Source organism: Numenius arquata, chromosome 21, assembly GCF_964106895.1.
Source record: "Numenius arquata chromosome 21, bNumArq3.hap1.1, whole genome shotgun sequence".
NCBI classification, from domain to species: Eukaryota; Metazoa; Chordata; class Aves; order Charadriiformes; family Scolopacidae; genus Numenius; species Numenius arquata.
This window is the reverse complement of record NC_133596.1, coordinates 8,140,603-8,212,105: the sequence shown is the minus strand read 5'-3', so window position 1 is coordinate 8,212,105 and position 71,503 is coordinate 8,140,603. Positions and strand designations below refer to the sequence as shown.

The following is a 71,503-nucleotide window of genomic DNA, read 5'->3' as shown; positions in this document are numbered from 1 at the left end:
CACTGAGAAGAACCTCTTTTCATATACTAAAGTTTTCACTTAGATCATCACTCTAGGCACAGATCTAGGGCTTGTGTCATGGACCCCACTTTTCAATATACCTGGAAAAACAGGTTTGAAATTGTTAGGCCCAATTGTCTGTTAAAGTATAAGATTTCACTGAAATCTCTGCAGATTTTCTGCTGTATGTTTTGATAAGAACTTTGGATTTCTGGTGTGAAGGAGAACACAGAATGTGCTTAGTCCATGCCAGTGAAAATGTTGGAGTGTTCCCTGATGTTTTTTAATTGTACATGTTAATGTAAATGAAAAGTAGGCAAAAATTGCATTTACATGAAGTCAGCAAGTGGATTGCTTGATGTTGGTGCGCAATAAAAAGATTTTGGGGGAGGTGTTGTTTGAGGGGTGTTTTTTTTTTTAAAAAGTGTCTCAATTTACAAAGACGAAGGATGCTGATCTGTGAATATGTGACCTGGAATTAAGCATATCTGCAACAGAATTGCATTGATGTGTGCAGCTGTGAAAGAGAAATTGCTAACACATAGCTGTGTGTACAAAACTTCTCGGAGAGCTTTCTTGCTGCTTGCCTGCCCAACCTCTTCCTTCTGTGTGTGAGAGAGAGAAGCCCACGGCTTGTACTCCCATCCCAACTACTGACTTGTGCGTTCCCGTTTTCTTTTCTTTTCATTGCAAGCTCTGTTTGTAGTTATATAGTCAGGTCTCCACAGAGTAATTTACTGGCAGAATCTCTCCCAGAATCCAGCTTGAAACCAAGCTGTAAAAACAGCTGAGAGTGTAAATAATTCATGCAGACAATATGACTTTTTTATGTAAATTCAGTGCATTAACCCTCTATTATAATGATGGACGACAGATATGGGCGACGTTGCCTTGGTAAGAGCTAATGGATGGCCGCCATAAATTCTCTGCACATTTTATTGTGTTGCTGGAAATTGTGCCTTCAGGCAATGCTGTTTACTTTTATGTAAAACTCAGGGTTCCCTAAATATTACAAATATTTTACATCCGACTCCTCAGCATTTGGGCACAGCACACAAATCAAGCTTTCTTCATCTGAGTTGTAATTAAAGGTTTGGGTTTTTTTCAGGGACAATTATCTAAAACTATAAAGAGAAATATTTTTTCCCCTTTAGATGTTCAGTCATTGATGTATTAGCAAAACCTTTGAAGAAATATATTAAATATAACTGCAGCATATAACTTTGCATTAGGCTATATGTTGTATGCATACATAACAAATTTGGAAATAGTTTCTTGTTACTAGTTTTTATTTTTCACCATTTCTTGTGCTTAGTTACACATAAAATATTCTTTTTTCCCCCTGCACATATGCTTCTCTCTATAATTCATATCTATTTTATCAGGGTAATTCTCTGAACCATGTCCTTGAGGAATTCCATCTCTCAGTAAACATGGAAACTTCAGTTCATTTCAGGGAAATTTAAGTAAAGAATTTTTGGTTACTTTTTGGTTTCGTATGTTACTGTTTTGCACAGACCTTAAGTAAATTGGGATGACAGGTGATTTTTCTCACACAAAATGGCTTCAGCAAAGCAGATATACTGGAGTATAATGTTTTCTTGATAGGTTTTATAATATATAATTATTATAATAAGTATACAATTAATTCACCTTAACCCTTCAATTTAAACTCATAGTATGCTGCAGCTTTGGAAAAAAAAAAAAACAAGAAAAAAATCAGTCATATGTAGAAAAGGGTACTACTGCTTCCGACAGTGTGAATTCAGTCCCATTTGTAACAAAGGTAGTTAACGTCGGGAGTGAGGGTGTGTTCATCCCTGTGCATGTTTGCCAAGCGTTTGTTGGCCAGAGGACCCTAATGAGTAGAGCAGTCTCTCGGGAAGCACTGGATGTGGAAGTTTACAGAAAGCTCTATTGGAATTTCTGAGGGAAATCTTGTAGATTAGTTGTGATAAAGGCATGTTCTCTCAGTCTCCTTCTTTCAGTGGAATGTGCCAAAACTTGGCAATTTTGATTTGATATCTGTATGAAAAATGCTGCACAAAGTTGAATATGAATTATTTCAACTGAGCTAGCTACAGTAGAAATGCATTACACTTTCCAAAATACTTTAATTTCTGAGGAATAAATAGAAGGAACACTGTAAGAGAGGTAAAAAAACACTGAATAAAAGAGGAATGCCATAAATATGAGGGGGAAAAAAAGGGCTAATGGAATCATTCTTATGAATCACATGTATATTAAGCAAAGGCTAACAGTTTAATTGCACATAAACCTATTTAATAATTGGATTTATTTTGTGTCCTGGCTATACGTGCTCCTTACAACTACATTAGGAATGTCACAAGACAAAAGTGTATAAGCTATAACCAAGGGCATTGGCTTATTTTTTTGGTCTTTAATATTGACTGAGATTCCTAAATTTGGACTTTCAGATTTTTATACCTTATTCTTCTGACGTGCTTTACTGCCCTGAAGCCACTTTGCAAAATTCATAGCGGCTTTCACATGCTCTGATGCTTCTTGGGACCAATTCAATCTTGAACAAAAGATGTGTGTGCAGTAGAGCCAGGAAATGTTACACAGGAGATCATGGGCTTATTCCCCAATAACATTTTGATTTGTAAAGTATTCCACTACACAAAACACACACAGGAGACAACATTAAAAAACATTAGAGACCATAGCCAGCAAGACAGAAAGGTGGCTTAAAATACAGATTGACAGCATGGCCTGGGATATAGGCGGGACACACTAAATAATGAGTGGAAATGTTACAGAAAGTGTTTTCAATATTTTACACTATTTGGCCGTTTAACAAATCTCTCCTGGGACAGCATTTTGCCTTTAAAAAAAAAAAAAAAAAAAAAAAACAAAAAAAAACAAAAAAACCCCACAAAACAACACTAGTATCCAGACAAATGCTTTTTTTTCCTGTTGTTTAAAATAAGTGTGTTCTCTATAATTCACACATCCAGAGAAGGCCACTTTTCCAGTCTTGTTCCTTGTCCAGTGTGTTTCCATGTGGAGCAGACACAGACGCGGAGCACTGGGAGGAGGTATAGGGCAGGCTTGCTTTTTCTCCCCCACCAGTTTGATCTGTTTGAAGGAGGGGGGAGGTACTGTCTATAATCCGGGATGTATAAATGTTCAACAGGATTCCATTCCTCTGTTCCTTATTTAGAGCAGAGTATTCCTGGATCCGTGGGTCAGTACTGTGCTCTGGTTAATGATATGTAGAGCATAAGGCATCATTCTGTCCAGGTATGCAATTTAAAGGTCAAATGTTCTGAACTCTTGAATATTAATATATGGCTGTCACTCTGTCCTGGACAATTTGCTTTTGTGTAATTTGTTGCAAGAATTTGTTGTAATTGCAAGAATTAGAAGTCTTTGGCTGCACAGGGGAAAAGCACTTTCCTCCTGGTGCTGCTGTACCAGCTGTGTGACAGTGTGTGTCTCAGAGGTGATAAAAGGAGGTGGAAGGGGAGCTTGGAAGCGGATGGGCTGCTGTGTAGGATTGTGAAGGGAACACTTCTCTTCCTAGTGATGAATGCATCCCTGAGTCAGTCCAGATACAATCCACAGTTATAGATTACTACAGACCAGAGAAGTCCACATAGGACTCATCTATGGAAATGAAAGAGACTTTCCTAATAATTTGCTCCAGAATAGTAAAGTTCTTCTATTCTTCGTTGGATGTTCATAGAATCATAGAATGGTTTGGGTTGCAGGGGGCCTTTGAAGATCACCTACTCAAACTCCACTGCCATGGGCAGGAACACCTTTCACTAGATCAGGTTACTTAAATCCCCATCCAGCCTTAGCTTGAATACTTCCAACGATGGGACATCCACAACTTTTCTGGGCAGCCCATTCCAGTGTCTCTCCTCCTTCATTGTGAAAGACGTTTCCTCCTTATGTCCAATCTAAACCGTCTGTCAAACCTAGAAGGTTTGTCCAACTGCAAGCTCTACCTAAGCTCTGTCTCTGCCTTCTTTACATGAATGTGACAGAAGTGAGGACCTCTTGGAAAGGTGCTGAGAGAACAGGATGTCCCTGTGTAAACTGTGGGAGAGGTTTCACTTTGGTTAATTTAGGGGTCATGAAAAGAATGACACCCAGGCTGGCCCACCCATTTCTCATCTCTAAAGCCAGCATTGTCAATGTAATAGAGTAAAGGTTTTTGCTGGCCCTCTTCTTCTTCGTTTAATACATTTAAGTACTGCACTCTGCATATGAAGAATAGTGATATTATCAGAAAGCATTCAAAAACATATGTTTTAATGAAATGTGTTGACAACTGCTGAAGTAAAGTTTTTGTTAAGTCTCAAGAGTTTAGCCATGACAAGCAGTATTAATGAATTGAATTAATTAAAAAGCATTTCAAGATGAAACAGGGCCTGTTCTATGTAAAATGCTCTATACATTAGACAAGCATTATGGAAATCACTGCTTTGTACTACACTGTAATGCAGCCATTTATAAAAGCTTCTCAAGATCCATGGATAGCAGTAATTTGGGTTTAGCGTGTCTTTGAAATTCATTGAATGCAGCATGTGCTATTTAAAAGCATGAAATCTGGATAGTTCCACTGCCATCAAAGTTTGAATGGCTTCGAGAGGGAAACAGGAGCTCAGTGATGCTGGAATGAGAGTGGGCATGGAAACAGGGTGAGCCAAAAGAGCAATGGCAAGCAGAGGCCGGTGCTGATGTCTTTAGGGAGCAGGCTGTCTGACTAGCAATAACTTGGGTTCCCAAACTAGTCTGAAATGTGAGTCATTTTACTAAAAGAGTCATTTGTCTTGTCTCTGTTGTTCCTCTGCTTGTCTACCATGAACTCCTCTCCTTCATGGATAAGGCTCGTTCTTCAGCACGTCTTCTCCTTTTTAGGTTGTTTTTGTGCCCTCTCTAGGAGTAACACCATCAACTGTGACCGGTGGCATTACAAAAAATCCGTATTCCACATCAGATACAATGGGCAGAACAGTCATTTGAGTGTGGGGCCGTTCTCTCGCTGTGCGATGTTGTCCTCAAGAAACTGAGCATGAGAAAGGCTAGTGCAGCCCAAAGAGGTGTGTGTCCACTGGCAGCCAAGAGCAAAGGGCCATTCTGCTTCCCCAGGCCAAAAGCTACCATAAAATGAAAGTCCTTTGCAGGAAGCTTGTCTCAGTGGGAAATGCCTATCTGTTTGCACACAGGGAGAAACCTTACTTGGGTTGAGTTAGGATTGTGACTTGGATTTGGATGAGTAGGGTAACAGCATGAACACATAACACATTAAAAGAATGTATCTTTAAAATATTATTCAATATCTAACATCTCTGTAGTGAAAATATTAAGATCATCATAATAAAGTGTTCTTTGTAATAAAAAATATGAAGGGTGAAAGATGAAAGAGAAACTGTAAAAAGCAATATGATGTCATGCATGCGTAGTGAAGGTTGTTTCATTTTGTGTTTTAGAATTTGGCTTGTAGAAGACTATTTCAAATGGATGCATCTTTATCTATCTGTTTTGTAATTTGTCTGGGTGTTAATAAAGGAAGGAAAACTAGCCACAAAACTGTTGGTAGATTTCAAATGTTGTAATATATTAATAGTGATCATTCAATCAAGAGCATGACCATTCAGTAGAAAAGAAGAAAAAAATCCTAAATACAAAGAAACTATAGAGTCAGGTTCCTCAAGCAATGTAGACAGACACTTAAAGGATGGTAAAGTTTGCTAAGTACTTAGCTACTACACATGCTTCTAAAAATTCATTTGAGACATTGCTTGGAATATCAGTAAATCTGATAGGCAGCCTAGTTGGTTAGCACAAGGGATAATTCATTTGGTCCTTAGTGTGTTAGGAAAAGAGCTGTCAGCATTGCATCCCAAAACGCTTAGGGAGATTCATCCCATAAGCAGGTATGATTCTGCTCTGTAGAAAAATATCAGAGAGCTTGTTCTGCTACTTCACTAAAACATGAGCAATATGTTTGCACTTGTCACAGTTAACATTTGCATTTAGTATCTGCGTGGTGAGAACTTCTGAGCTTGTTCATACCTGCTCAACAGGCAGAGGTAGCGCTTGTGTCTGACCAAAAGAAGTCTCTCCCCCCTGGCTAGATGCTGTGCTACACGGAGAGCAGTATCTGCTGAAACGAGGTCTGGCATTTTCTACTTCCCTTCAGACTTTTCTTGCTTACTAGACTCTAGAAAGGATCAAAATGCCTTTTCTATGCAATCATGCCATTTTTAAGGGCTGAAGCAGCCTGACCTTGATTAACTGACTAATTGCTGCTGAGTCATGCTGGCAGGTGGTACCTGTGAGAGGAAAATAGCCTGTAAAGGTGATGTGATGGCACCTTTCCCTAACATATAAGGATTCCAAGGGGGAGGTGGAAGAGGGAAATGGTGGCACAGGTTTGTGTGGTTGCAGCAGCAGTTTTAGGGTGACTTTGGGACTTTAGCCCTGATTTTTTACTGAGTTTTATGCAGTAGCCCAAGTAATTTCTGTGCAGGGCAGATCTGTGAGTTATGCTGTGCTAGGTTTCTGTTTTGGTATAGTAAACAAGAAATACAGCTATCAGCAGCTGCCATGGCAGGAGTAGCTGGGTAAGGCCGTCTCTGGGAACAGCCACTAAGCATCGACGGTGCTTAGAAAGCGCCTGCTCAAAAATAAGCTGCACGTTGTTGCAGGATAGTTAGCAAAATAAAATCTCAGTTGTTATTCCAGGCTGTGAAGGCCTGAAGAGCTGGCAAAATATGTGGTTGTTGTGGTGTGGCTTCTTGCTCCAACTGACTGTGAAGGAGGGAAATGACTTTCAAACAACACAGCTAACTGCCCCTTCTCTTGAGATATCAGTACTTCTTGATGCCGGTTATGTCATGAGAGCAGTGTGTTCTGAGGTGGCACTGTCAGGCAGGGTGACCAGAGGAGACAGCACACGTGCGGCACAGCACGGGTGATGAAAGCAAGGGTCTGGGATGTTGGGCAGGTGCACGTTGCTGCTGACTGATGGTTAACACTGAAGGGTCCTATGGTGGTGCTGGTTTTGAAGGCCTGTGTTTAGAGGAGCCATACAGCCCCCAGAAAAGGGATGAAGATACTCATCAAATCTGATGAGGCTTCTATTAATTAGGGTTGTTAAGTGCTAGTTACACTTTTGTTAGTATTACCATTTGAAGATTTAACTAACAAACCTAATGGGGCTACTCCTGCAAGATGTTAATTAGATATGGCAATTCCACTTACCCATGCAGCCTCGGCACACAACCATCACACATCAATATTTAATTTAATTACTGATGTTGTGGTGCAAGTCACATCTGATTTAAGAGATAAATATGCTTAATTAATAATGAGATAAAACACATACAGTATGTCACCTTTTGTCATTTGAGCTGTATTAGGTATAGTAAAAAAGACAAATGTGAACATTGAAGAGGCTGTAACATGGTGCTCTGCATCTCTGCATGATCCCTGTCCTTCAAGTTATCTGAGCTTACACTATATTATAAATAAGAAACAGAGCTGCAAGTGTGCAGAGCACCATTCTACATAAAGATACGCTTGTGTCTTGAGTAATTAATCATTTAGTTCAATTTTTTTCATAATTAAAAAAGTGAACATTCAACTTGGATTATATATAGCATCTACAGAAATTCACTTTATCAGGTTTGATCACAGTATTCTAATTTGTGTTGATGTGGCCTGATACAGAGGCCAGGTGTGCAAGAAATCATTCCACAGAAGCTTCCTTTGGAAGTCAGCCTTCTTTCCATTGGCATTGGACATTCCCTATTCAGAGCTTCCTACAATAGGCTGATGAGAACAGTCTCTATGATTGCCGCGCTACAAGATAGAGTTCTGGAAAGGTGCATGCAGAAAGATTGCTTACCACTTTGTAAAGTATGGGGGGAAAAAAGGACAGAAAGCTAGGCCTTGAGGCTAGTTATGATGATTAACTGTAATAAAGCAGCTTCCAGCTAGGACTGGATCCCCGTTTCATAAGGGGCTTTATAGCCTGGACTGCCAGTCTAAGTCCCAAGGACTTAGTTAAATTTAAAACAAAGGAACAAACAGGTACAGAATCACGGAATTGTCAGAGTTGGAAGGAACCTCTAGAGATCATCTAGTCCAACTCCCCTGCTAAAGCAGGATTGACTAGAGCACATTACTCAGGACTGCATCAAGGCGGGTCTTGAAAATCTCCAGAGAAGGGGACTCCATGACCTCCCTGGGCAGCCTGTTCCAGTGCTCTGTCACCTTCACCGTAAACAAGTTTTTCCTCATATTTGAGTGGAACCTCCTATGTTCCAGCTTGTGCCCGTTGCCCCTCGTCCTATTGCTGGAAACCACTGAAAAGAGTCTGGCTCCATCATCCTTCAACCCACCCTTTAGGTACTTGTAAACATAGATGAGGTCTCCCCTCAGCCTTCTCTTCTCCAGGCTAAAGAGCCCCAGCTCTTTGAGCCTTTCCTCATAAGGGAGGTGCTCCAATCCCTTAATCATCTTAGTTGCCCTACGTTGGACTCTCTCCAGTAGTTCCCTGTCTCTCTTGAACTGGGGAGCCCAGAACTGGATGCAGTATTCCAGTTGTGGCCTCACCAGTGCAGATGAGGGGGAGAATGACCTTCCTCGACCTACTGGCCACACTCTTCCATATGCAGCCCAGGATTCCATTGGCCCTCTTGGCAACAACGGCACATTGCTGGCTCATGGAAAGTTTACTATCCACCAGGACTCCCAGATCCTTCTCCTCAGTAGTGCTTTCCAGAAGATCCACCCCTAACCTATATTGGTGCCTGGGGTTCTTCCTCCCCAGGTGCAGGACCCTACATTTGCCCTTGTTGAACCTCATTAGGTTCTTCTCTGCCCAGCTCTCCAGCCTGTTCAGGTCACGCTGGATGGTGGCACAGCCCTCTGGAGTGTCAGCCAGCCCTCCCAGTTTGGTATCATCAGCGAACTTGCTGAGGATACACTCTGTCCCCTCGTCCAGGTCATTGATGAATATGTTGAACAGGACTGAGTTGAGTATTGACCCCTGGGGGAGACACTGCTGGTTACAGGCCTCCAACTTGACCCTGCTCCATTAATTACAACCCTCTGAGTTCCGTCACACAACCAGGACTCAATCCACCTCACTGCCCCCTCATCTAGCCCACACTTCCTTAGTTTTCTAATGAGGATGTTGTGGGAGACAGTGTCAAAAGCCTTGCTGAAGTCAAGGTAGATGACATCTGCTGCTCTCCCCTCATCCAGACATCCAGTTATAACATCATAGAAGGCTATCAGATTGGTCAAGCATGATTTACCCTTGGTAAATTTGTGTTGACCACTTCCAATAACTTCTTGATCTTGAATGTGTTTGGAGATGACATCCAGAACAAGTCACTCCATTATTTTCCCAGGGACAGAAGTGAGACTAATTGGCCCATAGTTCCCTGGGTCCTCCTTCTTGCCCTTTTTGTAGACTGGTGTGATATTTGGCTTCCTCCAGTCCTCAGGTGCTTCTCCTGTTCTCCAAGACCTCTCAAAAATGATGGAGGGTGGCTCAGCAATAACATCTGCCAGTTCTCTCAGAACTCGTGGGTGCATCCCATCAGGGCCCGTGGATTTATGGATGTCTAATTTGGCCAAGTGGTCTCTAACCCAGTCCTCCCCAAAAGAGGGAAAGTCTTTCTCTCTCCAGACCTTCCCCCTTGTCTCCAGGGTCTGGGATTCATGAGGGGCAGCTTTGGCAGTGAAGACCGAAGCAAAGAAGGCATTCAGCAACTCCACCTTCTCTGTGTCTTCCACCACCAAGGCACGTACCTCATTCATCAGTGGGCCTACATTTTCCCTAGCCTTCCTTTTTTTATTGATATACTGAAAAAAACTCTTCTTGTTATCTTTAACTGTGGTAGCCAAGTTAAGTTCTGCTTGGGCTTTTGCCCTTCTAATTTTTCCCCTGCGTATCTTCACTACACCTTGATATTGCTCATAAGTAACCAACCCCCTTTTCCAGGGGCTTTTTCCCCTTTACCATACAACCAGTGCACCGGCTCTGGTGAAATTAGGGAAACTTCTCTTGTTCATATTTTTTGATGGAGGATCAAAGCCTTAGAAGGTCTCCTCTATACTCAGTGTCCTTTGTAAGCCTGTGCTTCCAGGGGTTCACAAGCTAGCACTAGAAGTTTGTGTGGGTTGAAACTTGCTATGCGAGATCTTTGCCTGGGGGCCATTTGGTTTGATGTGTTTGACAAAGTTTTAAGAGCTCCTAAGTTAACTGCGCCAAACAAATAGTTTCCTAGAGGCTGAGAAGGTTTTTGGAACTTCCTTGAGGGAAAATTCCCAATTGGCAGAAAATCTATGAAAGTAAAAGCAACTCACAACATTGTAATCTACTGAAACATATATTGCTCTCAGATCCATCTCTAATCATTTTTTCTATATTGTGTATAACTCTTCTAGTATTAATATTGAGATTAACTAGTATAATGGGAACCCGTTGGGCCATCAAGAATGGTTAGTGAAGGAGACCATTTCAGTATGGTCTGAGAGCTCATCTCAGAAACAAAAAGAGCCAGCCAACAAATCAAGACTGAGAAAGCCTTCAGCTGTCCAAGCCTGTTTTAAAACCCACTCATCCAAAAGAAAACACATCGGACAACAAGAGGGGGAGCACTAATGCACGAATAATAAGTGGAGCAATAGGCAGGGAATAATGGAAGTGCCAGTGCTTGCAGTGAGGGAGACTTTTTCAAGGATAATAAAATAGAACTGCTGTTTTTTCAGCTCTGTGGCCCAGTATTGTAGGTGGTCACCATGGCTGGCACTGTGATCTATTGGTATGATGGATGTACTGCAGTTTCCAAAGGGTGTGACTGAGGTGTGGAATTCAACGGTGCTGAGCTCACACCTTCTGTCAACTGCCAGAAGTGGGAGAGGCGTCCTGGGACCTGTGCCCTCTAATTAGACTCCCTGGTCTTGACAAGTAAATGCATCCAGAATCAGAGAATGGGGGATGGAGGAATACATGGAACCAATAGCTCCACTGGCCATTAACTTAACATTGAGGAGTGGTGTATTAGGAACGCTTTCCCCATGAGATCGGCAGCCTGGATGACTAGCCAAGAAATGTATGGGAGAGAAGAACTAATCCTCTTTGAGAAGAACCTGTAATTTTCCCCCAGGAGAGAAGTAGTGCTACAGCTGGAAGGACAGGGTAAGAGCAGCACTGCCGTCAGCTCTGTCTGAGCATCCTGCAAATGTACAACTTGCATGGGAACACGGAGGCTGAACATCACCATAATGTACATGATAGCGTGTGTTCATCTGAAGAGAGAGTGGAGGAGGTAACAGTACAGCTCACAGTGATTTGGCGTTCAGGGAATAGGCAACACAAGTTATACCAATACTATGGGTGTGCCCTGGGCAGGGACAGACTGTGGTAGTTGTACCAGAATCAGTAGCTAAAATGGAGGTGTAGCATAAAATTAAGCTCTTGTAATGAAGTTGCACAGATTGGTGGAAGCTTTATCCTACTGTGTGGTTAGCAGTTGTATTGATATGAGGCACAAGAGAGTCCCGTTCTATCTTCCTCACAGTGCTGCTTTGGTAAACATTTGTTTCTTCTTTTTTCTTTCTGAGAACTTGCAGTCTTATCCCGAGCTAGTCCTGAATGCTCCAGTTTTATATTGTCATGGGGACATTTATAAGTTCTCCTGTGGCAGAATGTGGTCTCTGTGTGCCATGAAGAATACCCGTGAGCTGATGGAGAGTATTAGAAAACTGGCTGATCCTTCAGGGAGCCAAAGGCTTGCAGGAAAGTGGTAATATTCTTTGTCTCTTCTTTCCTCTTCTTCCTTCCAAATTCCTACCTGTCCTCACTGGGGAAAAGCTGAGTGCAGTCTGGCCTGAACTGATGATTCCAGCAGGCACACGTAATGCCACTAGCACCTACATGTGTGAACCCCCCTCTCACTCTTTCTGCAGAACACTTTTCCAGAATAGGGCCTGGGGCTGTCCCTTATGGTTCAGGCAGCAGCAGCCACTTAGCACAGGCAGTGGTAGTACTTCTCACCACCCCAGCCTGCCTGACTTTTCCAGGCTTGCTAGTGCCTGTGGGAGATGAACTTGATCCTCCAGCTCTCCTTGCCATTCACATGCTCCCTAGAGACTTGCTTTTGCATTAAAGTGCCTGAATCTGGTCTCAGGATTTAGGAAGGCAGCATGCCACTGATTATTATTGATAGCAGTTGGTGCAAAGAAGGATATACACCCAGATGACATGCAGCAATGTAGGCTGAAGTAGGTTAAAGATTAAAACAGTCATTTGACAAAGGAATAATAGTCACCCTATCCTTTCAGAAGATAACTGTGTCTGGCCTCTGCACTTTAGAGTACCTGCCCAATATTCTCACTGTTCTCTTCATTAATAATTGGACATGTTTCTGAGAAGCCGCAACTTATTTAGACCCCCTTTCCTGTGAATGAGTAGTTTGTTTCTTCCAATGTTCATTATTTTGCACTTGTCTATACTAGTATCTAATGGAGTTGTGTTGCAGAAGACTCACAGCTGGATATGACAGTCAGAACCAGATGTTCACACCCTAGGCCAGACACAGCTGTTTCTCTGTAGCTGGCAAGGGACTTAGAACAAGTAAATGCAGAGACAGCAAGCCTGAAAAAAATCTAAGGTAATCAGGCTGAATATGCCTGGAGATTTAGGCCATCTGGAAGATTGCCAGAGGGCTATTTATTTTGATGTCTACACCTGCTGAATGGGAATGCTTTGTGTGAACTCAAAGCTTTAAGTGATACTGTATCTCTCCCTTTTTCAGCACTTCACTCCCTCTGGGCAGTGTTGCTTTCTTGATAAATTGTGCTCTACAATTTAGGTTTCTTTTTTTTTTTTAAAAAAAAGAAAGCCCCTAAAACTTATCTTGTTTCCTGGCTATTGAGGAAAGTAAGAAGGAAAGCACTGCAGCACTGGAGAACAGAAAGGGAACACAGTGTTATAAACTGCCTCTTGAAGGGTTAAAGTCTGTAGGCAGTGTAATCTGCTAGATGTGTTGTGAGCCACTGGAAAAATTTTCTTTGTCCCATTTATAGTGAATTGGGAGAGAAATTCCCATAAGCTTTTTATGTACTATTCTGTGTATGCTGCACCTTTGTGTGCTCAGTGTAACAGATTTACCCCACAATGCCCCATCTGGCTCAGCCCTGCTGGCCTGCAGTCCCCTCTTTACAGACAGCACGTGCCTGCATCTTGAAAATTCTTTGGGATTTTTATTTTACAAAAAGTTTTGGTGTCAATAGTGGTGATAAGCATGCTCCTACAGTGATGAACATTTGATTAGGAAGTTTTCTCAGGACCAAGGCAGGATTTTTTGACAAACAAGGCCAAGGGGATCACAGAGAGAAGGACCACTATCTTAAAGCTGCTTATAGGGCAGAGGTCTCTCAGAAGATGCTGGTTTCCTCAAGTCCCTGTGCTACTGTAAGGAAACTAGAACATCTCACAGGTGAGAGAGCAGTTACCTAAAGGAACCATGTCCACTGCTGCATTAGTAATCTCTTCTAAACACACAAAAATCTGTCTTCTCTTGTATTTGATTTTTACCAGTATTTTCCTGGTCACTGTTCTGATGCATTCAGCATAATTCTCTGAGCAATTTTCTAGTCTCTCACTCTCCGCAGCCATTAGCAACATAGATTTTGTCATCTCCCCAGCGTGCACTGAATGGTAACCCTGTTGTAGTTGACATGCAGCGTATGCAGCTGCACTGATGATAATTGTGCCCACTGCTGTCAGTACCATTCCTGGTTCTCAGATGTGCAGCAAACAAGCATCTTCTTTTTTGCTTACTCACGTGACAGTTCTTCAAACGCTGTTACTGTTCTGTACTGGTTTTGGCAGGGATAGAGTTCTTTTTCTTCATAGTAGCTCATATGGTGCTGCCTTCTGCATTTGTGATGAAAATAGCATTGATAACACACTGATGTTTTAGTTACTGCCAAGCAGTGGGTGCTTACACAGCGTCAAGGCCTTTTCTGCCTCTCACACCACCCCTACCAGCAAGTAGGCTGGGGGTGGGCAAGAACTGGGAGGGAACACAGCTGGGACAGCTGACCCCAACTGACCAAAGAGATATTCCTACCATATGACATCATGCTCAGCAATAAAAGCTGTGGGGAAGGAGGAGGAAGTTGGGAGACATTCAGAGTTACGGTGTTTGTCTTCCCAAGTAATTCTTATGGATGATGGAGCTGTGCTTTCCTGGGGATGGCTGAACACGTGCCTGATGATGGGACGTAGTGAATGGATTCCTTATTTTGCTTTACTTGCACACACAGCTTTTGCTTTACCTCTTAAACTGTCTTTATTTCAACCCATGAATTTTCAGACTTTTAACTCTTCTGATTCTCTCCCTTGTTCCACTGGGGGGGAGTGAGTGAGCAGCTGTGTGATGCTGAGCTGTCTGCTGAGGTTAAACCATGGCATGTCCCACAGGCAATAGTCAATTCAGTGGATTATCTGAAAATGCACCATAGTTCTCCCTCAATTTCTCCACCTTTACTGAAGGTTACAGTGGATTTCCTAACCTTATTCTTATGGAATATCTGTTTCTTAACCTGAACCAGACAGTGGAAAAATTGATGTATTATGCTATGATGCTTTGCCAGAGGAAGAAGATACAGTTTTTCTTTGATTATTTGTTTGGTTTCCATTAGCAGATGGGTGAACTACAGAGAGTACTCAAGCTAACACCTTTGAAGGACACCAGATTTTAAAACAAATAAATGGAGATCTACCGTGTGTTATAAGCAGTAATCAATAATTAAAAGCCTTGTTAAAGCATTGCTGAAGAGTACTTCAGAAGAAAAGTAGTTATACTGCATTTCATGGTTAATTCAATATCAATTAGCTGATTGTTAACTTCCCTCCAGCTAAATCTTGTTCAGCACAGAGAAGAGAAATCAAAAGCATTCTAGCTTTAACAAGCCTAGTGTTTCAATCATTCATCTCTGCCTGCAGGCTCAAAATCAATGTCAACAGACGTTTCATTGCAATTTTATCAGCCATTTCTGCATGTCACTGTTTTCTTGGCTGCCCTGATTGTCCCTGAAAACTGTCTGTGGGAATCGGGATTCATCTTGAGCAGAAAGGTGAACAGGCTGCACTTGCTCTCACCTAGCTCATGGTTGGATTCCCTTTAATCTAGGTAATACCGAGTGCTGGTGTCCACCTGAACTTTCTAAACGGCCTGGGGAACTTCTCTCCCGCGGAAAGGCTCGCAGGAACCTGACTAATCCGCCAGCCGGGTAGGCTGCGGCCCTCAGCACCGCGGGCAGCGCCCGGTCGCACGGCCCTCAGCACCGCGGACAGCGCCTCCTCAGGCACCGCCGAGCAGCTGCTCCAGCACGGGCAGAAATAGCTGAGGGTGTGAATATCTCTTAAAGCATGAAGAAATCGAAGAGCGCTCAGGCACGGAAGTTTTTCTGCCTACGTGTGCTTGAATTGCCTGTAGAAAATTGTGTTAAAAAATAACAGGTCACCATGTAAAATTTATAAGACATCAGAGACATTCCCATTTGCTTCTCAATTACATCACTAATTGTGAGATTCGCTTCTGTGAAAATTTTCAAGAACAAGAGCTAGGCTGAAGCCTGAAGTCAGGTGCCAGTGGTGCCTGGGTCTTGTCTAGCTGTTGCAGAACTTGAACTGATAACAGGCTGCTTTCTACCTGAAACCTGAAATCAGAGTATCTGACTGCTGCACTCGTACTACAAAGCAATGTAGTGTGGCTTGTTCCACTCAGAAGTGACATAGGACTGGTATTTCATTCTTGTTGCTGATTCCAGACCTGGTCTGTGGTGCTTCAGCCTCACTCCTGTATTACAGTAGTGTAGACAATAGATCCACAATAATGTTTTTCATCTTCTGTGACTGATATGGAGTTTGCCTCATCAAAGAAAACAAAGTTTTGGGCTTAGAAATCTGTGCCATTTTCATCTTTCAGTTGTACATCTGTGTTATACATCTGGCATAAAGCAACCAACCTTCTGGAAGCTAAAAATAATACTGTAGTCTGGACTACTGCAAATACAACATTTTCTCCTCTCCTTTATTCTGGCTTTCCATGCTATTAAGTAATATTGTGCCACAGCCAAGCCCTCAGTCCTACCTTTTAAGGTATTTTACCTGATCTGCAACTCTGGGTTGAGGACCTCTGTTACCTGCTCTTTAGACCAAATGAAACCATCCACCACAAGACAGAGCCACTGTTTTCATAGAAGTTTTTAAGATTTGGCTCACAGTTTCTGATGTTGCTTTCCAGGAGGTACAAACAGCATTTGACTTGGAGCTATCTGCACAATTGCATCTCCTGCCTTTATTCTGTGTGGGAGAATTCTTTCTGGAGCATTGCATTATGTTTTGGCTCATTTAAATTCTGTCTGAAAAACCTACTGTTATGACACCCACAGTATCATATTCAGTAGTACTGCCTGTTCTCTTGATTAAAAAATAAAATTGACAAAACCAGTTTGTATCTGTATGAGTCGCCTACGTGTATAGTTGCTGTAAGTCTTTTATTCTTTCATTCATTCACTCTGTCATGACTAATGGTTAGACAAGGTGTTTGAGGATACATGGATCTCTATGATATGCCTAGCAAACTGTGCATCAGTTCATTCTAACAGGAGATATAGGTGAATTACCAGAACTGGATCTCTATGTGTCTCTTCCCTGTTTTGGGGGGTTTGGCTGGGTTGGTTTTTTTTGTTTGGTTTTTGGTGGGGGTGGGGTGTTTAGAATTTGGGTTGATTTTTTTAAAAAGTAACATTTCAACTTGGCTGTTTTGCCCCTCTTTCCCCCTCTCCCCCCAAATAAGCTCATGAGCAATACCATGGGTATCAGCTTTACTTGTGTGATGTATTTGAAAAATTATTTCTAGCAACATAGTTAAATGATGCTTAAATATGTGAGGGCTATGGAATTACTACCCTTGAAATGACCTCTGATGTATGTTCAGGTAGGGGCCTGATTTTCAGTGCTATTTTAGATGGTTTAGTCTTTAGATTTGTTTCTAACTCAGAGTGACCCAAAATAATGAACGTTTAGTTCCAGTTGCTCTTGCCTTTGTCATTGTTTTTGTGGCTCTCTTAACAGCTTTTTTTCAAAGGAAACAGTAGTTGGCCATAAAGAAAAGGCGATGTCATAGTAGTGTGCTGCTCATTAATACAGTGAATTAGTGTGGATTTGTAAGAAAGACATACCTTCATTTTCCCAGCTCAGATGTCTTTCTTCCCCATTATTTTGTGATTCATTCTGTTCCCCTGCATCCACGTTCACTTTGAAACTGGATGACATCAAACATCTACTAGGCAACCTAGCAAAAGCAGGCCAAAGAGAGGATTGGTCTACTCATAGCTCAGTTCAGAAATAACCTGGCTGTAAAAATCTGTATCAGAAGGTGAGGCAAACTTAACCTGAAAAAAATAAATTATTTGCCCTGTAGGGTACAATATACATACTCTGGGTGTATATTATACTTACACTTCTGAAATAACTGATTCGCTTTTGGGGTCTGTGGCTTCCTGTCTACTTGCTTCAGCAACAGTGTGCCAGCGTAGCACTTGGTCAGAATGGTGGAGTCACTGTCATTACCCTTAACATGCTATTTGGTTCTTCAGCTGTTATCCCCATTCACCTTGGACAAAATGACTTAGTGAAACAATGTGATCTAAATCTGCTCACCAAGATTAAGAGAAACTTGGCATCTGTCCAGGCAGCATTTGGTCAGTGTTGCTACCGAGGTAAATGGGAGCCAAGCCAATCAAATTGAGGTTATTTCCCCAGCTCAGAGATGTTTGCTAACTGACACAATGCCCGTGGATTAGATAAAAGTTTTACAAGTTCATTAATTTTGATAATGGGCAGGAGGCCCACTCTGTTGCTCCGGTTTGTGTCATGTTGTTGAGGAGGCATCTACAGAGAGGCAAAATAAACTACAGATCAAAACAAGCCCACACTGTTATACCACTTGTGTGTGAAGAGCTGAATTCTACAGTTGATCTTCTAACATTTTCAAACATATTTGTGTTAATGGGTAGCATTGAATTTCTGATTTTGTTTTCCCAATTTTGCTGCAGACTTGATGATCGCTTTTATGAACTTCTGTTTCCACAGGGCCCTTGATAACAGTGATGCTGAGGAAAAGTCCAGTTGAGGTACCTGCTATTCAGAAGGTCCTTTATCACAGAAATAGTTTTCTCTAGTTCTTCCTTTTCTTTTTTTTTTTTTTTTAAGAGAATAGATGCTTTCATTCCTGTCACAGTAAGGTAGAGTATTGTTGCCATACTAAAGCTTTGCTTTTGTGCTGCTGTTCCATGATGCCTTTCCTTTGCTTTTGGATGTTTTGCTTGGCCCGCTCTTAAATGTCCTTGTCCTTTCTTCCCATGTTAGACTCAGAGGTAAGCATGTACCATAAAAATTCCAGAGCAAGGAAGCTTTATAATGCATAATACGTAAATTCACATACCAGTGTCTGACCCTGGGGTCAAATAGGAGTTCAGAATGGGAAATGGGAGAAATAGGCTTCTGATTGCTTTGGATTAAGAAAAATCTCTTGTAATAGAATTTTTGTGAAGTACATGCAGCTAACATTAAAGGTCTAAACTAAACCATGCTGCACGATATTATGGATTAGAGCTAAAGCAAAGTTTCTGGCTCTGCCCAAGCACCTATGGTGTTGGATAGCAGATTTCTTTCAGCCTACAAAAAGTCAAGTTCATGTGTTATACTGGGTCTCTAGTGACACAACGCATATGAACTAGGCTACTGGTACTCAGCCTTACAGTCTGCCTTGACAACTAGGGGCTGGGGTGCAGGATGACACAGGCTGGAGGTGAATCAGAGGTTGCTATTTCCTCCTTAGATTGAAACAAGATGCGTGATGTGGCCTCTCTCTCTGAAAACATGAATGAACACTATCAAGGTTGTAGCAGCAACAATAATGGGACAGGATTAGCAGGGAGGGAGTAGACATGATCCATGAGGCAGGGGCAGGGACAGGGGAAGAATATGACTTGACCAAATGCAGTTCTTGTTTTTTCTCTTTATGAAACACTGATCTTCACTAGGTCATTTTACAAACATTCCTTCACTGGAATAGCGTTTCACCTTAGCTTGATCCTGTGAACATAGGATAATTACTTTGGTTTTTCTCATATTTCTTTTCTAGTGCAGAATCTCAGTTCAAACTGTGGCTGCCTGTTCTTTGTCAGGAGATGCTTCTGGTGTTTATAGAACTGTGCAGAACCTAGCAGAGTGGAAACTGGACAGCTGGGGCCTGCAAGTGCCACCAGAATACCAGTGACATTACCAAAATTTATTTGTCAGAATTCTGTTTCTCCTTGATTCTGTCTCAGAAACAGCTAAAACCAAGGCTCCTTCCAAGATCTTATGCTAAGAAAAAGCTGAAAGTGCAACAGTGCAAAAAAATGAACACCAAAAAACTTGTAAATTCAAAAATGCTTTTCCTCAGGAAGATTCCGATCTTGCTGCCATCAGTGGAACCAGCAGTTTGCCCTGAACTTGATACTGCATCGGCCTCTCTGTGGGCACACATCTATATCTTTGTGCACATATATCAAAATGAGTATTTGTTTTTCTAGTATAAACTTTTAAAAAGAAAGAACCAGTCCCTTGTGCAGAGGCATTCATGTGAGCTGACAAGAGCCATTCTCTCTTTTCAGGTTCTAAGAAGTGGTGTTTTCAGTGCAGGAAAGTGACTCTTGTCTCCGAGGATCTCTGTCTCTCAGGGCTGCAGAAACAACAGCCAACTTTTTTTTTAGCCTAAATTAGCTGAGGATAAAGAAAATTAAACACTCTGGGAAAAATTCTGAAGGAAACAAAAAGAGGGAGAAAAAAAGATCTTCATCTGAAAAAAAAAGAAAGCTTTTTTAGAATAAAATAACATTCTCCTATTTAGATTTTCCCATTTCTGGGACTTTTAGGCTAAAAAAAAGTCTTTTCTTATTAAGAAAATTGCTTTCACTTTCCTGCAATGAGCAGACTTGTGTTTCTAATGATGGAAGAAGTTGAGTGTAGCTGCTGAGTAGCTGGAGTAGGGATCCGACTATCAATGCATCACTATCTAAATGTGATTTGAGATGCAGTTTGCTTTTCTATATCTCAGATCTCAGGGCTAAACCACAAACTGTACATGACACAACTAAATTAATATTTAAAAATAATTACTTGCTGCCTGAAGGTAAACAGAAAAAGGGTAAATAATTGATAGCACTGGGACTGCCACACTGTAAGTCTGCTGAGCGTTTATGATGTGCTGTGAAGGTTCAAAGGGATTACTCGTCTGCTGCCTCTGAAGGAGAGTTTTTGCTAATCATTCCAGGGCTTGTTTTGTCAGCCAGCAATGTTTTCAGAGTTTGAAGCACCAGAATAGACTGCCAGCTTAATTTAGGCGAATCTCTAACTTAATTTACTAACTTTCCTTCCAAGATTTGCATTGTAAATGATAAGGTGATTTTCATACATATAATTTTTTTTTTTTTTATCCCATCAACATCTGAAGGGAAATTTCATGTGGTCTGCTGCCAGGAATGCAGAGTAACTTACATTTAAGGAGTGCTTACATAACGTGCCACCCTATGACAATGCCTGTCTGCAGAGCTTGGTGATGCCTTGATAGTTGGCAGCTACTCACTTTTCAGTGGTAAATATCCCTCCTCTTAAAGCCCAGCATCAGAATAACCAGCGTTCAAAGTGGCACATGACCATAAAGAAAGGTCAGTGATCTCAAATTGTTTCATTTTCCCCTGCAGTCAGAAAACTTAACTTCTCGCACTGATTATTGCATTGACAGTGAAAAACAAAAACAAACCCCAAAACTTCTGCCTCCACACAGGACTTAACAGTTTTCTGGTGTTAAAGCAAAGATAAGAAAATACACTGACAATGTATATGTAAAGTCAATAGCTGCAGGTCTGCCGTGTATTTGAATAAGGTGCCATACACCCCTATGGGGCAGTGATCGTTAGATAAAACTTTTTAAAAGAAGCAGATGCTAGGATCTATCAACAAACGTCATCTGGGCCATGTGATCAAATGATTCACGAAGTGTTATTTGCAATACATATTTTACTCAGTGATAGGGATGGAAACATGGGGTTTTTTTGTGCCCAGTCAGACCTTCATTAATGGCAGCTACTTTAACGCCTACCACTGCACCACACTTTGCTTTCATTGCTTGAAAATGCAATTTAAGCTCTCGTTTTGCAAAAAAAAACCAAATGCTGTGCTAAGGTGTACAAGCCCGAGTGTCGCTTGAAGACATGCAGTAATTCTTACACTCTATTGAACAGCGGTAGGGCTTTAAGTGGAATCCGTGAGACTTTTTCCAGCTGATGTGCATCTGGAAGTGAACAGTAAGAATGACTAAATAGGAAACATGATGTGCAAAGAGGGACTGACAAAAGTATGTTTTGTTCAGTCCAGACAAGACAAATGGGAAACAGTAGAGCAGCCATCATACATGTAAAATGTTGCAGCAAAGAGGAGGGAGTGCTCTGTTCTCCCATATGTTTCTTATAATGGCTTAAACTGGGCTCCAGAAGCGGGGGAAAAGGGGAAATGCTTCTGATGGCAGAGATGGGTCACTGTTAGAGCAGATTGCTTGGGGAGGTGGGGGGCTGTGGAATCTCTGTCACTGGAGACTAACAACACATCAAACAAGGGACGATGTTAAGAGTCCCTTATAGAGTCCTGTCTCTCTTCCAGCCCTGGCAGTCCAGAGCTAAATAATTGAGACAAAAGAATCTGAGCACTGAGTCTCAAGCGGAACATACGGGTCTGTGTATATTGGGTCCAAGCTCAATGTTTATGTGAAATGTATTAGGGGGACTAAAGTTGCCAGTTTTCATATTTTTTAACTACTGTTGCAGCATTTGGATATTCCTTTGTGTCCTAGCTCCACAGGTTCTTACTTACCTTCTCATTGATAAAAATGATACTGTTTCTAGTCCTCATCGTTTCTGAGGAAGGCCTAAAAGTCTGTCTGCAGCCAAGAGGCTCAGAGAGCAGAAAGTGGCACATCTCTGATATGCTTTCATTATATCAATGATGGGGCAGGGAACTCCTGCTTTTTCATGCTTGGGGTTCCCAATGCAAGGAATGGCAAAACAAAAAAACCAAAAAAGCCTACTCTGAACTCCGTTCCAACATTCAGGTCACCACCCTTCTTTCTTCCCCACGCCCAAGACCACACACTTGCACTTGCACCTCCAGGCGTGCATGTCTGCCTGCCAGCACAGAGGAGGTTACTGATCTCATCACAGTTCTGGTTATCTTTCAAAGAAAAATGTCCTAAAAGAAACCCCAAGAGATCAGTGGTGCAACCCCACCCCCTGCCACGGAGCATGGCCACACTGAGCTGCATATGGGCTGTGAAAAGAAGTGATTTTTTTCTTGTTGGGAGAGTGGCCAATGCGTTTTATAGGAAGAAGCAGCCAGAGGTGAGTCGTTGTGGTTAAAGTGTTTGCTGCTTTAAGGGAATGTGAAGCACTGAAACAGACTGGGACATCTCTGGCCAGTACAAGATTCGTAGGGGGAATTTCATTTTCCTTGTCTTTCTCTGAAAAGTTATTTTATGTTATTTGCAGTAGCGTTTTGTGAGACCCAGGCCTTTGTTGTATTACCCGTTTGAAGAACAGAAAAAGTGGGATTCTTTCTTGAACACTGACGTGAACAAACACAGGACAGATGCAGGATCAGAGGTTGGTATCTGCTGATGGCCAGATGTCCACCCAGGTGCTCTAGCCCTTCTGTTTTCTCAGTGGGAGCTTACTGCTCCGAGTGGGATGTCAGGTTTTAACATATTCATCTTTTCTGTTTGATGTCTCTAGAAGAAAGTAGCTAATAAGGTGTTCGGAACTGCTACCAAGTCACACCCGAGGTTCGGTCCACTTTTCCAACAACTGACCCAGTCAGGTCTGTGTTTCAAAGACCCATAATATACAGGGTGGACAAGGTTTGTCCACCTAAAGCTTCCCCAGGTGCCAGGATGCAGTTTACATTTTTTTCCTAACACATTTTACCTCCTACATGGGCAGTGCCCCCCCCAGTAAGAGCCACCCCACTGTAGCTCTGTCTTCTAGAATACTGTAAGTATTGATAGATTCACTTGGAACAGGACAAGAAGTTACTGTCTAGAAGGGGATGTTTCCTCCTTCTGCTTAGCAGCAGGGAGGAATGATTTTCTAAACTGGGCACTTAGTACTGGACAAGACGGATCCTTCTTCAGCAAGTTCCCATTTCATAGAATCATAGAATGGTTAGAGTTGGAAGGGACCTTAAAGATCATCGAGTTCCAACCCCCCTGCCATGGGCAGGGACACCTCCACTAGAGCAGGTTGCTCAAAGCCCCATCCAGCCTGGCCTTAAACACTTCCAGGGATGGGGCATCCACAACTTCCCTGGGCAACCTGTTCCAGTGCTTCACTACCCTTACAGTAAAGAATTCCCTCCTAATATCTAGTCTAAATCTCCCCTCTTCCAATTTAAAACCATTACCCCTTGTCCTGTCACTACATCTCCTGACAAAGAGTCCCTCTCCGGCTCTCCTGTAGGCTCCCTTCAGATATTGGAAGGCTGCTATGAACCCGGAGCCTTCTCTTCTCCAGGCTGAACAACCCCAGCTCTCTCAGCCTGCCTTCATAGGGGAGGTGCTCCATCCCTCTGATCATCTGAAATCAATCTGAAATAGTAAGATGACATTTTTGTTATTCAGCTCATAAATACAGACATTTAAAAGTCAGTCTTTTCTCGGAACTCACTCTCAACACTGTATCGAAGAAGGCCTTTTATAAAGGGTGTGCTCACCAATGGTAAATATTACAGACAGAAGAATTTATGCTTTTTTTTTAAAAAAAAAAAATGGGAAATTTGCAGAAAGCATTATGCTTTTTTCAAAAACACTCCATTTTGCAGCACTGGTAACATTATTTCAGTCAAAAAATAAAATCTCGGGGAATAGCTACTGGGCTGAACACTACATTGGTTTGTCTTTAACAGGGAATAAATTGGCTTTTCTACAAAGAGTGAATGGTATTGCTAATGCGAATTTTGTTTGACTAGGAGGTTTCTGCCAGGGTAGTAATTTGGTGCATTATGAGGTTAGTCCTGTAGAAAGGACAGTAGGGAAAATAGCTACTGAGTGTTGATTGAATCAAAAACTAAAAGCTGTCACCTTGAAGAGGACTTGCCTTGAAAACACTGAGGCTTTTGGAGGTGTATGCCAGCAGCTGTGAAGCCAGCCATCCCAGTTAAGCTTCTCAGAGAATGCAATAATACATGCAATAAAGAGATTTTGCTAGTGAAATACCCACTTGTGAACTGTTCATGGGTATAAGAAAAATGGATCTGAGGTCTTGCCACCTGAGTTCCCTTCCTCTCCCTCGGCAGGTTATCAGCATGAAAACAGGAAATGAATTGGACACCATTAATAAAACATGAAGCCTTCGTGTTCAGGCTCTGTGCTCTGTCGTTCAAGTGTAGTAGACACTGTGTGAGAAGGAAACAGAGGAGTCAAATCCACAAGTTCATTTACTCTTTTTAACTACACAGCAAACTTTGGCTCAGACTTGGAACTAAACCTTTCTTTTCTTCCCCTGAATTTATTGAAAAGCGTTTAAACCCTCATACAGAAATCCTGAAGGATTGTTACTGAACTGTGAGTAGTCTTTCAGAACATAAAAGATTTTCCTAATAGATTTCACTAATAATTAACTATGCCAATACTGGTTTTTACTCAACGGTGTTTTTCACTATGATTTAAATTTTTAGACCTTATTTTCATGCATTTGCTTTTGCAGCTGTTTACATGGTGCAGATTTTTTATTTTTTGCTGTGATAGATGCCCTTTTTTTTGCCACTTGCTTATTTTTGTGATTTTAGGAATGTCCCAAGAGACATACCTTGCTCTCTTTTGGGGCCTCATTTTGCTAGAGGGGAACGTGTGACTCGCCTGTCGTAAAAATGTTGTTTTCCACCAAAAACCAAAGGATTAACCTCAAAGAACAGAGGTTCTTTGAGGCTAAGTAGACTGAATGAAGTAGACTGAAAGACCACCACCAGCACTACCACCTTTTCTGTCTGTATTTGAAAGCATCTTGTGAAAGCTTATGGTCACAGCAGTATGCAGCCCAAGGATGAGAACTCACAAAACTGTTTTGAAAAAGTCATGGGAACAAAAGTAGAAGACCCGGTTCAGCCAGACAAAGAGGCCTTCTGCAGCTATAATAAAGGCTTGTTTTGCTCTATGGGGGAGTTTAATTGCAAAATGCTTAGCATAGGTGAATCATAAGGAGCCCAACCATAGGAAGAGGTTAACCACAGTTACAGGAAAGATTCATCTGAGGTTACAATAAACAAGTTCTTGGTGGGAAGAAACCAGAAGACTCTCCTCAGCTGTGGACAGGCCCATTCCTGAAACTCAAAGGTCGAGTTGTAAGTCCAAAGCAGGAATTCTCCTCCTGACCTTAGATAGTTCTTTTAGGAATTAGCCAAGTACAAGGTCAGGTTGACAGATAAGATGTTTATTGCTAGTGAGAATTTTTGTCAGGCTGCTGTGGCTGGAACCACCAGTTCATCTTCCATGCAAGACAGCGCTTCATAGTAAGGCCTACCACAACTGTACCTGTAACTTGGGGATTAGTAGGACTTCCATATTTTTAAACAAACTGAGGTATTTTCACTGTTAAATAAATGTGGAAGCACTGCTTCCTGGATCCTGTCAGGAGCAAGAAGCTCCAGTCTCATATAGATTTTAGGCCAGGTCCAAACTCCTTTAATTATTTGTTTAGCCTCCTTCAAAAGAACTTGCTAGATATGCCTCTTGCTTAGTTCCTGAAATGCAGAAGTAAAACCTCAAACTGGGTCAGAAACCTGGACAGTGAGACAATCCACATTCGCCAAAGTTACAAATTTGGTGTTAATAGTTCAGCTCAATTAAACATAATTTTCTTGGCTGCCATCTACAAGTTTGATGATAGGAAATTGGATTTGACTCATTACAATGCAAAGGGGCAGTTTGGTAAATGTACATTTTCAGCCAAAATCATTAGTCAACTAATAGAGTAGAGTTACATTTTCATTGACGTTTATGTTACCATTTGGTTTATGTGTTTTTGCTGTCTGGCTCCATCCGTAACAAGTGCAGCCAAGCTCTAATCCTCAACTGTTTGAAGTGATTCAGTCTCATGAAAGATATGCCAGACAACTCATTGGACAATATTCAGAGTGTTAGTGAGGTTAATTCTAATCGCACACTAAGATCTATATTAACATTTCTGTTTCAACACATTTTTTGTTACTTGAATTTTAGGTCATATGAATTGGTTTTCTACATGGTTGCATTTCTGTTCTCAGACTGTCTAAATATCAAATACTAAATTTACTATACAATCAGTTCATATGCCAAAGAACTGATATTCCTTTGGTTGCATCAGAATATTTTTGGAAAAATTCTGAGTCCTTAGAATGGCAGTCTGTCAGTCCGTGCACGGGTGTCCAGGCGCCATCTGAGCACGGACTCATGTCTGGCTCCCACCTGAGCAGAGCTTTGCACTCTGGGGAGACATAGCACCTAGTAATTGAAAGAAACAGATGAAAAGGGAAATGTTGGAGACAGAAGAGCACTACCCTGAAAAACCTCTTTTGGACAAATCCTTCCTATCCGGGAACCACCTTCTGTTTGCTCAAATAAGTTTGAGCTTATTAGGAATAGAAATTGGAAAAGCCTGTGAACAGTGAAGAATAACACAGCTGAAGCCTTGCTGCTTGGGATCAGCTGAGTGGAATTCTGAGTGAACATGATCAATTGAGTGGAAGCCTAACTGGATGTGTTCATGGAGGGGTGCCTTAATATGATTGAGGGGATGTGGGACTGAGCATGATTTATTGAGAGTAATTGAGTATTTGGTACCGGAGTAGGAACAGGAGTCACTTAACTTAGATTAAAATACAACAGCACCTGGTGCTTGCTGCAAATACATTTTTCCTGGAAAAATAGAAATAGCCTTCATTACTTCGTTAGAGTGTTTTCTAAATAACACATCTCTGTTATTTTTGAAATATCAGTATGTTGAATGTCCAAACGGTTCTTGCTGAAAATTATGCCTCTGTTAAATTACCAGTGCCCACTCATTTTCCAGCTAGAGGTACCAGGTACCCGGTGCCATTTGGAAACCACTAGGAGATGACTAACCTGCTGGGGAAGACCCCTCGGGCCTGCCCAAGGCTCTGGGCAAGGCCCTTTGGCTGCAGTCATTCATTGCAACTTTCCTCCTCAAGCTGCATCTGATTTCTTTGTATTTCCTGTGACTAAGTTTTTAGACTCTCCCTGTAGGAGTCTGTTTTATGCCAGTCATTTTTTATAGTGTGATTTTTTTTATTTTTTTTTTAATTTTTGTGTGTGTGTGTCTAGCCTAAGCTTTTCCTTCCCTAGGTCCAGGTCAGTGCTTCTCATGCTGTTGTCTCCTGCCCCTCCCTCTCCTCATCCTGCTGCTTGTTCACATCAACTGCAAGATAATTAGAGACTGATCCTGTCCCCCGAGTCTTTGTTTCTCCAGACTGTGGCTTAAATCCTAGTCTCCTGCAGCAAACCCCACTGAGGTCCTCAGGTTTGGTCCTTTTGGGGCTCCTCTTGCTGTTGTATCTAGTTCTCAGCACAAGGTTCTTTGATATTATAATGTTGTGATGGCAGGAGACCCCGGTTAAGCAAAAACAGAACTGGCCCTCCCTCCTTCCCTCTGGGGGTTGCGGGTTATTAACAAAGCTTTGCTCAGCTGAGCAACATGGAACTGTCAGGTCTCTGCCTGCATTCCTGTCTTGCAGCTTCAAAATTCTCATAGTATTTTAAAAAGCAGGAACAAGGCAGTTTATGTAGTCCCAGCAGATCTTCATCCTGGCATGGCTGCTGATCTTTTGAAGGTAAAGGCTCACAAAATCCTGCTGTCCATCTCTGCTCCCCAAGAGGAACAGGTCTGGGAACTAGATTCTCTGTGGGGTCAGCTCGCCCCGCGCTGCTGGCTTGGCAAAGCCAGCTCCAAGGGGCCGGCACCCCCTTGACACCCCTGCTCATCAGGGAGTCCTGCACTCTTCCAGCCTCCACCCCTGCTCTGCCCTGTGGAGACTTTTTTGTTCAGCGTACCTGTTTTCTTTATGTTCGTTATGCAGCGTTATATCAGCTGTTTTATTGGAATAGAAATGAATTCTATCATCTGCAAAATCAGTGTCTCGAGTGAAGAAGTCTTTTCAACTTTTAATAAGCCCCTATCACTCAGTAGTTGTTAGACCTTATTCCCAGGTGTTTCGCACTATTTACTCCACTGTGTTGTGTGGAGCCGATATCAGATCGAACAGTTGGCAATTTCTTGCTTCTCCCTTTCCTGGTCATTCTGACAAGCAGCAGAGTTGCTTCATGTTCTCACTGCACACCTTCCAAAACTCCAGCTGGACTATTCCCAGTGCTGGGAATCCTGGCAGAGCCTCATCCCCATCCTACGCTCTCCTTTTTGGTATGTGGACTGCTCTTTAGGTCACATCGACAAAAAGCACCAGATCTGTGATTTTTCTCAGCCCTGTAGCAGGGATAAGCAGCAGTATCAGAGCCAGGTGAAGAGTTTGGTGCTTTAGAACCAGGTCTTGTTGGTTTGGGATCTTTCCATTTGAAGGCCTCTGGCACATTAAGAGCCCTCCCCTGAGTTTTTCATCCTCTTTCAAGCTGCTGCAATAAACTTCTTTTTCAGTTGGCTCAGCTAGCAGTCTGTGGTGGGTCTTTTGCCTTGTGCACACATGTGCCCTGAGACCCAGACCAAGCATCACCAAGCTCCTCTTGCACACGCTGCAGAGCAGCTGCTGGCCCACATCGCGCTGCCGAGTTGGGCGGATCGGGCAGCAGCGTCTCAGTGACTGAAAGCTTCGTGTCACATACGCAACCTGCCGTGTGCCCTGCTCTGCTGGAATTCGGCTCTGTGCAGCACCCAGCATTTCTCTCCAGGAGTGCAAGCTGTGCAGAAAGGCTTGGGAGGGCATTTTACATCACACGCAGCATAGTCTGGGTGCAGTCCAAGACTTCCATGTCTGCAGCTGTAGCATAACCAAGGGAGGAAATCCAGGAGGCTGCATCTCCCTGAACAACAGCACCACTTACAGCCTGGTCTCAGATGCCAGGCTGGGGCCAGAGCCACAGAGCAGCAGTCTGCCAGCACCGGGGAGGAGGCTGGTACCTGCTTTTTCTGTCTGCCTCAGGATTAGTCCACCACAGCTGGGCTTGTCCAGATCCTGCTCAGTGGCACCATGGCCCGCACCAGTCTGTGCTGACGATGATTGTGCTGGGGGTTCAGCTCAGCAGGGTGCCTGTGCCCTGGACAGACTCTGGAGAGTGGAGCAACAATTTGAGCTGCTGCTTAAAAACACCTCCTTGGAACGCTTCTACCTGCTGCAGCAAAGAAGGTGCCTAACCAACAGGAGAAAACATCACTGCTTGTGTCTTGGGTTGCCGTAGTCTAGGACGGTGGCCTGCCAGACAGTTACCTGGGCATCGTTTCTGGCATGAACTTGAGATAGGAACTGCAGGTCAGACTTCAGCCTCTTCCAGACAGTCCCAGTAGCAGAAAGTATCTGAAGAATCCCACAGGCTCACACCCAATTTTCAAGGCCAGCATTTCTCCCAGCATACACAACCCTGCCCAGGAGGCTAGCAGGGTTACATTATCTGGAGTTTGAATCTGGACATGAGGAGGCAGGTGCTGGAGAAAACAGGCAGGCACATGAGCAGTCAAAGGCAAGAGCAAGCGTTTCAGGTCTGCACACTCAGCACATTGTATCCTGTCCAAGCAGAGCTGGGGATGTTGAAGTGAGACAGGGAACAACTGGAGATGTGTTGCAGGGCTTCTGCCAGACAGCACCAGGAGCAAGGCAACACAGTGCTCTGAGAGCCAGCAGAACTGCTTACGGTGAGGTTCAAGAATTGAGAGAAAAATTATAGTGGAAAAAAGCAAAGCATGTTGGGCTGCGGTTCCTGAGGGCTGCGATGAGAGACCTTTTGGCCCCTCATTGTGTTGGCACCATTGCTGGAGACGCACGAGTCTCAATGGACTAGCATGAGGGAGGATGGTAGTTCCTGGAGCGGCGTCCAGGCAAGGGGAGAACACCCTGCACGAGACAGGGTGTCCCAGGGGGTGCTCGGAGAGCTGGTGCTGGGGTTAGCACCCTGCTGGGCCTTTGCTTATGTGTGGGTGTGAATCCTCCAGACGGAGTTTCAACAAAGAGAGAGCTGATACAATCTAAATGGGGATTTAAGGGTGCCCTGCACTGGGAAGGGGCTCAGGCCACAACTGGGTAAATGTCCGGTGAGCGGCAGCGCAGACGGTGCCTGCACTGGGAAGCTCTGCCAACACAAATCTCTTAATAGTCTTTCAGTCTCTGCAAGGCCTTAAAATCAATCAGAGGATTAACTAAGCAAAGCTGGTTTTATGATACATGATCCAGCTTCGTGCAATTGGATCTAACGGAGGCCTCTGCTGTGGCCAGGAGTGCTGCCGTGCTACCACGGGGGACAGCAGTGCCTGGGGAGGAGCGGGGCAGCCCGTGGTGCGGGTACCACCGCTTGGGAGGGTGCCGGAGACCAGCAGCGTGGCACCGCTCATGCAAAGCCAGTCACTTCCCTCCACTGGCGTCTTCTCTTAATTCATCATTTCTCCTTGCAGAGGCTCCCTGAAGGAAAGCCACTGACCCCTTCTCACTGGCAACCAGCGTTGTGTGGCTTCTGCAGCACCTTCTCCTGAGGAAGAGGAATATGTTGCACTTTCCCTTCTCTCCTGTGGCAGTGGCTCCCGGGTGCGGGTGCTCGGGGCTGAGCTGAAGCCTGGAAGCAGATATTCCCTTCTCCTGCTAGGTGCACTGATAAGCCCCGTCCCCAGAGACGTGTTTTGAGAGGTCACCAGGGAGGGAAATGATGAGTCTCCTTTAAACACACCCTGGCCCCTGGCAGATCAATACTTTAATTGGATTGATGACAACAGGAGCAATCCGTCCAGCTGACACCAGGCAGTGTCTCTGTTTCAAACTAGGTGTAGGAATGTTTGTTTTGTTTTTGCTAAAGCAGTTTGCTTTCTCTCAGGGTGAAAGTTACCTCTAGTGACAACTTGTGCATGAGAGCTCTGTCAGGTCCCTGATGGGAGTCTGAGTCCCCCTAAACACGCCGTGGCTGCACAGCATGGGCAGATCTGGAAGTTTCCACTCTACCTGCTAAGCAGTCGTAGTGCCAAAGTGATGTGAGGAATAATGAAATATCCCATCCAGGACTGAACAGTCTCAGTTTTCTGGCAAAATTCTCCTCTGCTCCTTTTTTCCAGACTTTTTCCGCAGTCTGTGGCCAGGTGGCTCGGTCCAGCCATGCAGAGATCGTGATGCAACATAACACAAAGTGATACCTGGCTGCCGAATTATCCCACTCTCCAGTATCTGCGCTGACTTGGAGCCTCGCAGCTTTAGGCCTGTCAGCCAACAGGAGTTCATCTATGCAAATGTGCTACAAGAAAATGAGGTCTATAAATAATAGACACCTTGGGCCTGCACGTCAGTACAAGGTAATCCATTGTCTTGCATGAAATGTATCCAGTTATATTTCATGCTTCTGTGTGAAAGTCGCAGGGAAAGAAAAGTACCGAGGACAAACTCCAACCTTTACTCACCTTCGGACCTAAAAAAAAGAGTGGAGGGGAAATGTTTCTTGGCTGAAACTGAAACTGGTCTCTGGGCAGCCAGCCCTTAGTCTGCACTCTGTGCTGAGGGGAGCGGTGGGAAACTCCTGCTGCTTCTGCCTCCTTTGCAGTGGTTCCCTCCCTCCACTCTGTTTTTTTTCAGAAGAAATGTGAGAAAGCTTATTTACACCATTTGCCCAGCAAAGGGCTACTTTAGATGTTAACAAAACCCAAACCGTTCCTAAGTTGTGCTGCCTTTAAATCTTTCTAAACTGAATGTTTTCATCTCACACCAGTCTTGGCTCTTGGGAGGCACTCCTCTCTCGACTGCTGCTTTGGGTGGCCCGCTATTCTTGGGAATACAGGCCACAGAAATCAGGTGAAATTATTTAATTCTCTTTCTGTCCTAGTTGTCAAAGCATTTCATATACCTGGAAAATACTTAGAAATGTGCAGTAAGGCAAATCAAGAATATAGAAAAGCATCCGTAGGCGGCACAGCTCCGTGGACTGTGGTTCCTCAGCCTGGAAAGAGGTGATGGCAGGACAAAATGATAGCAGTCTCTGAAATCAGGAGCAACATGAAGAAGTCACCCAGAGGTGATTTGCTCACTGCCTCTGGTTCTTCAAACAGAAGGTGGTGGTTCTTTGCACAGGGTGTCATTAATCTGCAGAAATCTTTGCTGCAGAATGTTGTGGATGCTGAAATTTTACATATATTTAAAAAAAAATAAACTTGATAAAGTCCTGGGAGGGGAAAAAAACTACCCTAACAGCTATTGAATAACAAACCTCATTTCTGTCATGGGAAATCTCTGCAAACTGTCAGACTCTGGGAGAGTATTCTAGCAAGGCATTGCTGCAAGCCTTGTGCTGTTCTGACAGTCTTCCACACGCTCTGTTGCTGGATGGGGTATCTTTGCCCTGACCTCCTATGGGCATTTGATGTTATGTTCCTCTGCCTCTCCTCCCCCATGATTTCTACCCCCATCACCTTTTTCTAAAACTCAGAGATTTAGTGTTACAATTAAGTTCTGCACTGAATATATTTTTGCTTTGAGAAACGTTGAAACAATTCTTTGTGAAAGCACCTTCTGGCTGCCTGTACAGCATTCTGGAAAGGATGAGCCTTTAGATAGCCTGGCAAGTCGTATAAATAGTAAATACATGGTTCTGAGAGATGAAATTTCCCTGGGAAGCCTGAATCTCTAGTTCTGTAACGGCTTGGTTATCAAACAGATGATTTACATCTTATTAGGTATTTCCATCTGTTGATAGAAAAATGCTCTATTGCATAATGTTGCTTTTGCTCCTGATTCAGTTCTCACCATTGCCAGAAACACTTTTGGGCCCCCAGACCAGCCTGTTTAAATAATCAGCTCGGAGCCAGTGGCACTCTGGGGTGCTCAGCCTGGTGGGCGAGCAGGGAGGGCCAGCGGCGAGGGCCTTGGCAGAGCCGCCTGTCCCAAGGGCAGCTTCTGCCGGCGGCTCTGCCACTGCCTGCACCTTCCTCGGGGCTCGGTGCCCACTGGGCTCACAGCCACCCACTCCTGCGAATGGATTTTTCCAAGCTTGGATGCAAATCTCAGTCGCTTCTTTTTCAGCATGTGTAAGTTTGTTCGCTTTTGGTCAAGCGTGTCCAAAGGACAGGATCTGTCTTTAGGGCGATGGCAGGGAACTTTGCAGTCCAGTTGCCCACAGATGTTCAAACTTGCAGCCACCCGAGGAGGAGGACAGTGTGTGCAAACCGGGCCGCTATTCGCTGTTGCTCTCCTTCTGTGTCCGTTCCACTTTGCCAGTCTGTATGTGGACTGCTCTGCTTCTGGAGGGTGAACTGGGAAACTAACAGGGGAAAAAGGAATTCATTTGTTTGTTGATACAAATTCGCATCTCCAAAGAACCCTGAGAACTTTAATTACTCCAAAGTATCCCAGGATGCACTGCTTTGTAGCAGTCACTGGGAGTATATTATCCTTACATGTAAAACAAAGAACCTGGAAACTGTATTCAACAGGCAAGCAAAACAGGGAATATTTTATTCAGCAAAACAAGGAGAGAGTGTTGAGATGAGTGAAGAGCAGAGGGAAATACTGGGCTCAATGCCTGATTCCTAATCCCTAAACTGTTTTACAATAGTATTCTGAAAGCCAGGAGGAATAAACCTAATACCACAGCTTCTTGCCATCAAGAAGCTATGTATTAATACAGTACTGCTAAGGTAATTAACCAAATCAGACTTAGTCCAGTGCTGAAAAGGATTTCTTCCCCCAGGGATAAGCAGATGTCTCAATCTAATTATACAAGTTATTTAATCAGAACCAGAGGTTGGATATCTAATGCAAATACTACCTAGTGGGGGGGAGAGAGGTTGTAACTCTGAAGCAGCACAAGCTTCAGAGGGGGGATATAAGCTTCCAAATTGGTGCAGGTTCTGATGCCCTTCTGCCTTATTTCTATACATAACTTTAAATAAGATCTCAGGATATGAATTTGACCAAAAAAATCACTTGTGAAAAGAACGCATTCTAGCAAAAGTTTGTTTCACTGCTTGGTATGGAAAGAAAATTCTCCTATAAATGTCATCAGTGCTTCACCCACCCGTAGTGCTGACGTAGGAACAAACAGCTGTGTTTCGTCTGAGGCAGCTCTAAGTGTTACTGTTTTGTTAGCCTTGCTTCACCTAGGAAAAAACTCTAACAGATGCCTAAAACCTGCCTGTCCTGTGTGACTGTAGCTGGCAGTGGGTGTGCAGTTGTTAACAACAGGAAAGCTCACGCTGTGGGCTTGCAGGGAGGGTGCTCACTGTGTTCTCAGGAATGGGCAGAGCCCCTGAACCTGGGATTCTTATGATATACAGGTGTCTGAAAAGCGAGTGGAGACTCTCTCCCACAGGGAAGGCTGTGTTGCTGTCACCAGGAGCCAGCACATGGGCTTACTGAACAGTCACAGGGTGGGACACATGCATGCTCCAGCCCCAGGAAGACAGAGGAGCTGAGTTCCTTTGTTATAATTGAAACCCAGGTACTTCTAACAGTTGTCAGAAACTCAGCTGCACGTGAGGATCTTTCCCACATGCTTGGAGGTAGCTGCTCCCAGGGGAGCCATGCAGTCTCAAGGAGGGGCACAAAGCTCCGGGCAGGACCAGGAGTGGTCCTCTCTCCGCTGGCTGTGCTCACTGTGGGCTTCTGCCCATCTCTCTCAGTTTAGCTTGTTCCATTGATGAGGCTCTTCTCTCTTGATTTCTTCCCAACAGCTTTCTCTGCATCTCCACCACTGCAGCCTGGTTCCTGATGCTGGCCACAGCGTGCTGCTCCTGTGCTGGCTTGCCAGCCCCCTCTGTGTCGGGGCCAGACTGGCCAGCAGTGCCACGTTGCCTAGGCGATGCTTTTCTGGCTGTCCCATCTCATTAAGCTGTTGGAGCTGCACGCATCCATGGGGGAGTCAGGAGGGAACGCCGGCCCTGGCTGCTTTAATTGGCTTCTTGCGCATGTGGGCACATGCACTGCAGATAGTGCCGAGCCTTCCCGAGTGGCCACTGATGGGCAAGGAGTTAAAATGTACTGTGTCGCCAACCAGCCACTGCCTTGGAAGCTTTGTAACTGAGGGAGCGTGGGCAGCACCCCCAAAATTAGGATTCTTTTTTTATCTCCAGGACTCTTCCCCTCACGTCTACCAGTCAGTTCCAGCAGACTTGGTCCCTATGGATGGGCATGAGGAGGTTCCCGCTCCACATCCCAGCCGTGAGTGCTTGCAGGGTCCTCTCCGACAGGCAAGAACCCGGGTCCCTTGCTGGGGTCACCGGGCACTGCACTCAACCAGAGACCCTCAGCCTCTCCAGGGCCTCAGGGCAGTGCAGATACCCAGCAAGGGCTGTGCACATTTGCACCCACTGCGTAGCCCAGGGTGGCTGCCACCCAGTGCTGGGGACAGGAGTCCTCCAGAGTGAAAACAAGGCAGCGTGTGAAGCACCAGGCTGATGTTACCCTCTCCAAGAGAGAGAGGGAGAAAAGAGGAACACCACATGCAGCACAGCCGCATATTTTACTTTCAAGTAAGTGAAAGTCTGGAAAGATCCAAAAGGCTTTGAGTTTGCTGACCATCTGTAAGCATGTCATTCTGTTGTTTTATGCTGCCACTTCAAAAGTTGTCCTCCTGCCCTTCTGAGGCATTAAGAGTTAAAAAATAATAGCTTATGATCAGATTGGTTAAACGAGGACATAGGGAAAATGCTGTTCAGCTGAAGATTTCCTTTAGTTATTTAAATTTACTGTATTTTTCTTGATAAGTTTAAATGAATCTTAACCTTATATTTTGTTTATGTGTTTTCTCTGCTGTGTATACATATGAAGTTACACGCACATCTAGAAAAAACAGGCAACCTTCATGCACATTCTTCATTCTGAAGCGTAGAGCATCTGTTTGTAACACCTGAACTGAAGAAATACGGCGTTTCTGAACATGTAGCTGTAGACAAATGGGTTGTGATGTGCTGTGAGACTGAATGAAAGAAAGGAGGAAATAAAGCGCAGAGGCCACTTGAGTGTATGCAGGTATCAATTCCATTTTTTTGGAATCTGCTCCACAGAGACGTGTTTGCCCAACGTGGTTTCTCTTTGTTAATATAGAAATCTATGCAAAAAACCTCATGCTAAAATGGCCTGATTTTCTACTAGAACCTACAAATGGCAAAACTACAAATTGAGTGCAGATTAGAGTTCGTGCATGTTAAATTATTTTCTGTGAGCTTATAGCTGTGCAGAAACACCTGAAGCTGAGGTGAGGCACTGCAGCCACTGCAAACCTGACCCTGGATATTAAACAACCCCCCTGTGAGGTAGTGTTCATCTAGGGGATTTAAACAATTCTGAATTGCCAAACCACAGTGCCCCGAAAGAGAATTTACTAAACAACAGAAAAGGGATTGACAGAGAAAGAAACAGAGATGAAATGTGATGTCTGTTTAACCTGTTTTTCTTCACTTCCATAATTTGTTATGTATTATGACTTCTTTAACCAACCTTTTATTGAGAACTCCTCTCTAGTCTTATATCCACTTGAATGACTGAAACACTCTCTGCCAGAGCCTTGCAGGCTCTCCCTCTCCCTGGAAGGACAGATGTGTGCATGGACAGACAAACCTGCCTCTGAGCCTCTCCGTGATGTGACCGCCTCTGCAGACCACAGCAAGAGTAAAGCACGTCTCCTGCGCTGCTGCTAAGAGTTTTGTTTATCAGGTTCTAGGAAATGTTGACCCAAATAAGTGGGACTGGGAGGAAGAGTGTTCACAACAGTAGTAAGAGTGAAGAGGTGACACATCGTTGCACCATGACTTGAGAGAAAGACAGGATCCCGAGGGGCTGTTGACTGCAGTGGGAGTTTGTTGGCCCACAGTGCAGCTAAGCAAAATACAAGAAATACAAGCTGTGGCACAGATCAGAGCTCAGATGGGACAGTCCTGTAACCAGTCTGAGAAGTGCTGGGCCCTCGCCAATGAGCTACTTGCAACACACAAGGAACAAAGAGAAATTTGACTTTGAACTATGCTGTCCTGTGTCCAGAAGACCAGTTGCATTTTCCTGTGCTGTATAAATAATACACTTCTTTTATCACCTTGTACCTATTCCATACCAATACCTAACCAATCTGCCTGTGAATATAAAGCAGCTGCTTATGCATTGTAGAGTACGTGGCATTGTGGCATCAGACCCCAGGCAAGGATTGTCCCTAGTATTGCACCAGATCATGGCATTTAACTTGCTCTAGTGACAAAGCAGGATCCGCTCCTGCCTTATCAACTGTGCAGTCCCGTATGACACAGACAACCTGCATTCAGTCCTCTGACTTCTCTGGAACACAAATAGTTTATGAAAAGGAGGTGAAGGAACAGTTCTTTTCTAAAATTTGCCCACTTAAAACCAGCTTTGTGGAGCTGTGACTTAGTCCCTGCTTGTGAAGTTTTCTCTTCTAGAAGCAAAACTGTAAGTGTTGGGAATGATCTGAAGTCTGTCATTTCAGATGTGATGATTACACTGTGAAAATCCAATTAATTAAAGTCCATTCAGCTTGAAAGGTGAAAGGCTCGGGGGTTTTTCTTTATAGGAAGCAGAAGAATGAATGTAGAAGATAAGATACAGGAGCAAGGATTTGATGGTAACTACAGTGTATGGCCACTGGGAGGATGGCCACTCAGTTCCTTGTTACTGGGACCAGCAGAAATCATTCTCTGTGGACAATGCATCTCCCAAAGGCAGGTGCTGATTGGGAAGAGGGACTGTGTTCAGAGGGACAGCCCTCCTGGCAGTGGCACTGAGTGTGGCCGTGCTCCAGGCTGAAAGCAGACGTGGAATTAATGCCTCCTCCCATCCAAGTCTGTGGAGAGCTTTTCACTGGCGTCAGTGGCAACAGGATCAGAGTCGAGTCTTGAGGCTCTTCCCCTGGAGCTCAGAGGAGTTTAATGGAATACAGTCTACATTGTAATTAATTGGCTTCTGCTTCTCCTGCAGGAAAGAGTTAATGAAGGCAAAGCTTGTCTGGCCAAGGGGCTGGTATGGCTCCAGTAGAGCTATGACTCACAGATTGAGCATCCTGCCAAAGCACCAAGCAAGCTCCTCATCCTCAGCTCCTCCTGTCCCAACAGTAATAGTGCGAATTGGTCCAGCGTCGTGGCTGGGAAGGTTTGTCCCTCACAGCACCTGCTCTTCCCTCTCAGTTCAATACTATTTGTTTGCACAAAAAATCAGTGTCTGCTAGATAAGACCTTACACAGCAAACTGTATTATTTTGTTCCTGTGGTGCAGACCCCCCAGTAATCTCGTATGGGCTCTCTGCAGGACTGAAGGAAGTAGAGATTAATAGAATAATTTAAATGAGTAAGGAAATGGCAACACACAAGGAGAAGTTACTGGGTCAATGGGTCACAGATGAGTCTTGGAATTGACCAAGTTTGATACTTTCATGATTGAGCTTGGCTCAAAAAGAGGAGTGGAGAAATGAAATTTGTTGGTGGCGTCATCCTTACAAAACAGCCCACACTTAGTGACATGCTGTCCCAGGCATGATCCTGCACCCCAGTTGCTCACCACTTCCCTCTCTCTGGAGAGAATGAAGCCTGGGGAGAGCCACCAGCAGCGTCACCTCTCTCTGCTGCAGAGTTCCAGCCTGGACTGCCAGGTCCCTGTTCCCCATGTGAGAAGAGCACAGCGAGTGGGGTCTCGGTGTGCCAGGTGCAGGCAGGGAGGAGCAGAGATGGGTAGTCTGAAGGTTGGTGCCTCATTGCTTCTCTCCAGAAGCACATGATCACCTGAGCAGTGGATTTCATTAAAAATTGATGTTTTCCTTCCTTTTGAACTCTTGTCATCTGCCTCAGTTATCACAACAGGGCCAATGATAAGTCACAAAAAGTGCAAAAAATTATGATAGACAGGACAGGCAGAGATAAGGAGGACTCTTGGTCTTGGTAAGTTGAATCACACCACTTTGAAGCCAGGCTGGCAAACCATAAATATATGGATTAGTACCAGTAAAACAGATCGAAACCTGAGGTGGAGAGTTTAAACAAGGCATAATTTGTAGTAACAACAAAATTACAGGGATTCATCCCTTCATCTCCCAACCCTCACACCTCAACCGTGCCACAAGGTTGCCTCCCCATTCTGTACATTTTTCAAAACATCCCATTTTGGGTAAGCAACTTGGGAAGTGTGGCCTGTCAGTATTGAAAGATCAGTTCTGGAACTGTGCATCATCAGAGCAATCAATGTGGAGTGGGGAGAATAAAGGAACACACATGTCCTACATCAAATCTGTTTGGAAAATTAAAAAGTGGACAATTCTCCCTGCAGTTCCCTTTCCTCAGCAATTGGATTTTACAGTTGCTGCGCTGACTGTAGTCACTACTGGCTGACTTGGAGGGACAAGCACATGAGAGCTCCTGAGTTTGACTAGCTCCAGATGTGGTGATTCCTGGGATCCCGTTACTTGCTGCACTCCAGTAAAATAACGGCTGCTTCTCCTCCATGTTCGAGTTGATATTAGATTGACAAGATCAAGTGATGGCACAACCGTAGACACCTTTATCTGCTGTATGCATAATCTTTCTTGCTGAAACCCCGCCAAACTCATCCCCAGGTCTTATCTTTCCTAAACCTAGTATTTATTCATGTGGTTGTTTTATGTAAACTGCAAAGAGCCTCATTAAATGGAAACCTTAACTCAAAAGCTTCATTATTAAGGTGGAACAGAGCTCGGAATACACAGAGCGAAATTACCAATCTTTCGTGTTATTTTGGAAATAAAAGCTTAGTGTCTCAGGCTCCTGATGCAGTCCGTGCTGAGCGCCCTGTCAGGAACGATCTGGCTTTAAGGTGAAGAGTTTCACTGGCCGTTCCATGGGAGAGAATTCCCGAGGGCTGAGGAGAGCAGACCCCTTTGGGGAGAGGCTCAGTCCCTGCTGAGAGAGAAGCCGAGGGGACCCGGGACCCTGCCCTACGCCGGCAAACCAGGAAAATCCCGTTTGGCGTCTGGGCCAGGTAGGAAGGTGGCTTGGGCATGCAGCCATGCACCGGCTTTTGCTCCCGTTGTAGCTCGGCTCTTGGTGCCTGCAGCACCTTCGGAGCCGGACAACAATCCAGGAGCCTCGGGAGAGGATGAGGTTGTTGCAGACGAAACTCCACATCACTTGAGTGCTGGCATTCACTGAAGGTAAATACCAACAGTTCTGTGCTTCCATGTTCTCATTTATATTATAAATTCTAATGAAAGAGTTTGAAACGAAAGACACACACACGTGGTTAAGAATGTACAGGCGGTGAAAGCATTTCTCTGAAGCTGGAAATTAATTTTGCAGTATTTTCCCTTTCTTAGTTTGACTGAATCCAATATATACTTTACCCAGCCATCAGAGTTGCGAAACTGGTGCTTCACCAAACAAGAGTCATAGCATTTTGTTCCTAAACAATGGACAGTTGCTGAACAGGGTAAAATTAAAGAAGGTAATAAATCAGTATCTAAAATTTGCATGTCTTCTGGAGAAGCAGCTTTTCAGGGACAGCTTGTTTTCCACAGTAAAGAACAGCTTTTTTGAATTCAAACCCTTCAGCAACATTAACATGCTTGGTGCAGATCTGTACCCTGTCATACTTCTTATCTCAAGGACAGCACCTCCGACAGCAAAATGCCACATCCATCACATGGGAATATTAGCAAGTGTCCAGTCGGCTTGAGTATGAATAAAACGCATGACCCGCTGGCTTCATGCCACGTCGGCTGCTTTCCGAAACTGCTACATCCGTCCCAAAACATTACTACATACGATTTGCTTCGTTATGGCAGTGGGTATACGTGGTTAACCGACGTAGTATTTGTGAAAAGAGGCTGGGGAAGTGGGGAGGGACTCAATGCGTCGGGAGACCATGGTGTCATGCACGTGCTCACGGTCATGCCGAGCCCCTCGTAGAGTTGTGCGTGTGTTCACATCTGTGCACGTGCACACAGTTGCGGGGGGGGCGGGGGGTGTCTGTGAGGAAAGCTGGTGTGTCATCCCCACTTCTTCTGTGTCTGTTAATCTTCAGATTGTGGATGTGTGCATGTGTACGTTTTACTTCCCTTTGTTTTGTTTGGTACTTTTAATCCCCTGGGGCATATCTCTGAGCTGAAGAACTTTAGAGCTGATATAGCTTTTTAAAGTGGGGATTATGTAAATGCATATTATGGGGCTTTCATAAATAGGGATTATTTGTCAAATACATTTGAGTGCTTCCTTTGGAGCCATTAAGGTCTGTTGTGTAAACAGGAATTTAGTGACTGCCTAATCTAAATTTCATTGATTCAATAACAGATCACAACAGCATTTTTTTTGCATTCATTTTGGCCTTGTGAGAACATATTTCTGGACAATTTTCAAATAGTTACAGGACTGTATAAGACTAAAGCTAATCATAGTGAGCATACCTTGCACATCTGCATTAACTGTTCTCCGTGATTCACACTCTATTTCTCTTCCTTTCTAGTTTTACGGTTAAAATCACTGTTGTCCCAGCCACTAACTTGTTAATTGTCACTCACTAAATTAAGAATTCTGCAAGTTCAGATAAACAAAACAAAAAGAAGGTTTTGCCAAAAGATAGAGCCATGTGAAAAGTTGTAAAAATGTATTATCTGTGCTCTAGTCCTAGATGAAGGACATTTAGACAAAGTGCTAAAAGTCTGGGGAAACTCAGGGGAGTTTCACACTTACAGACGGTTTACTCTGAGAAGACTTGACTTTTGGACTCCTCTCAGGTGACAGATAATGCTGGTTCTTCACTTGCTGCGGGAATGGTGCAAACACACTGAGCCAATGTTCGATGAAGTTGTCTCAGCCAGTGTTGGATGAGGCCAAGACATTAACAGCATCTGGTGTCACCCAGTGCTGAGCTGCAGGAGACCTGGCTCCAGGGCCCAGTTCCACCGTGGCCAGAGGAGCTGTGGTTTGCCCTGGCTGTTCCCAGATGCCCCCGGGTGTTAATGCAGCTCACGGTGCAAATGCTGCAGAGGAGACAGTAGCTTCCCTTCCCCAGAGTCCCCACAGCGGGCTTGGAACTGGGTGACTCCTGCAGAAGTGAGCCTAATCCTGTTCAAAGACAGACTGCAACCAAAAAGGACTTTCTCTCATGATTGAAGATAGTCGGGGCAACCATGACCATGTTTCCCCAAATGGGTGGCTTCCAGGGCACAGCAGCAGGGTGAGAGCCTCTCCCGTAACTCTGATGTTTGGCACTTGCCATATCTCCTGGACTCAAAGCTCACAGAATCCAGCTCAGCTTCTCAAATTGATTTTTGTCTTCTGTGTGGGAGTCTGGTTGACCTGGAGGTAGAAGCAGCAATGTCTTTGTTGTTTTGCCTTAGAGGAGAAAGCAGTCTTAACCCCAGGCCAGGTTAAAGCCCCTGCAACGCATTTGAATTCACTGGGTCAGATGGGATTTGTCCAGTAAGTGAGGGCATGACACTGTGCACTCACTTCTCAGGGTGTTGGTAGCTTTGTCATTCCGCAGTGTATCTCCAGAGCAGCCTTCCAGTCTGTACCGGTGCAGAAGAGAAAGCTGGTGCTGTTCAACCCCAATAAAACCGGAGGCTGGAGGGATTTCCCCCACTGAACCCCTCCTGCCACAGTGCATGGATTCTCCTGCCCCTGATGGGACTGCAGTGCCCGGCGTTGCAGATTCTTGTGGCATTACACATGGGAGCTGAACCCGAGCTGGGAGGGAAGTGGAGCTGGGACTGGCATGCCTGTATGTCCAGCAGGAAACTGCTGGGGAGGATTTCTCCAACTCCTTTGAGACAGGCTTCCAGCCGTGATGTCCTGACACGACACGGCCCCTTGTCGCAGCTCCACCCCGAGCGACAGCAAACCTGCACGTCCCCGGTACCTGGGCCCGGCCAGGGAGCGCAGCAAGTGCTGCACAGCCGGCATCCCCCGCTCGCCGAGTCCTCCCACCAGCCTCAGATCCAGCTGCATTAGGCCATTTTGATGCTGTCACAGTCACACAGAGAATGAATCATATTGAACATCACCCATGGGGTTGTTTACTCCTTGAAGAGGGAATGGACTGCATGCCAATATTCCTGGTAAGGCATAATGAAGGAACTAGCTTTTGCTAGGAAACCTGGATGCCCTCCTACAGGGATTCACTGGATGATATGGCTCTGGAAAAGCAATGTAAAAATAATAATACATGTAATAAAAATCATTTTTAAAAAGCAAAGACACTTTCAACATTCTGAAATATTGACAAGGTCTTTCAAACAGCTCATCCCTCAGCAGCACACCTCAGTGGAGACAGGGACACCGGGAACACAAATATGCACGGCCAGCTCTTGAAGTTAGTGCTTATATGGACATGCCTTGACCCTCCTCGTCCACTTTACTTAGGGTCAGCACTCTCCTCTGCTTTTACCTCCTTCACGTTGTTTTACAAAAGAGATATTTTGCCACCTGGCTCTCACTTCTGGAGTTGGAGTTGCCGAGGAAGGTGTTAAATGGGAATTTCTCATCTTCCTCTGTTCTTTGCTGTTTCCAGTCTTTAAATTCAGCTTTAAATTAAGCAAAACAAGCCCCAAGCACAATCTGTGCACAATGCCTTGGTTTGAAAACATCATTTGATCAAGCTTAAACCAATACTACTGTGTAACCAGTCTGTGATGGGGATCTAAGTAATCACGCCCAATGTGTTTTCTCCTTTGGTGACTTGTGAAATACAGAAATAGATAAAAGTTTGAAACGCGATCTCAGCCTTTGGAAATGATTCATTTCTATTAATGATTTACTGATATATACACAGCTTATTTTGCATAAAGTTAGAGCCGCGTACATTTATTCATTGTGATTCCCTTAAAAAATGGATATAAATATCAAAAGCAATTGGCTACCCAAAATTTGAATATTATGGCACTGCATCATGGATAGTTGACATGAATATGAGTCTAGGTCAGAAAAAAAAATACAGAAAACGCTTAAGCAAGTATGATATTTTACAGCATGTCACTGAATCGTCTGAAAGGGTTATATTCATTACAAACGTATGCAGTGCTTGCAAAGGATTCCTCATAAAAAAGAAAGAGGAGACCATTATTCTCCTAGTGAAATATGCTCCATGGTCTATGAAACCCATCGCTCCTGCAAAGTCCAGCTCTTTCTAGGGCTGGATACCTGAAAAGAGATACTGGGTTCAGTGAAAGGAAACAATTACACATCATTCCACAGCCAAAAATGCACATGCTCAATCCCAAACTTGTCAGGTTTTGGCAAGGACAGTGTGAAACCAAGCCTGCCAGCAGCACGGTGTGTCACACTTGTAGCTGTTCATTCCGTGATGCAGCGAAATGAAGGCCAGCAGCTCCCCAGCACCTTGAGGTGCTGCCTAAGCCCTCCCAACAGGCAAGCGCTGGTCCTGCTGCTGACGGTTTGGCCCTCAGCTGCCGAAGGGCAGGAGTGGTTCCTGCTGGGCTGGGTGTTGTCACCCTGCCCGCTGCGAGTCTAGAGGAGACGGACCTTTCCAGCCTGGCGTGATCCCACCCAACCGGCAGTCCAGGGGCTGGGCAAGCCAGGAGAGGGGTTTGGTGTGCACCAAATGGCAGTGATCACTGGGCAGGCACCTCGGTGGGTGCGGGCAGCACCTTCATCCCACCACCCCATGGCACTAGGGACCCGATTCACCACAGCCTGTGGGGCCACCATCACCCTGGCACAGGGTGGGCAGTGCAAATAGGGGTTCACAGTGCTGCAGACTCGCTGGCGTGGGGTGGTGCAGCAGCCTTGCTCAGTCCTCCCAAGCCCAGAAGGCAGCTTTGGCTCTTCTGTCTGCTGGCTCCGCAGTCCCAGCACATAGGGCTGGAGTCACCTGAGTCCAAATCGGTGCTTTGGTGCACAGAAATGGCAAAGTTCCTTCAACACAGAGAGAAGGGATGGGACACACCTTCTCAGGAAAGCCTTTCAGGAGCCAGCAGTTAATGTCCTTAGCAGCAGAGAGCCACCCTGCCCAGGCATCTCCCCTCTACTAGGAGAGAGCAGGGCTTCTGTGTGTGGCCATTGACATGTTAGACTCGTACACATATTGATCCGATGGTTCATTGTTCACCCAAGCCCTTGGCAAAGGTCACTGTCTCTGCTCCCATTTTACAAATGGGAGCAGAGAGGCGAAGATTAATTTTCAGAAGTGATTAATGTTCCTGGTGCCCATCCTGATTCACGTTGGCCCTTAAGCCCCAAATGAAGTCTGGAGCGGGGTTAATTAAGGTGTCCCTTGCCCCTCTCCCAACACTGCCAGACACGTCCGTTGCTTGTTGTCATTGTCTTTTCCCACAAACTCCTTCACCCTTCATCCTGTGCCAACCCTCAAACCGGCTCTGAGACTTGCCTCTGAGGCTGCTTCCAAAACCCACATTTCCCATGCCGCCCAAACGATCTCAGATCCTCATTTCTTGGCCCTTGGTGCTTTAACCTATGGGATGTTTAGGAAGGAGCTCCCGCCTTCCCAGGGTCCGAGTTTACCGAAAAGGTAAATCAGGGCTTTTAATGTCCGAGTAGCTCCTGATGACTGCAGGGTTCAGCGGCTCGGGACCGGGGCTACTCCGGAGAGTAACTGCCCAAAGCCGCAGGGCAGAGGGGCCCGAGCCGCCCCCAGAGACCCACCCGGTGCCCGGCGGGTCGGAGGCAGCGGGACGGCGGGGCGGGCTCTGCGGCAGGCTGCTCCGGAGCGCGCCGGGCCGGGCCACCACGGGCACTGGTGCCGTACCGGGCCGCTGGTGCCGCCGCCGCGCGGTCCGGCCCGGTCGGGTCCGTCGGTGCCGCCGTCGCGCCCAGGCACGTGCCCCCGCTCCCGCCAGCGCCCCGACCCCGCGCCTCCGCGCTCTCGGCCGGCCCACGTGGCCGACCGCAGCTCGGCATGAATGAACCGCCCTCCGCCAATCGGCGGCCGCCCCGCCGGCGGGCGCGGGCGGGCTCCCCCGCCGAGCGCTTCCGCCGGCCAATCCCGCGGCGGCGGCCGCCCGCCGGCGGCCAATGGCGGCGGGGAGCGCGGGGCGGCGCCCCGCGCCGGCGGCGCCCTATGGCGGAGCGGCGCGGGCCGGCGGCGGTGCCGGGCGGGCCAATGGGGCGCGGGGGCGGGGCGGGCGCGCGGCGGCCCGGCGCCCCGGCGCGCGGCTCTAAAGCGCGGCGCGGGGCGGCGCGGCGCAGACCGGCATGGCCGCCACCGCGCAGTACCTGCCGCGCAGCGCCGCGCTCATGCACCCCGACGGCGACCGGCTGCACCAGGGCACCACGTACCGCGAGGTGCAGAAGATGATGCACCACGAGTACCTGCAGGGACTGGCCCCCGCCGCCGGGCACGCCGTCGGGCTGGCGCACCACCAGTGGCTGCCCAGCGCCGGCACGGACTGGGGCAGCGGCGGGGGCGGCGGCGGCGGCGCGCACCTCCCGCCCGCCGAGCACGCCAAGGGCGGCCCGCCGGGGCCCCGCGAGGAGCTGTCCGCCGCCGCCTTCCACCACCGCCCGCCCCTGGTGCACCCGCCGGCTGCGGGCGGCGCGGCGGGCGGCTGGGCGCAGGGCGGCGGGCACCACCTGCCGCCCATGTCCCCGCCGTCGGGGCAGCCGCTGCTCTACGCGCAGCCGTACGCCGGCCTCAACGGGATGCTGGGCCCGCCGGCGCCCGCGCTGCACCACGGGCTGCGCGACCCGCTGGGCGCCGAGGAGGCGGGCGGCCACGATCTGGCGGCCTCGCCGCCGCCGCTGGGGCCTCCCGAGCCGTCGGACGAGGACGCGCCCAGCTCTGACGACCTGGAGCAGTTCGCCAAGCAGTTCAAGCAGCGGCGGATCAAGCTGGGCTTCACGCAGGCCGACGTGGGGCTGGCGCTGGGCACCCTCTACGGGAACGTCTTCTCGCAGACCACCATCTGCCGGTTCGAGGCGCTGCAGCTGAGCTTCAAGAACATGTGCAAGCTGAAGCCGCTGCTCAACAAGTGGCTGGAGGAGACGGACTCCAGCACGGGCAGCCCCACCAACCTGGACAAGATCGCGGCGCAGGGCCGGAAGCGCAAGAAGCGCACCTCCATCGAGGTGGGCGTCAAGGGCGCCCTGGAGAACCACTTCCTCAAGTGCCCCAAGCCCTCGGCACACGAGATCACCTCCCTGGCGGACTCCCTGCAGCTGGAGAAGGAGGTGGTGCGGGTCTGGTTCTGCAACCGGCGGCAGAAGGAGAAGCGCATGACGCCGGCCGGGGTCCCGCACCCGCCCATGGAGGACGTTTACGCACAGGCGGACACGTCGCCGCTGCACCACGCGCTGCCCGGCGCCGTGCAGTGACTGTCCGGACCCGCCGCCGCGGCCCCGACGGCGGCGGAGCGGAGCGGGGCGGGCGGCGGGCGACGCGCTTTAATTTATTCCTCAGACTGGCCCGGCCGTGCCCGTCCCCGCCGGAGCCGCCCGCGGCCGCCGCAGCAGTAGCCAAAGGTTTGCGACCTCTAATTTATTCCCTTCCTCGCGGGGCGGCCCCGTCCCGTTCCGTTCCTTCCCCGCTCCGCCGGCCCGGGCTCGCCCGGAGGACGCCGCGGTACCACCCCCGGCCCGTTTCTATTTATTTTCTAACCGTGAGCGCGGAGCTCTCCCCCTCCCGTTGGTGGGTTCGGTCCGGTCCATCCCCTTGGGTTTCGGTTTTTGTTTGTATCTTTATTGCAAAACCAATGTAGACTGCGAGGGTACCTTTCTATTTATGTTATAGTAAATATTTTATTACTTGCATAAACCATTTACCCAGGAACCGGTCTCGTGTCGTCTTTGCGGGCTGCAGCTGGCCGGGCCGGCGGAGCCCGGCGGCGGGGACCGCTCCGCTCCCGCGGCCCCACCGAGCCCGCGCGGCGGCGGCCGGCGGAGGCCGCGTCCCTCCCGGGCACAGGCGGGTCCGGGACCCCCCCGTGGCTTCCCATCCTTCCCCGGCAGCCGCCCGGGCGGAACGAGCGGGGCTCGGTGGGCTTCGCCCGTCCCAGTAACGGCACCTCGGGGAAACCTCGTCGTTGCGCGTAATTCCGCACTTGGATTCCGCCCGGGTGCGAGTAGCCAAAACCCGAGCTTCAGGACTTGCGAGCACCGGTGAAGCAGTGTAGCTGCGTTTGTGGGACTACCATATTTTACTGATCTTAGCGCAACTTTTTGCAGTCTACAGCGTGAGCAGAAAACGTTCTAAACAGAACTTTCTTCCCACTTATCGCAGAAGTAATAAATGACACTAGTATAGCTAAGAAGATTCCAGCTTTCCGCTCAAACTACACTCCAGGTTTTCTGATGTCACCAGTTTTCTCTTTCATGGTTTCATGCCCTAATATTTTTGTGGTTATGCCAAGAAAGGCTGAAAATGTAGTTATTGCATTCTCTATTTCTAGAAGAATCAGCTTGCACCGCTACTTTAAACCTCTTCTCTTTCAGCAAATGTCAAGAGAAGTCGCATGTGAGGATTATATTTGCCTTTGCAGGTCCTCTGATTCCTGCAGTATCTTGTCTGTTGGGGGAACTTTTGAAATGTGCATATACAGAGCTTTTAGATTGATGAAATACTTAGTCAAGATCTGGTAGTAAAGCACCAAATTCTTTCTTTTCTCTTTGGCAGAGAACTTACTGATGTTCTTGAACATCTGGCACTTGCTAGTTTCCCTACTTGACTCTTGGTATAAATTATATGCTGTGAAAACAGCAGGTTTAAAAGGGATTTTTCTAGTGATAGCACTGCATCCTGCATAGAAATTTGTATATAATTATTTTATATATCTATCTCTCTAAATTTTCAACATCTAATGTAAGTTACACTTGAAAATTTATGCGTGAAAATTCTTGTCTTCATTGCGTTTTCATTTTGTTGCATTTTGTGCCTTTGGGGTGTGTGTATAATACTTGCCTAAGCAACAATGCATTTGCAATATATAATATTATAAATTATCGCATTCTCAATGTCTCTTAAAATGTAGCTATTCCACATCAGCTAATACAAAACTATTAAGTCCTACTCATTCAAAATTCTAGTAAACTGGGTTTTGAGATTTTAAAATAAAGTTACTTTGAGCAGTTACTTCATTAAATACTATGTTTGGTGCTCACGAGTATGTAAAGAAATGGTTCACTTTGTGGTACAAATAAGATAGCAAATGCTGCAGTTTAGTGTATTAATAACTTTCGTTGGCAGGCAGAGCGTAATAAGAAATCTCACTTAAAGGATTCAATGTGCATGGTATGTTTTGTCAGCTTTTGTTACAGACTTAGCTTCCTTTTATTGTAATGTGACTCATTTTTATAGAAAAGCACAGAATTGTAGGGTTGTTGTAGACATCCTGAATTCCAAAAGTTTTGCTGTATTTACTGAATATTTACTAATTGCTGAGCATATGCAGTAGCTTAGATGATACACTCCAGTAAAAAAGTAAAGGAGTATGCTGGTTCAAGGGTTTGAGTTAATGTATCATGAAACCATTTAAATTAATTTTCAACTCTGAAACAATCTTTCCTTAGCTGTTCTTTTGTGTCTTTCACACACATTGGTAATGCTGTAACTGCAGCCTTTACTTAAGAATTTCTGTGACAGCCAGGCTTTAAGAGAAGAAGCAGCAAAATCAGAAATGGACAAAAGAGGTTTTATTTTCTATTTTTAAAGAAAACAAACCCCTGTTTACACTGAATGATTAATTGTACTGCTTTTCTATATCAGGAGTGATTTCAGTAGCCTCTTCCTTCTGAACTAACCTGGCTGGCAAACAGCATTTGTATTGATACTTAGAAGGGAAGGGTCAGTTTTCACATTGCGTTCTCATAATGGATGAGATGTGCTGTGAGTGCTGGGGAAGACGAGCACCCTTGGGTTGTTCGGTTTGTCAGATTGTATAAGGCGCTGGCAGCCCCACTGCATTAGCTCTTTCATGCTGTTGAGCAGCAAAAATAAAATACACTTTATATATCTTATTTCTGCAGTGCTGCAGTGCTCAGCTGTTCTAAAAATCAAATGCCCCAAAGGTTTGCCTCTCTTAGAAGAACTTGTTAGTTTTCTTGGTCAAGGATTAAATAGCAATTACTGGAGGGAGACTTGAAATTTTTTTTTTTTTTTTTTTTTTTTGGTTATGGCTCTTTCTCGCTAAAGTGAAAGTCTGAGCTCATCCTACTACATCAGGAATAAGCACATGAAGGTAGGACTGTGATGGTGGTACATTAAAGAAAAGCAGATGTATGAAGAGTTATTTAACAATGCATAAACAAATAGCAGAATATGCAAAGTAGGAAGTGTAGATAAGGAGAAGGAGTTATGCGCATTACCAGTATTAGAGGGGTTCAGGTCTGCACTGATGTGAAATGCTTCCTTGTAACCCAGGGAGCTGCAGGAGCTCTCTGCTGTTGGGCAGACGCTCTCCAGAGCAGCGTCGCTTTTGCGCCCGCACTGGGGCTGTGGCTGGTCCCTTGCCAGCATCGGGCTGTGCTGGCCGTGCTCGGGGCAGGCTCTCTCCTCTGGCTGCATCTGCCTCCAGAGTGACCGGTGGTGACCTGCCCCCCATGTCCAGGTGTGCGTGGTCCACAGCGCCCAGCCTGTCAGACTGGGAAGGTGGGGTGAAGTGGTGGCCAAGGGATCTCTGGCCAGCAGGGGCAGGTGGCATCAGGTAAACCGGTCCCTGATGGGAGCAGAGGCACAAGGCTGTGCTGTGCCTTCTGTGCACCTCATCCCTGCTGGGGCAGAGCGGCCTCACGCCACTCTCTAGGTGCTCAGGAGGGCAGCTGCACTGTCCACACCCTCTTGTCTTATAAATTGGTTATCAGCAATTTTAGGAAGTTGCTGGTTTCCGTAAGGCAGACAATATTCAGCAGAGTATCACTTGCTTGTTTTTCCTTTTGTTTTTAAAAAGGTGGATGGTTGCTGCTCAGCTTTCCTGTGTGCTTAGGAAAAGGTTGTTGTGTTCCAGTATTCATCTTTCCAGATTTCTTGTCTTAGAATATTATTGCCATCACTTGCAAGAGCAGAGAGTGCTTGCTCTGTAATAACTGCAGAAGTGACTACAGCACAGCAGTTTGCCTTGCTAGGCACAGTCACGCATAATTATTGATGCTGTATTCTTATGCTTTCAACAGAATCCGGTCTCTTCTGCTGACTACTTTCCACTCAGAGCCTGATCCCAGCAAAGCGCCAGCAATGCAAACTGTTCCCTAACTAGCTAAAGCAGCAGTGGAAACGCTGTAATCTCTTTTCATGTAAATTAACACCTTGGAATCTTATTCCTAACTCTGCCCATCCCTGCTCCATCTCTCTCCCACCAGGAAGATTTCAGCACCGTCTGGTTGAGCATATATTTTAATTCTACGCTAATGTTGTTTGCATATATTTTAATTTTACACTAATGCTACCGTTGTTTGGTTGGAGCTGGATCAGCCCCAGGAAATCTCAGCGTTGTTATTTCGCAGGTATTGGAAACAGGCTTGGGTTGTGCCCCAGGGCAGAAGTCCACAACTGTGGAATTGCTTCTCCTTAGCTGCCTTGTATTGTTTCTTACAGTTGGGTTGTTTAAAATCAGCACATCCTGGCCAACAAACTCCAAGCTGGTGCTGGTGTCTTGTCGCATGTGCTCAGGACAGGAGTGCAGAATGCCGTGGCCGCCTGCAGCGGGGATGCCGCGGACCCGCTGCCCTCCTGCTGCTCTGGGAGCAGATCAGCTCCAGGCAGAGGCAGGAGCGAGCTGAAATGAGGGGGCTGTTTTTGTTCTGGTTTAAAATGTTAAATGTCCTTAGATGAAAGTGTCTGGTCCTGCTAAGATTTATATTGCTGCTTAGAGAGACCTGGCCCAACAGACCCTCCTGAAATGGGCGACTCCAAAGGACAGGATTTCTCCAGGCTTACACCAGAGAATACAATGTGGCTCTGATCAGCATCATCCCTCTCCTTTACATGTATGTGCATATATAGGAAAAACACAGAGAAGGAGCTCGTTAAGTCTTTCGTGTGAACTCCCACTGTGCTTTGCAGAGCTGATTTATGGGCGTTCAGCATCTCTCCCACTTGTGATTTGTCGGTGAGTGTATCTGTGCATGTGCGTGCACACAGTCTCACCCGCACACAGAAGCAGAAATACACGTTCCCCCTAGTTCTGATATGAACTAATAAGACCAGGCTTCTCCGTGTAGCCTACCGTGCTGTGCATGGGAATTGTAAGGTTGCAAAAGCAGTGTCAAAGCATATGATACTGTATACAAGATATAATGTGCATGTTAGATCAGACCTCATGAATATTTCATGTTCCTTGATACCACATTATTTTTGGTGTTGGTCAAAGTGATTGTTTCTTGTAAGCTTTGCAAAGGTGTTTTAGTTACATGGGTGCCCTGGCTCATACACTGCTGAGAGCGCTTGATGCAGAGGAAATGCTGTCCATGACAAACTTTAAAGATTTTTTTTTTTTTATTGATTTTTCCTCTTTACCACCTTTCTTTTGGAGTGTTCTGCCCAATAAAGCCATCTGTGCAACACCTCCAGCACCAGGTCATGTTTCCGTGTGGACACATTGACTTCTTGCAGCTCCACAGAGGGCAATCCGCTTTTGATCACTTTGCCAGATTATCATTCTTCCAAGGCTTCTTGCTTTTTAATCACTGCAGCAGCTGCTCTAGGGCCAAAATGGACAGCAGTCACCGCAGCGAAAGTATAGTATTTTTTTCATAATGGTCCCAAGCTGATTTTTCTGTCAGCATGTTTACGAAAGGCGGATGGGTAGCTGGAGCTGCTCGGCTCCCTGTACCCGTAACAGCTGAGTGTCTTGAAAGTAAATGAATGAACAAGTGCACCAAAATCTCCTTGCAGATGTCACCTATATGCACAAGAGTTGTCAGATGCTCCATGGAAGTGCCTGCTTCTCACATGGGGATCGATACAAGGTATGAGAAAGCCAATGGGCATTTTTGCATTTCACTGTAGGTGTTTGGGTTTTTTTCTGTGGAAATTTGTCCTGTGGTTTTTCATTACTTGGAGCTCAATGTGTATTAGTACCACTCACTAACCCTGGAGGCTGTGTGACTTTGAGATTATGCTGGATCTTGGATTTGTAGTGAGCCAAAAGTCTAGGAAATTAATTTGATTTACATATTTGTATCTTTTGCAGTCATTTGCAGGATTGGTTTTAAAAGTCAGGTCATTGCATCAGATGTCTTTATGTATTATTTTTTTTAAATATATAATTAGTTTTAAATTGGAGAAGTTTTTTCAGTCATGTTTAAGACTAACCTGGTTAAGACAAAAGAAGTGGTAGCTTTTGAAATAAATCAACAAAAGCATGGGCAGTGGGAGAACTGTAGCACAGAAGGGTGCTTTTCAAATTTGCTACAATGGAGACTTTCCTATAAGTGAGTATTGGAGCTCCTGGAATTTACTCCCAGATTCCTTTGAGGACTACGAGAAATGTTTTGAGGGGTTTTTTTCCCAGTGTGTTTACCTCTCATGAAGTGATGTAATAAGTCTTTCCTTAAGTTGTAAGGGTTAATTTCTATGGAGTGCTGAGAGGGCCTCAGCAAAAAGAGCTAGAGCAGAGTGCGATGTTCCTGGTGAGTGGTGAGGGTCTGCGGACGGCTGGCTCGGGAGCTCCGGTGGAAAGAGCATTTCCATGTGCTCCCCGAGATGCAGTGTGGGCAGAGCTGTACTGAACTGAGCTGCTCTCCTGCGTCCCTCTCTCTTACCAGTCTGTATATGGGTATTTTCCTGGTCTGTGCAAAGTGTTCCTGACCCTGCCGCTGTGTGTTTCGAGAAGTGCTGTGGAAGGGCATCACCCACTGCTGAACAGTCTCCGTCAGCCCGGGAGCCCCGTGGAGCTTCAGCTCGTGATGACAAGCACAGCCGAGTGCAGTCTCTCCCGCTCCCGGCTGACTTGCATCAGCACAGTGTTATTTTTACTTACATTGCCTATGGTGGAGCTGTCTGGCGAAGCTCCGACGTGCTGTGGTGGCTGGCCCTTGTCCCCTGCCCTCTCTCCCAGCCAGGTGGGTGTCAGGGTGCAACTTTGGATTTCTCTTCTTTAGGACCAAGGTCCATGTCCCTTATGCTTTTGTGTCCTCTGCAGAGCTCAGAGTGCCAGGAGATGGTGAGTACTTAGTGCTCAGAACAGTTTTAATCACATCTTTTCTCATGCCTTAGCACAGTCTCGGGTATCGCAGCATTATTCAGGAGCAAAGGGATGAAAACTGTTGCCAAACCTGACCTCACATGTTGCTTCCCTTGTCATCCCCATGAAGCCCTCATGAAGAGTCCATGCACTGGCGCGGCAGAGACTCATGGCGTCCGCGGGGATGGGGAGGGTGAGGGTCTAACCCGCTGTGCTCGGCCCCTGCGGCAGCCGGGGAGAAGCCTGGCTGGGCTGGCTTTGGTCACCTTCTGGGGAGGGAAAGGGTTGGACCCGGTAGGCAAAAGCCTCCTGTCCCCAAGCCCTCCCGCAGTTCTCGGCCACCCTTTAGCCGTGCTGCTGGTGTCCACCTGGGAGAGGACTGGATGTGTCCCCCGGGAGGGGATTCGCCGTCCCCAGCCCTGGCCCAGCCTCACTGGCTGGGGACAGGCGCGGGTCAGCGTCACTAAGAGGGAGAGTATTGAATCGATACCTGGAGTGTTTGATATTCTGCTTAGTGGAACACTTGTTATATCTTTAATTACTATTTCTAAAAGCACCACAGGATGGAAAGCAAAAGGCAGAAATAAATAGCAAGGGGTGATCAATTGGGCATGAAACCCTTGTTATTGATCACCTTTAACCTCTGCTTAAACTAATGACAGAGCTACCATTTAACTGTCCCCAGGCACAAAGCACATCAATTGTACAAGTGCCACATAAATCACGGTGGGTTGCAGTGTGTTGCCAGCACCCGGGAGCCAGCCGGGGGGGACACTGCCCAGTGCCGCACTGCTGCAGCACCTGCAGATCTCAGGTAAGCCACTGCGCTGTGTTCCACACAAAAAGGCTCCTACAAGCAAAGCTTTGTCACAACTCTCAGTGTAGTCCAGGGGTGCAGGAATGACAGCATTTCCCCTGCCTGCCTCTGTCCCCAAAGAGTTAAAAAGAGATTTATGCTATTAAAGATTCCATTGATGCAGGCTCCTGACCTCCAGCGAGCAGGGTTGGGGGTGGTTACTGAAGCACGGTGAGTCTGCAGGAGGGAGGACAGACAGGACGTAGGTGAAACAATGATCCCATATCTGAGCAAGTATTCAAAGCGGCAGAGTTTGCGGGAGTGACGTGGGCTGGGCACAGTAAGGATCGCCTTTTCCCATGTGCCTTCAAGTGGCTTCCTGAATCGTCAGCTGTGCTGGAATTGCCCTTTCTGTTTGGTATAGGGGTAAAAAAAAAAAAAAACAAGGTGTGCAATTGGCAGCAGAGTGAAGTCAGCACAGCCTCTCCAGATAACAACAATAATATTCATTAACATTCAATCTACAAATTATCGCTTGAAACCCCGGCCTGGAGATTTGCCAGTTTTCAACACAAAACAATGTTGTCTGTTACGTTTCCAGCATGGCAGCGTTTCCAAGGCTGTGTCTGACATATGCCATCACAGAGCTATCAGCTGTACATCCTGCCATGTATAGGGTGAGGGGCTACACCCTGCCTTCTGAAGGGAGGGTTTGTATTTCATTAAAACAGGATGGCTGCTCTGCAAATTCAGTTCCCTAAAGAATTAGGAGGTGATCTTTTCCTTGATGTTCCCTACTCTTGGTTTTGGTGAAAGCAGTGGCCTTTTTCAGCAGCTTCCAAAAAGCTGTTTGTTTCCAGAAGCTCTTTAGTCAGCATTCACACCAAGCCCTGGATAGGGAAAGTGGGGAAAAATCTCAGCAATTTAGAATAGTCCCATTGAGCAACATGTCTGTGTTTCTATCCCTCTCGGGATTACTTCTGTCTCCACCGGGACAAGGAAAAGGTCCCTTCTTGTCTGCTATGAAATGGGCTGTCCGCAGTGTGATGCTGAGCACAGGCTGTGCCTGCAGCTGGCATTGCTCTGCATGTCCCTGGAGGGCTTCCTTAGGAGACCCTGGATTAATACACACTTTGCCTTTGAGCTGCCATTTGGAGGGTTTCTACTGAAACCTTAAAAATCATTTGGGTGTCCTCATCCATCAGCTATTGGAAACATTATTGATAATACAATCATTCCTCCTTTGGTCACTCTGTTTCCCTTTTTCTCTGCTGTGGATGCTGTAATTTGTCACTGCTGTCCCCCTGGAACATCAGGAGTCTGGAATCTGCCCAGGTGCAGCACAGTAGCATTGCAAATGCAGCACAGGGAGGCCTCCTGCCTCTCTCACTGCCTCGGCGTGTGGCCAGGGCTGCAGCATCCTTGTCCACAGCTGAGGGACCCTCCAATATGGCCCTGGGGACACGGAGCAGCCTTCCTGCCTCTACGTCTGCTCAAGCCCTGCACTGGCCAGGCTGGGGCTCTGGCTCGTCTGTTCCAGCAGGACCCCACTCTGGGGTGCCCCAGGTTTGTTTCCCCCTGTGTTGTGCTCCCTCATTGCCTTTTTCCATGGGGGTCTGTGTGGTGCTGAGGATGATGCAGCCCTTGCAGAATTCCTGCAGGTGAGTCCCTCCACTGGGAAAGCCTCCAGCTGGGCTGACATGGCACCTTAGCAGTCACTTGTGATAGACCTGAGACTTCAGAGGTCCCTTTTTTCAGGTAGTACTTTGTTTTCTGGTTTCCATCAGCCTGACGCTGGCACGGGTGCCTCGGAGGGGTCACTGTCCCACTTTGCTCCTGCCCTGGGCCCGGACCTTCCTTCAGCTGGGTACTGCGAGGTCACCCTGGGGGTTTGCTCCAGGTCCCCAGAGGGTTCCTGTTCACTGGCACTATAGTCACTACAGACAGCTATTGGTACAGACAGTGCTTGCTGCTCCTCTCATGGTCAATGAGGGAATAAGCCATAGGCTTCATTAGCTCTAAGCCGGCAGGTAGCTTTTGTTCTCTAGGGACTTCTAAGGCCTGGGCCTCTCAGAGCAGAAGGACAATGAGTTCCATCCTGCAGAGCCCTGCTCTGCATCCAGCGCTGCCAGGAGGATTCACCCTGGACACCAGGGATGGCAGATGCAGGCCAGGGGGGACACCGGTGGCTGCCGTCCCTGTGCGGTGAGCGGCTGCTGGTCTGGCAGGGGCAGCGTCTCCGTGCACAATAAAATCTTCTTACGTGTCAGTCCAGAGGGGCCGAGCTCCCTGCTGACAGCAGCTGCGTGGAGAGCTTGGCATGGATTTGCATAGATGAAATGATTTCTCCTGCCATTCATTCAGTCTTTCTGTCTGCCGGCTTCCCTGCTCCTCTGTGGAATCCGGGGTCCACACAGAGAGCATTCAGCCGGCCGTGAGCGCTTTGCTGTGCGTTGCTTTGCACAGATGTCCCCGAGCAATTCCATGAATTGTTGCTCTATAGTCACTAAGCTGTTTGGGAAAACATTTCAGATAACTGTCCTACGCATTGGGGTGACTGAATTAATGGCATTTCAATGGTCAAAAAGATAGTGTGAATTGGAAACAATGCTCTCCCTGTAACAGGCGGCAGGAGAATTCCAGCTGGTATTTTCATTGTTAATGAGCAAACCCAGGGCACTCTGTGGCCTCACTACCTTGGAAGGGGCTGGAGAAATGCACAAACCAGCCCGTCACTTCCCCTTCTGAACTTTTCAAATGCCAGGAAAGGAATGCTTTTCAAATTGTCTTTTAGAGCTCCACAAGTGAGACACTATACCTCAGCTGTGAGAAGGGGAGGGGGAGGACTGCCCAGGGGAGCGCTGCCTGAGCACCGTGCTGTGCGATGAGCCTGGATGTGCACCGGTCCAGGAGCTCCTCTGCCCTTGGGTGCCAAGTACCACCTCTGGCTGCGGGTGCCCATGAAGGTGGAAGCAAACCCTGCAGCACCCTCACACTTTGCCCAGTCTCGTGCTCCCCCTGCATGTCCCCTGCTGACCGTTGCTGGAGTTGGGGTGCAGGGCAGCAGGAGACCAGGGCTGGGGGTGGCAGGAGAAGAGGGAGAAGGGTGTGCGCCAGCAGGAACAATCAGTGTGGGGAGCTGAGATGCACCGTCACATCTGCTGTGACAGAGCCTGTGTCCCCGCAGCCTGAGCAGCCACCACAAAAAGCACATTGACCCCAACCATTGTTTTCAAATACACTGCACAGTCCCAAACACAGTTTTCATGGCGTGAGAAGACCATCAGTGACAAGGGGTGAGCCCACCTGCACTCAGCTGGTGCATCCCGTGTGGTGGCAGGTACCGCTCCGAGGAGGTGCTCAGCAGTCAAGAGAGCTTTGCTGCATCTGGGCTTGGCAGAGCACAGCAATCCGAGCCATACATCATCGGGAAGAACGCGCGCTTGGGTAACACATTAGAATAATACATTATTAGAGCACTGTTGCTATGGTGATGTATTAGGGCAATATATCATTAGGTACCTTCCATTGATGATGTATTACTCCAAACATGGCTCCTGCCAGCACCAGCACGGGGGCCACAAGGGAAGTCTTGTCTTTTTTTCAGAAACTCTACCCTTTCCCTAAGTTAAAAAAAATCCAACTGTAATGGATATGGGGCAGGGGCTGGCCTGGGGCACCTTTTCCTCTCTCCTGAGGCCCTTCACAAGTGAGGCTGGCTCTGTGCTGAGCCACTTGCTGTGTTTCCTGGGGACCTGGTACCAGCATTTCAGTGCATTTGGGCAGAAGGACCTGCCTGTGCCTGCCAGGCAGAGGGATGAGAGCTGCTGGGCCCTGCACTGAGCCACAGGAGCTGAGGCATCACAGATGCCTGCCCCAGTGCAGTGTGGAGTCCCGTTGGACGCAGCGCCTGCCGTGGCGGGTCCGGAGCTCCCTGTGTCCGTCACGCTGCTCTCTCACACAGAGTACAGGACACGGGCAGATGATGCTGTTTGCTGGTCCAAGGCAAGGTGGACATAAGCCTTTTGCAGTTCTCCCTGTGCAAGGGTTTGTCCCTTGCTAGAGGAAGGAGCTGATGGCAGGGCTGTGAGTGCTGTGACTTGGCTGTGCCCGGAAAGCAGCGCTCTGCACTTGCACAGCCATGTCCCATTTGAAGCATGGAGTGGACAAGAATTAATGAAGTGCTGAGCACCAGAGGGTAGTGCAGGGAGGCCCCTGATGCAGCAGACGAGTATCCACTCTGCTTCTCTCTGCTCTGCCCCCAGTTCCCATGGGGTAGGCACTTCCTGGGGCTGGCAGGTGGGCACTGGCACTCCGTGGGTGGTGAGACACTGGCCAGACTCCTGGCCCTTCACAGCACCCCGCTAACACCAGTCATCACCTTCCCAGCTGCTGGGCAGCCTCCCCTCCCTGCGTGGAGCGAGGCTGCTGGGGTGCTGCACTGATACTCTTCCCCTCAGACCTGGGGGACCATGGCCCCAGCCTGCCAAAAACCCAAAATGCTGAGTCCAGGAGAGGCTCTGGCCAGCTGGGTCCTCGGGTACCCCCATGGTCTCTGCCGGGCTCCACTCTTTTCAGCTCAACAGGCTAAATAAATTGCTCCAGCGACAAAAGCTCCAGAGAGCAGAGTGGGAAAGCAGGTTGCTTTCACTGCAAAGTGTGCATCAGATATAATTTGATTTTAATTAATGGAGCAGAAAGTAGCAGCATTAAAGTATGCACTGTCTTTTGCAGGGATGTTGGTGCTGAATGTCTGAAAAATGCAACAAATCAGAAAGACAAGTACAAGGTGAGCAAAGGCTGACCATGCCTGGGCAGTGGCACTGTAAACAGTGTCAGGACACACTCCCCATCCCCTGTGAGGTCCCACAGTCAGGCTCACTGTGAAGAAACAGTTCGTGGAGCACATGCTGTCACTTGGTGTGGAGATGCCCCAGCTGCACCCAGGGACTTTTCAACCGGCTGCTGAGAAAACACTGGCTCCCTGCCCCGCTCCCGTCCCGGCTGTGACTGCGCAAAGCGAAGGCTGCTGCGGAGGCTGCACAGGTGCCCATCGCTTCCCTTCCCATCTTTTCCCCGTGCCTGGAGGGACATCAGTGTCTGCCCCTTCCCTTGTAGGGGACAGCTGTGGTAGGGCTTGGAGGATGCGGGTTCACAAGCAGCCCTGGGTGCAGCTGCTCATACATACAAGTGTGTGCTTGGGCAGCAGGTCTTCTGGGCTCCATGCCCAGCAGTGTGGGCTAGTGGTTAGACCATTTAAGAGCCAGGCTGCCCCCACATCGCCCTGCAGATGCACACTTCCTTCCCTTGAAATCTCTGCGGGAGCAGAGTCTGCCCACTGAGGGCAGAGAGGGCAAGAATAAGAGGCTGTTTGTGCAGACTTGAAGTGCAATAAATAATATCCCCCTGGAACTGCCCTGCTGCTGCTGGTTCCTGTTCATAATGATGATGATGTGTGAGACACTTTAGGAGAGCAAGACTGTGTCTGCCCTTGATGCCAATGCTTTTAAGGGTTCAGCATGTTGCCCTGCTCCCAGGCACCATCTGCAGTGCTCTAAGCCAGGGCTGCTTTTAGCTTCTCAATCAATTGGATTCAATTAAGTGATAACGTGAGCCTGTGGGTAGAGAAGTGATTGCTTATCCCTTAATCAGCAAATTCTCCCCAGGTAGGGCAGAGTGGTTTGCCACCCAGTGTCCATGTGGTTTTAGTGCTGATATCCTCTGATGGGAGCTGGGGGTAAGGGCTCCGGGCTCAGCCCCTGGAGTCCCGATCTCCAGCTGGTGCCTCCTGCCTGTGCTGCTGAGCTCGTTTTGGGAAGGGGGGGCATCCTACAGCCATGGACTCAGCTGCCTTTACCTTCCAAAGTCACTATTGCTGGGCTCTGAGGCTCAGGGTGCCCCTTTGCCATGGGGGTTGCTGCCCCACGCTCCCCAGGAGAGAGGGCCAGCAGCACAGAGCGAAGGCTGGGGACGCTCAGCACTGCCTGCACAGACAGGAGCAGCCACCTCGGGAAGCAGAGGTACATTTATTTAAAGCACACTCTTTTTTTCACTCTGTCCTCAATGCCATGTTTCTGTCGGGAGATGCTGCCAGCATCCACCCTGACACATTGGGGGGCAAGTGCGCTGGGGAGGCTCTGGGCATCTTGGTGACACGGAGCTGGCTCTGCCTCTCTCCTGCTCCCTGGCCACGGGACGCATGGGGCACCTCGGCTCTCTGAGGCCAGACCTGGCTGTAAGGGATTTCAGACATCAATAAACATCAGTGTCAAAAAGGACAGGAAAAGGTTATTTATCAGAAAACAGGCCAAGAAGCAGGATTGCAGCAGGGGTGACATGTGCTCTGGCCACGCTGCCAGGGCTGCATCCTCTGGTGTCTCAGAGGGGTCAGAGCCACTGCTCCGGTGCTGCTCGGTCCCTGCACCAGCTGATGGCCATGGCTCGGCCCTGCAGCCCCCGTGCTGTGCCTGGGGCCGGGCTGTTGCCACCAGCCATGACAGCAGCCCAATATTTCTCTCATTTCCTCTGGTGTAATTAGGACTTGGAAGGAGTGACAGTCTCCTCAGAGCAAGTCAGGCTTGGCGAGGGCTGAGGTTTCAGAGCGAGCGCTGCTACCCCGCAGTGCTCTCCTGGCTGCGGGGCTCCCTGGGCTCGGGGGGACCATGGTTGTGTGCAGAGACCAGTAGGTCCTCAGCTGCCAGGGAGCTGCAGACACCATGGGTGAGTGTGTGCGTGTGTAAGTAATGTGGTGGATATTTAAGAGAACAATGTTGTAGAGGTTATTAATTTTCAAGATAAGACCAACAAGAGGAGAATGCTGAGCTGCTGTTGAATTGCTGGTCATTTTCTGGTGACTATCTAGTAAAGACCCTCAGGTGCTATGTGGGCTCGTGTTTCTCCTCTGTCATGGCAGGGGATGCCTGGGCTCTGCTGGGGCTGTGTGTGGGGCTGGCTACAGCCCCACTGGTGCTGGGGAGGATGCCCGGGACACACCGTGCTGCAGACCTCGGCTCGGAGCGGCGCAGAGGATGGGTGCAGGACGTCTGGTGGTACACCTGGTGCTGGGGCTGTTCCTGCAGGAGCCCAGAATGCACCAAGGCCTCAGGGACGCCGCCAGCACATCCCTGGCATGGCTGGGAAGTTCTGCATCCTTCAGACCTGTCCTGACGCCGCAGTTCAAGGTACAGCCCCGGTGCTGTACCCTCCCTGCCCCCATCACCTACTTCTGATTAGAGCCCTCAGAACAAACCTGCTAATGCCTTTCCCAAGCTCTCGCCCCCACACTTTTGCCATATAAATCACTATAATTAAAGTGTTTGGAAAATGCTTTGGGAGCCCAGACAAGCATCCCCACATGCTACACACCCAGCTCAGCAAGCCCGACTTCCTGCTGCACCCACCCGCCGCCCCAGGCACTGCATCCCTTCCCTCCCAAAACACCCGGCAGGACAGGAGCGAGGACCGTTCCCAGGCTGAGCTCGCCCTGGGCTGTGGGTCTGCCTTCAGCCCGGCTCCCGGCCAAGGCTGTGCGAGGAGCAGCCTCCCCCGGTAGAGGTGAGCCCGAGAGATGGGGCCAGGACGCCCTGCAGCCCCTGGCACTGTGAGCAAAGCCTGGACAAGGCAGCCCGTGATTGGAAACAAGGGTGCTGGGGCTACTGGAGACATCGCTGTATTCACATTTCTGTTATTGGCTCAGAGAAACAGTGTCCTCCACTGGCTCCTGGTGCCTGGGTGCAGAGGAACCTGGGCAGAAAGCCCAATCGAGAGGGCACAGAGGGCACAGCACCCTCCACCCTGCACCAGCCCTTCTGCTAATGACAGGGGAATGAGCCCCAGCCCGGCCACGGCCGCTCTCTCGCAGAGGTGGAGGAGGCAGCAGCAGTGAGCCCCGGGGGTGCAGGCACGTCTGGTGGCGGCACCGAGAGCTGCAGCTCGGGCAGAGCCTGGGCACCAAGGCACAGCCACAGCTCCCCCGTTCAGTGCTGCTCTGCGGGCAGGAGCGGATCCCATCCTGCCCTGAGCCAAGGCAAGAGGAGCCAAAGAGGTTTTGTCCCCAGCTGTTTCACTTGGAGCCGAACAGTCCTTCAGGAGCTGGTGCAAGCTACTACCTGGGGGAGAAAAGCCATTTTTCAAGCCATGGGTAGCAACATCCATGAAACATTAATTTTTAATAGTGAGCCCCTGGAGTGAAGATCAAAGGAATTACATGAGGAGGCAAGGGCAAAGGGAAGAAGCAGAGGAGCAGGCGAGGAGAGGAGGGGAGAGCTGCCTGGGTGGGAGCGGTGCGGGTGTGCAGCGTTTCTCCGGGATCCCTGGAGCGGGGCTGAGTGGAGACTGGTCCCCGCGCTCCCAGGGCACTGTGTCCTGTGCAGAGCAGCTCTGGCGGTGGGGGCCTCTTGGGACACTGGTGTCTGCACGCAGGGAGGTGTTTGCTGGCCTCAGCTGAGAGCAGTAACTGCACAGGCATCAACATCCCTGTTGGTGGAGGAAACACTGGCTGGGGGCCAGGAGGAATCAGGGCTGGAGTAGTCATCAGTGCCCAGCTGGGCCCCAGCATCTGCCAGGGCAGTGGGGGCATCTGCCAGCATGAAGGTCTCTGACCCTGGGGCAGAGCGTGGCATCCCGGGGCCACTCACTTGCTGAGCCGCTGGCCATGTTGGGCTGTTGGGGGCTGTGGGCACAACTGAGCAGTTAAAGTCTCTCTGTTCTCATGCAATGTCTTTTTTGTCTTGCCTTGAGAAACAGGGATAACTGCAGCTCCTCATCTCACCACCCCCGGACGCACCGTTGCTCGGTGGCCTGGCCCCCTCCTCACCTTCCTGCAGTGACCCCCCCCAGACCACTCTCAATGTTTTTTCCCAGGCTCCTCATCTGTCATCCTGAGCCCCACAGTGCTCTGCCTGGGCTCCTCCAGTGGGTCCCTGCCCACTTGTCCTCCTCTCTCATGCTGCGCTCGGCTGGCACTGGCTGTGGCCTGTGCCAGGAATCTTTGAGTCACCCGGAATTTCTTGTTCTGTTCCCAAGAGCCCCGCTGCTCCTGGGTGCCAGCACTGCTGGCCCTGCCACCGCAGCCCAGGTGCCACCCTGCAGCGAGGGCACCTTCCCACCCAGCACCCAGCTGGTGCCAAGGGTGGGGAGCCAGACACCCCAGCTTTTTCCCTTGGGTTCAGCTCCAGGAATGGGAGCCGATTCCCTGACAGCCCCTCTGTGCTGGCTGGCAATAGCTGGGCTAGCAGAGGCTGTCCGAGCAGTCCCATGCCAGGCAGGTCACAGCTGTGTTCCTGCCTGTCCCAGCCCCCTGCCCGCCTGCGCCAGCATCACCGTGTGTGGGCACTCCTGCATCCCCTTCACCTAGACCCCTTGGCTTTCCCAGTTGCCCAGGACTGAGACCCACACACGAGGGTCTGTGGGCTGTCTGTGAACAGAGACATCGGGGGTATTTCACAGGCTGACAGAGTCCATGACCGCATGAGGGTCTGTCTTTTGCTGCCACGTTCCCTTCACCAGCAGGAAGGGCTCAGCAGCCTGGCTCTCTGTGCAGACAGAGCTCAGCCCTGCTCTCACCTCCTGCTCAGCACGTATTTTTCACCATTTAATGAAAACGACTGAACTGCCTGAAGTTGACTCTCAGCTCTTCTCTGGGGCTTGGATTGCCAAGAAATGATTGACACGTTTAATAGAGGCAGTGGGTGCAGAGGAATTTGGCAGGAGTCCATCCTCATGATACACAAAGGACACTGCCATTCCTGCTCAGGTTTTCCGAGCTCCTGCGCTCTTGGAACAAGCTGTCCAGTGTGGGGATGTTTCACACTCACCGGGTAGCTCTGCGAGCTCAGGAGCAACGCTGGGAGAAGGGCAGCAGCATGGGGATGGTGGGGAATATCGATGCATGAGCAAATGTTCTGGGCAGGCGGGGGTTTGCGGGGGCTGTGCCGCTCAGCGCTGAGCTCAGGCTGGGGAAGCCAAGCTGCCCTTGGTGCCTCTCTGTTTTTTTCACTACTGATTTGAGATGTAAGCAGTCGTGTACCCACAGTGAGTGTGAGCACGTGGTGGATGTGTGCATGTTTTTGCATATACGTGCTCGTGTGTGAACCTGCGCCTGAGAGGTTTTTTTTTCTTACATTTCCTGGAGAGAACCCCCTGCCCTGCACAGACTAGTTTGGGAATAGCCTGCACAGATTGTGTTCAGCAGACGTACTGCTGCATGTGTGCTCCTGAGTACACCTGCACGCACACGTGTGTGCTCCCGTCCGCTCTTCCCCTGAACCCCCACGTCCCTGCAGACGGAGCGGGTGGCGGGTGCTGGGTGACACTTACCCGCAATGCAATTGTCAGCCTGAGCTAACCCACTACTTAGCACCCAGCAACAGTCATTACCTGAGTCAGACAGCCTCCCCTCAGCAGAGGGACACTTTGTCAGCCAGCTCCAAGGCTTAGGCCAAGCTTTAGCCTTTCATTTCCCCAGCTTTCCTGGGAGGTATCAGAGAGGGACCCATAGCCATTTCTTAACTCAGGAGCAGAGTTAGGGACAAAGTCCCCTGCCAGTGCCTCAGCACAGTATCTGCCCTCAGCTTAGATTTATCCCATTGAAGGGCACCACGAAGCCAGCACTGATATTACTAACACCTGTCTACAGCTGAGGGAGCTCCCTTGGGTGTTTTCAGAGGGGCACCCTTTTCAGATATCCCTAGAAAGTGACTTCCAGGAGCAGACTAGATAATGGGTTTCTTGTGCATTCAGTGTGTACATTGCTCATCCCCTGGAGCTTCCCATCTCCTACAGATATAAAGGGCAATTTGTGAAGCTTACACAGGCTTATTAAAATATCATTGTGAAAGGGTGACATAAGTACCCGAAGAGAAAAGAACAGGAAAGATTTGTCACATTAACCAGAGACTTATAAGTCTTATTTCCTCTTCCTTGTGTCTTCTTCCCATAGGAGTATAACAGTCATTTATTATCATGCAGAAAGAAAGCCTCAGCTCTCTGGAGGATGTGCTGGTTTCTTGCGGGAGAGTGAAGCCACTGTATCAGTTGTGGTCTGATGCAGGCAGGCTGGCAGAGTGAGCGCCTGGTGCTCAGATGCCTGGCACATTCTTTCAAATAATGCCAAATGAGCAGCATTATCCTGAAAGCAGCGCAGCCTGAACCTTGTTTGTGTGGCCATGGCAAGTGTGGGCTGGAATACAGCTCGGGCTATTATCATGTAATGAACACAACAATCACTCTGTAAGGGGGAGAAAGGGTTTGGGCCAGATAGAGCCTTAAGAATAAAGGCTTGTTTGGGGGAATTATTCACTGGGTCCCTGCTGTAGGTGGACAGCAGCAGATTAGAAGGAAACATTATCTCTCAGGGCAAGTTCAGAAGGACAAATGAAGCCAAACTGGCACAGGCTGAGAGTCTCAATACATTATTCTCTTTGCTCTACAAATCTGTGAGAACAAAGTGCTCAGTGTAAATGCTCACCAGGGCCTTTTTTTCCCCTGTAGGACCACAAAAGTTCAGCATGAGACGAAGGGCCACGTGTTGGCTATTAGTCCACTACAAAGAGCGTTTGAGTTTAGAATTTAGAGTCTCATAAAAACATTATTGTCTGCATCCTGGAACATTTGTTTGTTAGGGCAACATGGACTGAAAAAATGCGACCCTGTGCGCAGCTGTGTGCCTCACCGCTCTTGTCACTGCTGGCCCACCTAAGGGGCCACCTCAGGCCAGCCCCCCAAGCCTGGTGTCACTGTGCAGCCAGCCCCCACGCCCTCGCTGTCCCCGTGCCCCAGCCCTCAGCCCCATCCCGCAGCCTGGGATGCACCTCCTGGCCTTCCCATCCTGGGCTCCTTTTCGCTGTCCCATCTCGGTGGTGGGACTGCTCTGGCTCAGCTCCATGGAGAGCCCCAAGGGACCCTGCCATCCAGCTGGTGCCCTGCATGCGGGGAGTCAGGGTGACCGTCAGCGAGGAGCAGGTCCCCGGAGCAGAGGGACACTGACCACCAGAGCAGATCACAGGAGAGACTGAGCTCATCCTTCCTCAGACTCCTCCTGAAACAGGTCTGACGCCTGCTCCTGGGGGAGATGCAGTGGGAAGGTGACCAGACCCCATGTGGTCCCACCTGGCCAGGGACCCCTGGTCTCCCACCACATTTGCAGTGTTAGAAGGGGACAGGGAGGTTTGTGCTGCCCTCAGCAGGCATATGATGCTTGCAGTTCATACAGATTTATGATCAAATCTCCTGCTTTGGGGCTGTGTCCGGTCATCTCCAAAGGTGAAGAAGGATTTTTTCCCCATGAACAGTTGGCCGATGAATTTTGTTGGGGCAGGAGGTTGCACTTTACCCACAGGCCTTTCACACTTTGTGGAGCGAGGCACAGGACATGAGCGGAGGAGCACTACCCTGAAGCCTCTGTTGACATTTCTGGCTATGCTCTGCTCACATACGTCTGTGGTTTATATGTTCACCAGGTCTGAGGCAAGGAAGAAGTTTACTTCCAAGTGAAAATGCCAAGCACTATAGAGGTCTTGCCTTACTCTCCCCAGAGGTCACGATTTTGCTCTGGGGAGCACCCAGGCATCTTTCCCCTCAGCACTTCCCTGCCGTCACCAAAGCCCCGGGCAGGGGTGAACCTCCTGCTGGAGGCTGCCGTGGCTCAGCCTCCTCGGGACTGAAATGCCAAAACCCAGCTTGAGCTGCTGGACTCAGTTTTGACTCTGAGTGAAATGCAGTGGATGGCAGTGATCAGAGCACAGGATCTGACAGTCCCTCCTGGACTTGCAGTCTGAATCAACAAAATTATGGACAAACATTTGCAAGTACATCTATGACACTTCTGGGCTGCTTGCTGCCTTCCTGGTTCAGAACGATTTTGACAAAAAGCATCTGTATGATTTTGATATAGTTAAGCCCATGGCCAGGCTTTATAAGATGCTTGGCAATCTATGGGACAGTTTTTAGCAGCATTTTGTTTTGCATTTGGATGCATTTGGATTCCAACTAACAAGATGATCAGCTTTGGGCCGAGTCAGTACTGGGAGGAGGTTTTTTAAGGACCGTGTCTCTGGTGAAGCAGGAGATGTGGGAATCAGCAGGGCTACTCCAGGTCTGCCGCTGCCCAGGATGCTGCAGGTGGTGCTGAGAGCTCCAGAGCAATCCGCATGCCCCTGCCCCAAATCCTCCCAGCCCCCCATGGCAGCTTGCACGCAGCAGCCACCACTGCCTTCAACTGCGCTACAAGGAGGAGCATGTGCTTTTAAAAGGCTAAAAAAAAAGGTGGAATATATTACCTGCTCACAAAGTCAGTGTAAATATTAAAGAGCCTGTGAGGGGAAATGTCTCTGATGATGTCTTTTCAGAAGCGTGGGAGAAAACCCATCCAAAGGCTCTGTTGAGGGGTATGGCCAAAAGGCAAGTGGTGCTTTGAACTTGTTGAAAGCCACAGGTCAGCAGTCGTCCTGGGACTGCAATGGGAAGCAGCCGTCCACCTCTCCTCAGAGTCAGCTGAAAGGTCACTTCAGCAAATTCATGATTTAAATAAAAGAAAGTGAATCCCAGAGAGAGCCATTTGAAAATGAAAAGCATCAAATGTGAAGGTAAATGCAACGTGTCCGGGTGACAGAGGACCTGGAGAGCTCTGGCTCGGAGAGCGAGTGTCTGTGCAGTGCCAGGAACTCTGGGTGCTTCCAAGTGGCCCACCAGTCCTCAGGGACGGAAACAGAGCCCGCACCCCCCTCCCATGGGGCACACAGCAGCCTGGGCCCTGGGAGACCTCCTGCCCTGCCCCTAGGGGACGGTTCCACGTCCAGGCTGAAAGAGGCATCTTTGGAGAGGCTGAGAACTGGGCCCTGCTCTGGGAGAGAGTCATGGGTTTGGGGGACTCGTCTCCTGTGCTCCAGAGCTGTACCGGGAAAGAAGGACAGCAGATTATTAAAAAAACTGAGGAGATACTTTGATTGATAAAGGCAAGCAAAACAGTCCGTGGTGTTAAGTAATGCAGCTCTGTTGAAACAGTGCAGGGAAGTTGCCTTTTGCCAATAAATCAGGCGGCAGCCACGGAGGAGCAGATGTGAATCACACCTTGCTTCATATGCCCTGCAGTGTTTTCACTTATTGTTCCAGTTTTAAAGATTAATGGCACTGAGAGATGAGTATTATCTATGCTCCTGTTTCATACTTGTTATCAGAAAGGCTTTTTTTCAGCATAATTAGCATGGATCAAATTTTCCAAGTGGCTCATCAGACTTGCTGCTGTACCTTGGCTACCCAGGACCCCGGGGACACCGCGCTGCTGCCGCCAGACACCGACTCCCCACAGCACCCTGACCCCCTGCCGAGGGGAAAGCCAGGGCTGGGGGCACCCATCCGTGCTGATGCATTGCTCACTGCCCCAGGACACACATCCTCATCGGAGGGACAACAAGGCAGGTCGGGGCAGTTCATGGTGAGCGGTCCCCTCTGCCCTGCCCACTGCAGACAAGCAGCCCGTGGCGATGATTCCCAGGGCAGGATGCAGCAGCCCAGCCGGCACTGGCTGCGGGGAGCTGGACTGCCTGCACCCCGCACCCACAGTCCCGGGGGCTCTGCCCTCCCTGCCCTCCTGCAGCCCCCGGGAGCCCTTGCTCTGGCTGACCCCCCCGCAGTGGAGCTGCCAACGGCAGAGCTGGCATGGGCACAGCTCTGGGCCCTGCGCCAGCACTTCCCTGTGGATCCTGGGGCATGAGAGCTGGTGGCACATCTTGCCTTGGGTCTGAGCAGGGTTTGTAGCCTTTAAACGTGGAGAGAGAAAGGTCACTGCCGTCTCCTCCGCCAAGCACAGCTGCAGCCCAGAAACAAGGGTGTCCTGAGCAGAGCCCCCATGTTCTGACATACCCCCCTCTGCAGAGCACCGAGCTGCAAGGTCTGACAGCCCCTCGCTCTTTAAACACGAGGAGAAAAGGCTCCTGAGGTGGTGGGTGGACCAGGGGCAGGTGCTGGTGCTTATCCATCCCTGGGCTGGCCCAATCGGCCAGGGCAGCAGAAGCCTTAAAGCCCCTGCTGGGGTGGGCAGAGGGTCTCCACTCCAGGCTGCTTTTTGTTTTCTGGGTGCTGGTGCATGGTACTCTACAGAAGACTAGGGCATGGGGTATTTAATGCCTGGAGGAGTAACAGAGGCAGGTTCCTTGTCCCAGGAACCCAGCCCAGCCTGGCCATGGGACTGGAGGGTGCAGAGAGGGTGGTGGCAGCGGTGTGGGAAGGCTGGAGGAGGAGGTGGCAGGGGAAGGGAAGCCTGTTGGCATCTTTCTTCCACCTGGTTTATCTGGGGCTACCAGCATGTAGTGAGGGCTTGTGCACACTGCATGTACGTCTCGCAGGTAGGTGTGTGAGAGGTGCAGGGTGTGGGTTGGGGGGTGCTGTGTCTGCCCATGGTGGGGGTGCTGGCGGTGCCCTGGGGGAGCAGCTGGGCTGTGGGGTGCTGGTGTGGGGCTGCCACTGGGCTGGAAGAGCCCAGGGAGCACGGTGCTGAGCTCCCTGCTACATGCGATCAAGCCGTGATCGTTTCTATCATGAAGATAAACTGGCCATTGTTGCCAAAAATAAATGTTAGTGTTCCAAATCCACACTTCAATAGCACCAGCTCATTAGAGATGCATATCATTTGGCTCCAGTCCCACACCTTCCAGCTCGTTATAAATATGCAGTTGCTGCTGGCTCTACCCCAATCATCTCTGCAATCAGAGCTTTTAATTAGGTTAATTAAATTGTATCAAACCTCGCAGGGACGCAGTTCACTGATGCTGATGAGGCAGCCAAAACAGACCTTAACTCTAGCTCTAATGAAGGCCCTGCTGCCTGCTGCAGCTAATGACAATGCATAATAAATTAGAACTTCCCTAGAAAGGTGCATCAGGGCTTGTGCTTCAGTAAATGATGATCTATATGCACTAACTTACTATTTCAGTCTTTAGGTCTGCCAAGCCAGGCACATCCTGGGAATATGTTCTCACTAAATAATGGGTTCCTGCCTGCTCCGAGCGATGCTGCTCACCCGGGTTCTCTCAAGGCACTAAAAGCTTTGGGGCTATAACTGTAGAGATGGCAAAGCAAACGTTTGCGGCTTTCACCTTGCGCGGCGCTTGCTCCACTCCGATGCCTGGCTTCTCCCAACACAGGCAGCAGGTATTTATTTATCCAAAACCCTCTGTAATTGATTTTGGGCAGGAATACCCTGTTTGGAGGGAAATGGGGGGCTGTGTCCAAGTGTGTGGCAGTGGGACCAATGCCTGGTGCCTGGGCTGTCCTGGCCATCAGCAGCCCCCGTGCTGCTCCATCCCGG

At 47.8% G+C, this 71,503-nt stretch overlaps 1 protein-coding gene across 1 annotated transcript; it reads left to right on the top strand.

Moving 5' to 3' along the window:
• Positions 1–46,485: 46,485 nt before the first annotated feature.
• On the top strand, positions 46,486–47,604 carry POU3F1 (POU class 3 homeobox 1). The gene has a single exon (XM_074162102.1). The coding sequence runs from the start codon at positions 46,486–46,488 to the stop codon at positions 47,602–47,604; it is 1,119 nt and encodes a 372-aa protein (XP_074018203.1).
• Positions 47,605–71,503: the final 23,899 nt, after the last annotated feature.

Coding starts and splice junctions, on each gene's coding strand:
- POU3F1 (XM_074162102.1), top strand. CDS start 46,486: ATGGCCGCCACCGCGCAGTACCTGCCGCGCAGCGCCGCGCTCATGCAC.